At 39.4% G+C, this 60,948-nt stretch overlaps 2 protein-coding genes and 1 non-coding gene across 4 annotated transcripts; 1 reads left to right on the forward strand and 2 right to left on the reverse strand.

The window, feature by feature from the left end:
• Positions 1 to 11,455: 11,455 nt before the first annotated feature.
• LOC137711772 (small nucleolar RNA R71) lies at positions 11,456 to 11,566 on the reverse strand. The gene has a single exon (XR_011065119.1). It is a non-coding gene; the product is annotated as a small nucleolar RNA R71 (small nucleolar RNA).
• A 27,720-nt stretch (positions 11,567 to 39,286) lies between these two features.
• On the reverse strand, positions 39,287 to 42,605 carry LOC137711006 (uncharacterized protein At1g76660). The gene is made up of 3 exons (XM_068450194.1): positions 42,113 to 42,605; positions 40,306 to 41,479; positions 39,287 to 39,713 (listed from the first exon to the last, which is right to left on the reverse strand). Exons 1-3 carry the CDS (start codon positions 42,149 to 42,151, stop codon positions 39,499 to 39,501), a joined length of 1,428 nt encoding a protein of 475 aa, XP_068306295.1. The 5' UTR covers positions 42,152 to 42,605; the 3' UTR covers positions 39,287 to 39,498.
• Positions 42,606 to 46,433: 3,828 nt separating this feature from the next.
• LOC137711378 (probable cellulose synthase A catalytic subunit 5 [UDP-forming]) lies at positions 46,434 to 60,577 on the forward strand. 2 transcript variants are annotated; one of them, XM_068450611.1, is made up of 14 exons: positions 46,434 to 46,544; positions 46,783 to 46,969; positions 47,107 to 47,345; positions 47,456 to 47,567; positions 47,701 to 47,869; positions 48,054 to 48,320; positions 48,413 to 48,758; positions 48,842 to 48,979; positions 49,067 to 49,192; positions 49,357 to 49,569; positions 49,667 to 49,958; positions 59,251 to 59,447; positions 59,535 to 59,885; positions 59,993 to 60,577. In XM_068450611.1, the coding sequence occupies exons 1-14, from the start codon at positions 46,434 to 46,436 to the stop codon at positions 60,575 to 60,577; spliced, it is 3,333 nt and encodes a 1,110-aa protein (XP_068306712.1). The 2 variants fall into 2 exon arrangements, with proteins under 2 accessions (XP_068306712.1, XP_068306713.1); XM_068450612.1 differs by having other exon boundaries at positions 47,107 to 47,303.
• The last annotated feature ends 371 nt before the right edge of the window (positions 60,578 to 60,948 follow it).

Raw genomic sequence — 60,948 nt, forward strand, 5'->3', positions numbered from 1 at the left:
ATAACTCAGCCTATGTTTGTCTCCACATGCTTCAATGTATCATTTTCACTTGCCTTACTCGCTCCCCTTTGCAGAAGTGGTCCCTTCTCCGGAAGTGTATCAACCGTTGAAGATGACTACTCGAGAGCAACGCTAGGTAAGCAATCAGGAATAGATTCCAGGCAGTTGGCTCCAGATCGGAAGATTGACTCCAAGTGCCGGCTGATTGCTTCTTTTACTTTGCCATGCGAGTAAGAACAAGGACAAAGAAAAAGACAGGGAAAGAGCATGATATGAGATACTTTTTCTTTTGACCTTTATGATATGAGATACCTTTGCTTTTGAAGAAGCGGTGAATGAATCAGCACATGTATTTGTTGTGCTATTTCCTCCTGGGTCATATGTACTCCAGGCATCTGGTATCATCTTTGGGGAAGAAGAAAGAATTGAGTCTTTCGAAAGGCTTTGCTGGGAGTGCGCCCTCAGAGGTGAGGGAGAGTTGGGCATTTTTCTTCAGGTTTGCCTTGCCATAAAAGACGAAGGTCGACATATATAGAGATAATATCAAGTGGTGGTATTGTTCTTTTACCCTTGTCGACAAACGTTTTGATCCCGCAAATCCGGCTTTTTGAAATAGTGGCGCCTCTTCGATTTCTGAATGACGCCTCTTCGATTTCTGAGCAGGCGCCCCTTTGCTTTCTGAACGACACGTAGTAGTGCGAATGCGGCTCCTTTTGACAAAGCTGCACGTGTTTTCTGAAAAGCAGCGAAAGTGTCGCCGAACTTTGCGCTTGTCGGCTAAAGATGTGTAGTTGCGGTGATGGCCTCCACGTGTTGTCTGAAAAGAAGAAATTTTTTGACAAAGTTGAACGCGTCTTCTGAAAAGCCGAGAAAGCGTTGCCTAAATTACGCCGGAAATTCCGGCTTTTTGAATCGGTGGACGCGTCACTTTGGCTTTTTTATTGAGCTATCGATCACCACAACAAACACACTCTGAAGATTTCCCATTCTTGAAAATCGACTCCGGCCCTTTGAAATTTAACTCCATCCCTTCTCTTTGAACACTTTTGAAAAATGGCAAACTCATCGAACCTTAGCTTGGAATTGAGCCTTAGCAGTGATACGGGCGCGCCGCGTCAAGGTAACGTATGGCGCCCTTCTTTTTTATCTTCTAACGGTCTTCTTACAGGTGAAGACTCTGTGATGCAGGACGCCACAACAGCTACAATAGTAGCTAAGAACCTCCTCACTCCAAAAGATAGTAGGCTGCTGTCAGGACGGTCCGATAAGTTGGCCGTTCAAGAGTCCCTCGCACTTAGTGTTCAGTGTGCGAGTTCTGTGTCCAACATGGGCCAACGCCTGCTTGCTCGGTCCCGTCAGGTGGAATCATTGATGGCAAAGGTGGAAAGACTTAAGCAAGAGATCCAGCAGCTTAAGTACGAGAATAGAAGTTTGCATGTGCTTGCAAATAACTATTCGTCGGGGATGAAGAGGAAGCTTGATGAGCTGCACGAATCTGAGGGTCGAATCCAAAGTGACCGTCAAAGGCTTGCGGCTTATCTCCAGAGGCACCTTTTTCCTGGGTCATCCAGCGCTTGGCCAAGTATTGAGGCCTGGAATGCTCTAGCTCCGATGCCTCCCGCTCCGATGGCTTCCGCTCCGATGGCTTCCGCTCCGATGCCTCCCGCTTCTATGCCTTCTGCTTCTATGCCTTCCGCTTCTGCGCCTCGTAGTGGGGCTTCACGTAAACAACCTTTGTGAAGCTCCACCTTTCTCCATGTTTAGTATCTTTTTTTTTTATTTTTTTATTTTTTTTATTTTTTTTATTTTTATGAACATGCTTTGTTTTATTCAGTGCATTGGGTTGCCTCCCAAGTAGCGCTGTCTTTTACGTCTTGCAGCCGGACGAAGAACCCAATCACTCCAGGATATGTTCACGAATCGGATGAGAACTCCGAGTCATAAACAAGTACCTAAAACAAGAAACAAAACAAGATTAAGAATCTGGAATAAAATAAAAACAAACGAAAATAAAACAATCCAAGGGATTAGCAAATTTTCTAATCCCCGGCAACGGCGCCAAAATTTGATGCGAAAATAGTTAAGCACACAAATTAAACCCTCTTTTTGTCAATTGTAGTGAAGTATGTAAGTAGGGATCGTTCTGGACCGGGGATTAGGAGGGATTGTTAATCTCTTGGAAACTGACTCAAAAACGTAAAAACAATATAAAACACTAAACTAGACTCAAAGAATGTGAAACTAAACGTTAAAACACTAAGACAAACCAAAAGACTCAAAACAACACAAACATACTCAAATCTGCCTAAAAACCACTTTCTGGGCAGATTTGAGCAAAACCACAAATTTGGACGAAATTAAGTAATAACTTGACTCAAGAACGTAAAAACACAATATAAAACACTAAACTAACTCAAAGAATGTAAAACTAAACACTTAAAACATTAAAACAAACCAAAAGACTCAAACATCACCCAAAACACTCAAAACTGCCTTAAAATCACTTTCTGGGCAGTTTTGAGCACTTTGGTGAATTTAGACGAAATTATGTAACAAAATGAATCAAAACACTTATAAACATAAACTAAAACACTTTCTACTAAATTGGACAATAAAGTAAAGGGGGATTGAGTTTTATACGAAATTAAATAAAATGTACAGATTCGAATTAAGACAGATAGTATATATGAATGTGATGAAATGGAATGAATGGATGGATGCTAGCCAAGGGGTTCATCTCCATACATGTTATACTTGCATAATAAATGATTTCCAATTGCATTTCAATAAACCATGAATTCTCAACACCCCAAGTTAACCGTGATGCACTAATTAACCTTCAAATCTTCCTAACGTTATTGAATTGGATGATGCATGCGACAATTCAAAACATTCCCCACAAGTCCTCAACATGAATGCATAGAAGAGGTACAAGCAAGAATCATTACGCTCTATGAAAATTATAAGTGTTGACGAGGCATTCGTTACTATGAATGCATGAAACTCTTGCCAAGAATTCGTTTAACGCGATTGTTTATAAGCAACCTCCACTACTTATGAATATAAGTTCGTAACTATTAGGTGAAACTCACTTATATTCTAGCGTCATATTCATGCATGAAAATTAAGCGTGCACTCTCAATAAACATACATAAATAAGTTATCAATAAAACGGTTAAACAAATTGAATCACAACTTATGAAACGCAATTAGAAGTAATCAAATCAAAATGCAAGCATAAACATATATTCGAATCACCCCCCAACCAAGGGGGAGTTTAGTTCCTTATGATACAAAACAAAGAGAATCAAAGAAACACCTAAACATTCCAACAACTCAAACTTGAATTGTATGAACGTTTAGGCACTCTTCTCTTCCATGCCTCATTCGTACAAAACAAAGAGTATTGAAATTAAACATAGAAATCAAAGAAACACCTAAACATTCCAACAACTCAAACTTGAATTGTATGAACGTTTAGGCACTCTTATCTTCCTCTTCGTTGTAGCACAAGGTCTAAGGATAGTTTGATGGTGTGAATGGTTTGGGTAGTGGTGGAGGAATGGAAGGATGGTGTTTGGATTTGTAGGGGAAACTCACGGCACAAAGGGGGTGGTTTGATGGTCTACATTTCTGCAATGGATGAGTTTATGGAAGAGTGTTTGGAATGGGTGAATTTCTGGCACAAAGGCCTTATTTCTGTGGTGAATGGATTGTGAATGAATGAGAATGAATGAATGAGTATTTATAGGTGAAATGGGGGGAACATGACAGCTAGGTTGCATGTGCTAATGCTTGTGTGTGCATGTGAAATCTGCCAAGATGCATGTGAAAGTGTATGAAATGCAATCTGAAATGGGATAGCATGTGGGTGAATGTGTGGCTGCAATGATGAAGTGAATGCATGTGTTGAATGATTAAAGTGCATGTGCAATGTTTTAAAGGATGGAATGATGGAGGAACAAGTGCATGTGAATGCATGGTGATAGCATGTGCACGGTTTTGGTTGGAATGATGGCAGATTGTGAAAACATGTGAATGCATGTGTTTGATGAATGATAAGTGGTGAATGATATGATAAGTGATAAGTGGTGAATGATAAGTGATGAATGATAAGTGGTGAATGATATGATAAGTGATGCGAGATTTATACGCACACAAACTAAACCCTCTTTTCGTCAAATTGTAGTATATTTATAAGTAGGGATCGTTCTAGACCGGGGATTAGGAGGGATTGTTAACCACTTGGATTTGACTCAAAAACGTAAAATAACAATATGAAACACTATACTAGACTCAAAGAATGCAAAACTAAACTTTAAAACACTAAAACAAACCAAAAAACTCAAAACAACACAAACACACTCAAATCTGCCTAAAAACCACTTTCTGGGCAGATTTGAGCACAAACACAAATTTGGACGAATTTGTGTAACAAAATGACTCAAAACTCTTATAAACACAAACTAAGACACTTTCTAACTAAATTAGACAATAAAGTAAAGGGGGATTTTAATTTGACGAATTTAAACTAAAAGAACAGATTGTAAGTAAAAGCAAAATGTAAATGTGAATGTGTGATAGAATTGAATGGAATGAAGGCTAGCTAAGGGGTTCATCTCCATACATGTTATACTTGCATAATAAAACGATTTCCAATTGCATTTCAATAAATCATTAATTCTCAACACTCCAAGTTAACCGTGATGCACTAATTAACCTTCAAATCTTCCTAACGTTATTGAATTGGATGATTGCATACGACAACCCAAAACATTCCCCACAAGTCCCCTACATGATTGCATAATAGAGATACAAGCAAGAATCATTACGCTCTATGAAAATTATAAGTGTTGACGGGGCATTCGTTACTATGATTGCATGAAACTTATGCCAAGAATTCGTTTAACGCGATTGTTTATAAGCAACCTCCACTACTTGTGAATATAAGTTCATAACGATTAGGTGAAACTCACTTATATTCTAGCGTCATATTCATGCATGAAAATTAAGCGCGCATTCTCAATAAACATAGATAAATAAGTTATCAATCAAACGGTTAAACAAATTGAATCCACAACTTATGAAACGCAATTAGAAGTAATCAAATCAAAATGCAAGTATAAACATATATTTCGAATCACCCCCTAGCTAAGGGGGGTTTAGTTCTTCATAACATTCAAATCAAAGAAACACCTAAACATTCCAACAACTCAAACTTGAATTGTATGAACGTTTAGGCACTCTTCTCTTCCATTCCTCATACGTACAAAACAAAGAGTATTGAAATCAACATTGAAATCAAAGAAACACCTAAACATTCCAACAACTCAAACTTGAATTGTATGAACGTTTAGGCACTCTTCTCTTCCTCTTCGTTGTAGCACAAGGTCTAAGGATAGTTTGATGATGTGAATGGTTTGGGGAGTGATGGAAATGGAAGAGGAGTGGTGTTTGGATTTGTAGGGAAACTCACGGCCAAGGGGATGTTTCTTGGTGTGAATGGATGATTTTCTGAAATGTGGAAGAATGAATGAGAATGGATGCTTATTTATAGGTGAAATGGGGGGAACATGACAGCTAGGAGGGAATGTGGCTGCATGTTTGAATGATTAAAGGATGCATGTGGGTTGGAATTGCATGTGCAATGAATATGTGGCTGCATGTGCAAAGGGGACAATCTGAAAATGCATGTGAAAGCATGTGTTGGCTGCAATGATGAAATGGATGGGAGTGCATATGGCTTAATTAATTAAAGGGAGTGCATGTGCAATGTTTTAAAGGATGAAATGCATGTGAATATGATGGAAATCTGATATGGTGATGGGAGATGCATGTGGCTGATTTATGCATGTGATTAAAGGGAGTGCATGTTTGAATGATTAAAGGGGGAAGTGCATGTGGGTTGGAAATATAAAAGGGGAATGCATGTGGCTGCAAGGTGTGGTGAATGATGATGAATGCATGTGGATTAAAGAGTGAATGGTGGCTGCAAAGTGAATGAATAATGAAATGGGAAAGCATGTGCAAGGTTTTGGTGTGAATGATTGAATGTGCATGTGGCTGCAATGGATTAGGAATCCTTCAATTTCGTCCATCCTCTTGGCTCCAAGCATATGATATCCATTCCAATCTCTAATTTGCTCCAAAATGCATCTTTTTGCTTCCTTAGCCATATGAACCTAAAAACACACGAAAATGGCTTAAACTACTAAAACAACTATGAATTAACAATATAAATGCACGAAAACAAGCTAAGTAAGTCGCCTAAATATGCTCCTATCAATAAGTGATAAGTGGTGAATGATAAGTGATGAATGATAAGTGGTGAATGATAAGTGATATGATATGTGATTATGATAAGTAATGGGAGCATGTGAGGGAATGAATAATGAATGCATGTGTATGGTTTTGGGAGAAAGGTGGAGATGCACGGCATAAGGGAATTGGAAAGGTTTAAATGTCCTAAAACTAAAGGGAACAAAGTTCCAACACTTTGGTCTTCAATTTCGTCCAACATTTTGGCGCCAAGCATAAGCTATCCATCCTTAGCCCAAAAGTGCTCCAAAATGCATCTTTTTGCTCCTTTAGCCCTTTGGACCTACAAACACACGAAAATAGCTTAAAGGACTAAAATAACTAAAGAAACATAACGTAAATGCACGAGAACAAGCCATTTAAGTTGCATGAATATGCTCCTATCACGTGACACCTCTAACATGCTCCCAATCATTATAAAGAAAGCACCAACGATTTTTCCAAGTGCAGTACGCCTTTTTCTTACCAAAGACAATACGCTCTCTCTCACTCCGACATGCACACTCGGCATACCCAAAGCATGCTTTCACCGGGCGCATCTTATAGTAGTAGCGCCACTGATGGAAGGAAGGCTCACCTAACCCACATTCCATCCAAATAATATAAAACCCGATCAAGGTATCCCAAAAACCAGGATTGAGTTGCCCAGGCTCATATCCAATGAAAGATAGCAACCATTGCAACCAAAGGTGCAAAGGTAACTTCACCCCTAAGGTCAATAATATTTGGGGTATAAAACATAGCATGACCCTTGGGCGGTTCAAAGGGAAATTCTTCATGATGTACCAAACGCATTCCTACACTGCGGGGGATACTACATGACTGCCTTAGGGTCTCAAGCTGCCTTTCGCTATCTAACAAGTTTTTCTCTAAAAGGTCGGTTGTGAACTCAGAGCGAAATATGGGTATGGCGTCAAAAACAACCCCCTCACCCACTGACATGAAGGAGGAAGAACCAATATTGGCTAAGGTTTGACAATTGGGAAAATCATGCAACATTTCTTTGGTACAAGACTCCAACAAAGACCCTGAAGACTCCAATATTGCAAGCTCAAACCTAGAGCTAGAGCTAGGGGAGCCATCATCACTAGGACTTCCAGACTCTGACATCTACAACAAACAGAAACAAACTCTATCACTACATGAAAGATCGAAACATAAGGAAGTTCCTAGGGCATGAAGAAAAGCTCAACCAATTCATCATGTTCTTAACCAAATACATGAACACTCAAACAATTCAACAAGAATGAAAGCATGCGATCTAGTGGAGAAGACTACCAACCTGAAGATGGTGCAAAGCAATGTTGGAATCCCTCTCAACTAGAGAACACTCTGTCTTCCTAAATTACTACAAAATGAGCAAATGAAGGCAAGGTAAAGAGTGGAGACTTATCCTTCTTATATAAGTTCAACATGACCAAAGAAATTCAAAATTCAAATTCAAACCATGAGAAAGCCCCACATGGGAAGTCTTCAAACTTCCACAAGCTAGGGAGTTTCAAACTTCAAATTTTCTGTTCCCCCCATTCCAAGAAAAAAAAAATCCAAAAAAAAAAAAAGGAGGGGGAACACAACAACTTCATCAATGGAAGACAACAACAATTCTCAAAAGCTTCACACACTCTTGATCAAGATAGTGTGAAGCAAAATCAATTTATGGTGCCAACAAAAGCTTCAACAAGTGAAGGGCAACAACAAATGTCAAAAGCCTCACACACTCTTGATCAAGATAGTGTGAAGCAAAACCAACTTATAGTGCCAACAAAAGCTTCAACAAATGAAAGGCAACAACAAAGGTCAAAAGCCTCGCACACTCTTGATCAAGATAGTGTGAAGCAAAACCAATTTATGGTGACTAACACAAAAGCTTCACCTACAAAGCTTCAACATCAAACAAAGCATCATCAATGGAGAGCAACTACAATTCTCAAAAGCTTCACACACTCTTGATCAAGATAGTGTGAAGTAAAATCAATTTATGGTGCCCAACAAAGCTTCAACACAAAACCTTCACCAACAAAGTTTCAACACAAGAGCTTCACCTACAAAGTTTCAACACAAGAGCTTCACCTACAAAGCTTCAATACAAAAGCTTCAACACCAAAGCTTCAATACAAAAGCTTCAACACAAAAGCTTCACCTACAAAGCTTCAACACAAAAACTTCACCTACAAAGCTTCAACATCAAAGCTTCACCCATTAAAAAAAAATATTTTTTTTTCGGAAAAAAAAAAAAAAAAAAAAAAAAAAAAACAAACAAACAAAGAAAGAAATGAGCCTAGGCCTCCCCTTCTTTGGGCCTAACAACTTTCATCCCAAATATATATGAAGGAGGAGTTTTGGGCAATCACTTAGAAAGGAAAATGGTGAAGTTTTGTTTGGAAAATTGCCTACTAGTGATAGGAGCATATTCATGCGACTTAAATGGCTTGTTATCGTACATTTACGTTATGTTTCTTTAGTTATTTTAGTTCTTTATGCTTCTTTTGTGTGTTTTCAGGTTCTAAGGGCTTAGGGAGCAAGAAAGTGCATTTTGAGGCTATTTGGAGCATTTTTGGGCATGGATTGGATAGTTTATCCATGGAGCCAAAAGGATGGACGAAATTGAAGGCCATTTATGCAATTTAGGACATACAACAAAGGGCCTAGCCCATTCTCTCTTATTCTCTCCCTTATAGCCATGCAAAGAACCATCCATTCCATCAAAAACAACCCTATTTTAAGCCCATTCTAAAACCTTGCCATGCATCACATGCATTCCCCTCATAACCTAGTTGTCATTCCACTTCATCAACACATGCATTCCTTTCATAAATCAGCCACATATTCACCCACATGCACTTTAGTCATTCAAACATGCACTCCCATTAATTAAACCATTCAAACCAACACAAAAACACCAACATTCCCTCTTTGCCGTGCAAACACATGCATTTCCCTTGCCATTTTCAGCCATCACACTTCATCATTACACCACCATTCATTCTTTAATCCACATCCATTCATCATCATTCACCCTAACTTCAATTCACATGCAAACTACACCCATTTCTGCACCAAAGAAGTCTATGCCGTGACCTTCCTAGCCATTTCCAGCTTTTCCCTTTACATTTCACATGCATTCCATACTTCTCCTAGCTGTTTTCCATCATTATTTCAGCCACCATTCACTCTTTAATCCACATGCATTCACACACACTTCACACAAACAACATTCACATGCAAACACAAGCTTTAACCAACAAACAAAACAGCCAACACATGCACCAAAACACCCATGCCGTGCACTTCACATTGAAATTCCAGCATCTTCACATGCAATTCCAGCTTTCATATGTTGTCCTAGCTGTTTTTCCATCATTCCTCCACACAAACACCTTAAACAAACAGCCATATACACCTCCACTCCTCCTATAAATACCCTTGCATTCCCATTACCTAAACACATCTCATTTTCATACACAAGATACCACAAACACATCCCCTTTGCCGCAAATCCCCTTCCATTTCTACACAATCTCTTCTCGGCTTCATTCCATTCCATACACTCTCCCATTCGCAGAAACCATTCAACCTTAGCCGCTCCACCTTCATTTACAACACACTTGGAGCACCAACACCGAAGGCAACTCTTAAGGGATTTCGACATCAGTTTTGCTTCAAGGGTTCTTTCTCCTTAATTCTATGTTCATTCATGTTGTATATTTTTATATCAAACATTCTGTAAACATGAAGTGTAACTAATCTCTTTCTAGGGATTCGATGTAGCCTTGCAAGATTGCCATGTAGTTATTTCAGAATGCTCAGTTGATCCATCTATTTCTTGTTTCATTCTCTGATTTAATTGTGACTTTGTGTGTTGATTTTAATGTTTGATCACCATTTGATTTAACCACAGGTTGTTTAGTCAAGAGTAAAGCACACATCATGCATACTCTTGGTGGATATGTGAATGAATGAAGGGAATGCTTTGCAAACAACCTGCCGAGTGTTTCCTTTGGTTTTATGAAAGTTTCTTGTGCGTATCATGTTCTTGATTAGGGACCAAAGTTGCACATCACACTTAGGTTCATGATTAGGAACATTTGATCAAATCCACACATCATATGGTTGATCATATCTAAGTGAAACAAACCCAAGAAATAGGTAGATGGATGAGTATAATCTGACTTAACAAGCATGGACTTGGCTTAGCAATGGTGAAACCGAATCCCTAGCTTCATCTCCATTTGTGCTATCTCATTTTATTAATTGTTGATTCATTTATTTGTGTCTACTTCATTTTCTTGTGCTTTCAAGTTACAACAACAAATCTGCCTAAGTTGATTAGTTTTATTTCTCTTATAGAGTTCTTGCAAAACAAGTAGTTGTATAGGTCCAATTAGTCCCTGTGGATTCGACACCCTTACTTGTGCCATTATACTAAACATATTCTAGCACGAAGAAGGAAAACATCAACCAAAATGGCGCCGTTGCCGGGGACTGATTCCAGTCCCTTATAATTGCTTCTTTTGATATTAACATTGTTCTTTTCATTTTAAGTAGATTTCTGATTTTTATTCAAACTTGTTTTATCTTGTTTCAGGTAGTATATGTCAAATAGACTTGCTGAATTTGGCCAAAGAATTGAACGGTTAAAGGGCAACACTTTGGAAAGCTTTGTGCCAAGAAGTTCCTCCATTGTCCGTGAAGAAGAGGAAGGGAAACCGTCTAGTCCAACAAGTGAAGGATCTGAGCACTTTAATTGGGAAAGAGAAGAAGAGATGGCGGGCAACCAAGATGATCTTCGAGCTTTGGAGGATTTTGCTCAACCAATCATACCAAATTCACCTTCATGCATCTTGCTGCCCACAGAAGCTAGAAACTATGATCTTAAATCTTCACATTTCCATATGTTTCCTTCTTTTTATGGCTTACCTAATGAAGATCCTTTAGCTCATATTAAAGAATTTTACAATGTTGTGAGTCGTTTACCTTTACGGGGAGTAAGTGAAGCAAATCTGGGGATGAGAGTGTTCCCTTACACCTTGAAAGATAGGGCCAAGGGTTGGTTGATGACTCTAGTACCTGGTTCACTTACCACATGGGATGACGTGGCTAAGAAGTTTTTGGAAAAGTTCTTTTCCACTCAAAAGACAGCCACATTAAGGGGACAAATCTTCAACTTCAAACAAGATGATGGAGAACCTTTCAATGAGTGTTGGGAGCGCTTTAAAGGCCTTTTGTTGCAATGTCCACACCATGGGTTACCTCTTCACTTACAAATGCAAATTTTCTATGATGGACTAACCCAAACATGTCAATCAACTGTTGATAATGCAGCAGGTGGAGCTTTGAAGAAAAAGAATGCTCAAGAGTCATATAACATTTATGAGATGTTGGGATCTAATGCTCAACACAAAGATGTAAGGGGTAAGAGAGTTGGAGTATATGAAACAAGCTCTAATCATGATCTTTCTTTGCAGGTAGCTAACCTAGAAAAGAAGCTTGAATCTGTGCTCAACATGGTGCCAAAAGCAAGTGAAGTGTGTGCCATTTGCAACATACCAAGCCACCTTACTCATCAATGTCCATCTAGGGAGGCTTACCCTGAGTATGTCCAAGAGCAAGTGAACCTCATGAATTCTTACAATCAAAGGCCAAGGAATGATGTGTATTCCAATACATATAACCCAAGTTGGAGAGATCATCCCAATCTTTCGTGGAAGAACAACAATCAATTCCAAAACTTCCAACCAAAACCTACTTTTGAGGATACGGTTAAATTGTTAGCCCAAAATACCTTGCAATTCCAACAAACCACCAATAGCACTCTCCAACAACATTCGGCGGCTCTAACCAAAATGGAGACACAATTGGGGCAGATTGCAGATGCCTTGAGCCAAAGAGAGGTTGGAAAGTTTCCAAGCCAACCCGTGATACTCCAAAGGAACCAAGAGCAAGCCAAAGCAATCACTACACTTAAAAGTGGTAAGGTTATCAATAATAGAGTTGGCAATGAAGTTACTAATGAATCTGATCATGTGAATGCAGGGGTTACTCAAGGAGAAAATAAGAAACCAAATGAGGAACCAAGCCATGCTACTCCCTCGTTTGAAGCACCAAATCTTCACAAGGCCGAGAAACCTTACACTCCACCAATACCATTCCCTGGAAGACTTGCCAAGAGCAAGCAGGATAAGTCATTTAAGGAGATTTTTGATATTCTAAGTAAGGTGAATGTTAACTTACCTTTGTTTGATGTCATTAGGAACATGCCAGCTTATGGGAAGTTCTTCAAAGAGTTAAACAACTACAAAAGGAAGTATGGACCACATGAGAAAGTAGTGGTGTCCGAGAATGTAAGTGCCGTGTTGCAAAGAAAACTTCCACCAAAGCTCAAGGATCCAGGAAGTTTTTCTATCAACATCACCATAGGGGACAAGAAGGTAGAGAAGGCGATGCTTGACTTAGGTGCTAGCATCAACTTAATGCCTTATTCCGTGTACCTTCAACTAGGTTTGGGGGAATTGAAAGCCACCACCATCTCATTACAACTTGCGGACAGATCCATGAAATATCCAAGAGGTATAGTAGAGGATATTCTAGTTCAAATTGATAAACTAATCTTGCCTGCGGATTTTGTAGTGTTGGACATGGAAGAAGCTCCTATACATGACCGAGAATTGCCTATTTTGCTTGGGAGACCGTTTATGGCCACGGCCAAGACCATCATTGATGTGCAAAATGGACTCCTCACTATGACAGTGCTAGGAGAGACCGTTCAATTCAAAGTGTTTGAGTCTCTTTCACATCCTTCTTCATCTCTTGATTGTTATGCCATTGATGTGCTTGATTCGCTTGTTTTCTCTAAGTTCTTGCAGGCACAATCTAATGAACCATTACAAACTGTTTTGAGTCAATCTCAAGATGAGTTTGATGAAGAAGATGCACTCATGGAAGAGGTAGCTGCCTTGGAAGCATTGGCACTGTATCCTTTGAATATTTTACCTCTTTTAGAGCCTTTAGAACCATCGAGGTCACATTTAACCCCTTCCACTGTTAAGGCACCAAAACTTGAACTTAAACCGCTTCCACCACATCTAAAGTATGCATATCTAGCTGAATTTGAAACTCTTCCAGTTATCATAACTTCTGACCTCACCCCAAATGAAGAAGATAAACTAATTAGGGTGTTAAAAGAGTTCAAATCAGTTATTGGTTGGTCTATTGCAGATATCAAGGGAATAAGCCCTACCATGTGCATGCATAGGATTCTTTTGGAAGAATGAACAAAGTCAACCCGTGAACCACAAAGGAGGCTCAATCCACACATGAAGGAAGTTGTGAGGAATGAAGTGTTGAAGTTATTAGATGTGGGGATCATATATCCCATTTCTGATAGCAAATGGGTGAGTGCTATTCAGGTGGTACCTAAGAAGGTGGGAATCACGGTGATGAAGAATGAAAACAAAGAGCGTGTGCCCACAAAGCCCACGGCTAGTTGGCGTGTTTGCACCGATTACAGGAAGTTGAATTCTAGCACTAGAAAAGATTACTTTCCTATGCCTTTCATAGATCAAATGCTTGAGAGATTGGCAGGTTACTCACACTATTGTTTTCTTGATGGTTACTCAGGTTACAATCAAATTGCAATTGCTCCGGAGGATCAAGAGAAAACTACCTTTACTTGCCCGTTTGGCACATTTGCATATAGGAGAATGCCTTTTGGACTTTGCAATGCTCCAGCAACATTCCAAAGATGCATGTTGGCAATCTTTTCTGACATGGTAGAAAGATTCATTGAGGTATTTATGGATGACTTTTCAGTGTTTGGTTCCTCTTTTGATGAATGTCTTAACCATCTCTCTTTAGTACTTCAAAGATGTCAGGAAACAAATTTGGTTCTCAATTGGGAAAAGTGCCAATTTATGGTGAAACAAGGAATTGTGTTGGGGCATGTAATCTCTAGCCAAGGAATGGAGGTGGACAAAGCCAAAATTGACATCATCACCAATATGGCAGCTCCCACAACCGTGAAGGGAGTAAGAAGTTTTTTGGGACATGCGGGTTTTTTTCGTCGTTTCATTAAGAACTTTTCAATGATCACTCGTCCATTATGCAATCTGTTAGCTAAAGATGTTGTATTTCATTTTGATAAAGCTTGTATGGATGCATTCAATACTTTGAAACATGAATTAACCTCGGCCCCTATTATTATGGCACCAGATTGGTCTTTACCTTTTGAATTAATGTGTGATGCCTCTGACTATGCTATTGGTGCAGTTTTAGGGCAAAGGGTGAACAAGCTCCCACACGTGATCTACTATGCAAGCCGGACTCTAAATGATGCTCAACTTAACTATTCCACAACTGAAAAGGAGTTGCTTGCTATTGTTTTTGCCTTAGAGAAGTTTCGGTCATATCTTGTTGGATCTAAAGTTATTGTGTTTTCTGATCATGCAGCCCTTAGGTACTTGATGACAAAAAAGGATGCTAAGCCACGCTTAATTAGATGGATACTCTTACTACAAGAGTTTGACTTGGAAATTCGAGTTAAGAAGGGAAGTGATAATGTTGTGGCTGACCATTTGTCACGGCTCAATGAAAACCATGGAGTTGGACAACCTTTGCCTCTAAATGAATCATTTCTAGATGAACAACTCCTTGTTATTCAAGAAAAAGAACCATGGTATGCTGATTTTGTTAATTATCTTGTTTGTGGTATAATTAGAAATGACCTTTCTTTTCAGGAAAGAAAGAAGTTCCTTGCCATGGTAAAGCACTACGTTTGGGACGAACCATATTTGTTTAAATATTGCCCTGACCAAATCATTAGGAGGTGTGTCCCAGAGAGTGAGCAACAAAGCATTCTAACATTCAGCCATACATTGGCATGTGGAGGACATTTTGGTGCCAAAAAGACATCTCTAAAGGTTTTACAATCTGGTTTCTTTTGGCCTACTTTATTCAAAGATGCTTTTGATTTTTGTTCTAAGTGTGATAGGTGCCAGAAAATGGGGAACATTAGCCGAAGAAATGAGATGCCATTGAACAACATTTTGGTGGTGGAGCTCTTTGATGTTTGGGGAATCGATTTCATGGGACCATTTCCATCCTCTTTTGGTTACTTATACATATTAGTGGCAGTAGATTATGTATCCAAATGGGTTGAAGCCATTGCTACAATAACTAATGATCATAAGGTTGTTTTGAATTTTCTTAAAGATGTGATTTTTTGTAGGTTTGGAACCCCAAGAGCTATTATTAGTGATGGTGGCAGCCATTTCTGCAACAAACCCTTTGAATCCTTGATGAAGAAGTACAACATCAACCACAAAGTGGCAACCCCGTACCATCCTCAAACCTCAGGACAAGTGGAGATTAGCAATAGGGAGATCAAGAACATTTTGATGAAGACCGTAAGCCCTACAAGGAAGGATTGGTCACTGAGGTTGAATGATGCACTATGGGCATATAGAACAGCATATCATACCCCCATTGGCATGAGTCCTTATCGCCTTGTGTTTGGGAAAGCTTGTCATTTGCCAATAGAGCTTGAACACCGTGCATATTGGGCCATCAAAAAGTTCAACTTTGATTACAAGGATGCTGGAATAGCAAGGAAGCTCCAACTTAATGAGTTGGAAGAACTTAGAAATGAAGCATGTGAGAATGCCAAAATCTACAAGGAACGGACTAAGCTCTATCATGACAAGGCCATCCTACAGAAGGAGTTTCACCAAGGTATGAAAGTACTGTTGTATGACTCACGTTTGAGACTTTTTCCAGGTAAATTGAAGTCTAGGTGGGTGGGACCATTTAAGGTGCTGCAAACATTTCCCCACGGAGCTGTGGAGATAGAGAACATGAAGAATGGCACCTCTTTTAAAGTCAATGGGCAGCGATTGAAACCATATTTGGAGAAAGTGGAGGAAGAGCAAGTTTATCAAGTTGTAGATTTTCTTGAGTTTACAACACCGTGAACAAGCTACCATGTCTTGCCTAGACATTAAATAAAGCGCTTACTAGGAGGCAACCTAGTGTGGTTTGTGTTCTTTCCTCATTTTGTGTTTATGTTGTCACCATTCCATATTCTTTGCCTACTTGCATTACATACAATTTTAAGCATCGAGGACAATGCGTTGGTTAGGTTTGGGTGTGGGATGGAAGGTTTGTGTTTTTTTTTTTGTGTTAATTTTGGTTTTAAGTGTGTTTTTGCTTACTAATACGAATGTATATGAGGGCTATGTTTGTAGACAAACTATTGGGTTGCTATGAAAAAGGGTTTTATGACACGGGACATGTCATAACTTTCGAAGGGGTGTTTATTTTTAAGTTCATGTCGGAGCACAAAGGTAAGCCGCCTCCCCGAATTTCAATTTTCTTTTATACTAATATGTTGTTAATGATTCAGGCATCCACTCTAGAATTTAAACCATTACCGGATCATTTCAAGTATCACCCTCCATTCAAAGATCAATTCCATGCCGTTTGATTTGAATAAAAAAAAAAAAAAATAAAATAAAAAAAAAAAAAAAAAATAAATAAACATGGCAGAAAGATGGAGCCTTCACAAAGGATGTTTACGTGAAGCCCCACTACTAGGCGTCGGAGCAGAAGGCGTCGGAGCGGAAGGCATCGAAGCAGGAGGCATCGAAGCGGGAGGCATCGGAGCTAGAGCATTCCAGGCCTCAATACTTGGCCAAACGCTGGATGACCCAGGAAAAAGGTGCCTCTGGAGATAAGCCGCAAGCCTTTGACGGTCACTGTGAATTCGACCCTCAGATTCTTGCAGCTCATCAAGCTTCCTCTTCATGCCCGACGAATAGTTATTTGCAAGCACATGCAAACTTCTATTCTTGTACTTAAGCTGCTGGATCTCTTGCTTAAGACTTTCCACCTCTGCCATCAATGATTCCACCTGACGGGAGCGGGCAAGCAGGCGTTGGCCCATGTTGGACACAGAACTCGCACACTGAACACTAAGTGCGAGGGACTCTTGAACGGCCAACTCATCGGACCGTCCTGACAGCAGCCTACTATCTTTTTGGAGTGAGGAGGTTCCTAGCTACTATTGTAGCTGTTGTGGCGTCCTGCATCACGAAGTCTTCACCTGTAAGAAGACCGTTAGAAGATAAGAAAGAAGGGCGCCATACGTTACCTTGACGCGGCGCGCCCGTATCACTGCTAAGGCTCAATTCCAAGCTAAGGTTCGATGGGTTTGCCATTTTTCAAAAGTGTTCAAAGAGAAGGGATGGAGTTAAATTCAAAGGGCCGGAGTCGATTTTCAAGAATGGGAAACCTTCAGAGTGTGTTTGTTGGCGGTGATCGATACCTTTATAAAAAGGCAAGGCAACGTGTCCACCGATTCAAAAAGCCGGAATTTCCGGCGTAATTTTGGCGACGCTTTCTCGGCTTTTCAGAAGACGTGTTCAACTATGTCAAAAGATTTCTTCTTTTCAGAAAACACGTGGAGGCCATCATCACAACTACACATCTTTAGCCGACAGGCGCAAAGTCCGGCGACGCTTTCTCTGCTCTTCAGAAAACGCGTGCAGCTTTGTCAAAAGGAGCCGCATCCGCACTACTACGTGTCGTTCAGAAAGCAAAGGGGCGCCTGCTCAGAAATCGAAGGGGCGTCGTTCAGAAATCGAAGAGGCGCCTGCTATTTCAAAAAGCCGGATTTGCGGGATCAAAACGTTTGTCGACAATGGTAAAAGAACAGTACCACCACTTGATATTATCTCTATATATGTCGACCTTCGTCTTTTATGGCAAGGAAAACCTGAAGAAAATGCCCAACTCTCCCTCACCTCTGAGGGCGCACTCCCAGCAAAGCCTTTCGAAATACTCAATTCTTTCTTCTTCCCCAAAGATGATACCAGATGCCTGGAGTACATATGACCCAGGAGGAAACGGCGGATTGAAGTGTGCTGATTCATTCACCGCTTCTTCAAAAGCAAAGGTATCTCATATCATCAAGGTCAAAAGCAAAAGTATCTCATATCATGCTCTTTCCCTGTCTTTTTCTTTGTCCTTGTTCTTACTCGCATGGCAAAGTGAAAGAAGCAATCAGCCGGCACTTGGAGTCAGTCTTCTGTTCTGGAGCCAACTGCCTGGAATCTATTCCTGATTGCTTACCTAGCGTTGCTCTCGAGTAGTCATCTTCAACGGTTGATACACTTCCAGAGAAGGGACCACTTCTGCGAAGATTGAACAAAGAAACAGATAAAAGGAGGAAGCTCAGACCTTCGGGGAAGACCAAAAGAATCCTGCTGCCCAGTTCAAGAGTAGCACAAAGGAAAATCAACGATGGGCGGAAACCAGTTCAAGAGTAAGCATGTGGAATCACCAAGATCAAAGCCTCAATGCAATCACCAAGGAGAAGAGGGAATTTACACTCCATAACCAGATTTGCGTCCCTAAACTCTTCTCTTTGTTAATTACATTTTGCCATGTTTAGTATGTTTAAGTGCTTTTTGTGTGTTTACTTATGTTTTGTGTGAATCTATGCTTAAAACATTGAGGACAATGTTTGATTTAAGTGTGGGGGGGTAACTAATGTTGTTAATGCAAATTCGTGGGATTTTATCACCCATAACTTCAAATGTTGCTCCTTGCTGTTTTAAGGTGTTTTTTAAATTGTTTTAGAGTGTTTTAGTGTGTTTTGTTTTATAACTCCGAAAATCACATAAAAATTTGAAAAAAATGTTTTGAAAAGCCTAAAAAGAGTGTTTTGAGTCGTTTTTGTGTGTTTGTGTCTTAGGGTACCTTCCAACACAATGATAAGGATTTGGTTTGTAATTGCATGACGGTTAAAAAGAGTTATAAACATGGATGAAAGTTTGATTTACTCTTGGTATATGCTTGGTTATGGTTATAATGTATGACTTCACATGCAATCATAAAAGAAAAATTCGTTTTTGTAACATGCTTGAAGGAAGGAACTCAAACAAACGCTACAACCTTGTGAGACTTGAGCCTAAACATTCTTTGGAGAGTTATTTTCTGTGATTCTTTGTTTTCTAAAGTTGTTGCATGATCTCATTATTCCTTGCTTGGTTGCTACTTAGAATGCAATTGTATCATGCTAGAACTAAATGCTAGAACTTATATCCATTTCATTCAAAGCATTGAATTGCATAACATATATCAAGATAAAGTTGTGTAGTTGCCACCATAGCCAAATAGCCTTACTTCCCATATTTCGTATTTGTTGTAAGTTTTAACCCCTTTGAGCCTTGTTTAGCCTATGTTCTTTGTTAACCCATGTTATCCTTACCTAGCCTAGAATAGGACCATCCATGCCTTTGTTCTTAAAGCATAGTAAGCATGACGGAAAATGAATTCCTTTTGATTAATATGTTGCAGAAAATAAGTGTGGGGGAAGGATTATTGATGAGAGTTGTTGTGCCATAGGCACGGCTAAAAAAAAAAAAAAAAAAAAAAATTTGAAAAATATGAAAAAGAAAAGAAAAATAAGAGTTGTTTGAATCTCCCCTATTAGTCTAAAAGTTGTTTTCCGCGCTCTAAGGGAATTCTAAGTGCCTAATTCAATACTTTGCTCACTATTGCTGTAAGAATGTTTGTTTATCCTTCACCTTTCATTGTTAGCCAATACCCTAGCCCGTTACACCCCTTTGACTTCTATCTTGATCGTTATGTGTTCAATAATGTGGAGTTTGGATTTGATATGAGCTTATGGAATCACTGGTTCTCATTCTAAGTAGTAGCATTCCATTCATGAGATCATATTTATGTCATTATCGTAAATCCAGAAAATGCTTTCTTTGTTATAACATATGTGAGATACTAGTCTTTCATGTTTACATCAATCTCTCACATATAACTAGTGTAGGGTGTGTAGTCAGAAAATCTGTGTGAAAATAGAGTGCATTCTAGTAAGGAATTGAGTAAATTCTCTAAAGCATGTTACTACATTCAAATCATGGTTTTAAATGCTTAATTGTGAACTAGTATGTGATGACTATGATTAAGAATGTACTTAAGTGTAAAGATGGCCAAAATCTGTGGGAATAATGATTTTTAACTTGTCATGTGCATTGGAAATCCGTGAGACGATTGTTGGAAGGTGTAGGTGGTGTTTTGTTCGTTTTGTCTAGTTTCGTGTTCTTTTGTTGTTTTGTTTTGTTTTTCTGTTTTGCTCGAGGACTAGCAAAAGCTAAGTGTGGGGTATTTGATAGGAGCATATTCATGCGACTTAAATGGCTTGTTCTCGTACATTTACGTTATGTTTCTTTAGTTATTTTAGTTCTTTATGCTTCTTTTGTGTGTTTTCAGGTTCTAAGGGCTTAGGGAGCAAGAAAGTGCATTTTGAGGCTATTTGGAGCATTTTTGGGCATGGATTGGATAGCTTATCCATGGAGCCAAAAGGATGGACGAAATTGAAGGCCATTTATGCAATTTAGGACATACAACAAAGGGCCTAGCCCATTCTCTCTTATTCTCTCCCTTATAGCCATGCAAAGAACCATCCATTCCATCAAAAACAACCCTATTTTAAGCCCATTCTAAAACCTTGCCATGCATCACATGCATTCCCCCATTCCAAGAAAAAAAAATCCAAAAAAAAAAAAAAAGGAGGGGGAACACAACAACTTCATCAATGGAAGACAACAACAATTCTCAAAAGCTTCACACACTCTTGATCAAGATAGTGTGAAGCAAAACCAACTTATAGTGCCAACAAAAGCTTCAACAAATGAAAGGCAACAACAAAGGTCAAAAGCCTCGCACACTCTTGATCAAGATAGTGTGAAGCAAAACCAATTTATGGTGACTAACACAAAAGCTTCACCTACAAAGCTTCAACATCAAACAAAGCATCATCAATGGAGAGCAACTACAATTCTCAAAAGCTTCACACACTCTTGATCAAGATAGTGTGAAGTAAAATCAATTTATGGTGCCCAACAAAGCTTCAACACAAAACCTTCACCAACAAAGTTTCAACACAAGAGCTTCACCTACAAAGTTTCAACACAAGAGCTTCACCTACAAAGCTTCAATACAAAAGCTTCAACACCAAAGCTTCAATACAAAAGCTTCAACACAAAAGCTTCACCTACAAAGCTTCAACACAAAAACTTCACCTACAAAGCTTCAACATCAAAGCTTCACCCATTAAAAAAAATATTTTTTTTTCGGAAAAAAAAAAAAAAAAAAAAAAAAAAAACAAACAAACAAAGAAATGAGCCTAGGCCTCCCCTTCTTTGGGCCTAACAACTTTCATACCAAATATATATGAAGGAGGAGTTTTGGGCAATCACTTAGAAAGGAAAATGGTGAAGTTTTGTTTGGAAAATTGCCTACTAGTGATAGGAGCATATTCATGCGACTTAAATGGCTTGTTCTCGTACATTTACGTTATGTTTCTTTAGTTATTTTAGTTCTTTATGCTTCTTTTGTGTGTTTTCAGGTTCTAAGGGCTTAGGGAGCAAGAAAGTGCATTTTGAGGCTATTTGGAGCATTTTTGGGCATGGATTGGATAGCTTATCCATGGAGCCAAAAGGATGGACGAAATTGAAGGCCATTTATGCAATTTAGGACATACAACAAAGGGCCTAGCCCATTCTCTCTTATTCTCTCCCTTATAGCCATGCAAAGAACCATCCATTCCATCAAAAACAACCCTATTTTAAGCCCATTCTAAAACCTTGCCATGCATCACATGCATTCCCCTCATAACCTAGTTGTCATTCCACTTCATCAACACATGCATTCCTTTCATAAATCAGCCACATATTCACCCACATGCACTTTAATCATTCAAACATGCACTCCCATTAATTAAACCATTCAAACCAACACAAAAACACCAACATTCCCTCTTTGCCGTGCAAACACATGCATTTCCCTTGCCATTTTCAGCCATCACACTTCATCATTACACCACCATTCATTCTTTAATCCACATCCATTCATCATCATTCACCCTAACTTCAATTCACATGCAAACTACACCCATTTCTGCACCAAAGAAGTCTATGCCGTGACCTTCCTAGCCATTTCCAGCTTTTCCCTTTACATTTCACATGCATTCCATACTTCTCCTAACTGTTTTCCATCATTATTTCAGCCACCATTCACTCTTTAATCCACATGCATTCACACACACTTCACACAAACAACATTCACATGCAAACACAAGCTTTAACCAACAAACAAAACAGCCAACACATGCACCAAAACACCCATGCCGTGCACTTCACATTGAAATTCCAGCATCTTCACATGCAATTCCAGCTTTCACATGTTGTCCTAGCTGTTTTTCCATCATTCCTCCACACAAACACCTTAAACAAACAGCCATATACACCTCCACTCCTCCTATAAATACCCTTGCATTCCCATTACCTAAACACATCTCATTTTCATACACAAGATACCATAAACACATCCCCTTTGCCGCAAATCCCCTTCCATTTCTACACAATCTCTTCTCGGCTTCATTCCATTCCATACACTCTCCCATTCGCAGAAACCATTCAACCTTAGCCGCTCCACCTTCATTTACAACACACTTGGAGCACCAACACCGAAGGCAACTCTTAAGGGATTTCGACATCAGTTTTGCTTCAAGGGTTCTTTCTCCTTAATTCTATGTTCATTCATGTTGTATATTTTTATATCAAACATTCTGTAAACATGAAGTGTAACTAATCTCTTTCTAGGGATTCGATGTAGCCTTGCAAGATTGCCATGTAGTTATTTCAGAATGCTCAGTTGATCCATCTATTTCTTGTTTCATTCTCTGATTTAATTGTGACTTTGTGTGTTGATTTTAATGTTTGATCACCATTTGATTTAACCACAGGTTGTTTAGTCAAGAGTAAAGCACACATCATGCATACTCTTGGTGGATATGTGAATGAATGAAGGGAATGCTTTGCAAACAACCTGCCGAGTGTTTCCTTTGGTTTTATGAAAGTTTCTTGTGCGTATCATGTTCTTGATTAGGGACCAAAGTTGCACATCACACTTAGGTTCATGATTAGGAACATTTGATCAAATCCACACATCATATGGTTGATCATATCTAAGTGAAACAAACCCAAGAAATAGGTAGATGGATGAGTATAATCTGACTTAACAAGCATGGACTTGGCTTAGCAATGGTGAAACCGAATCCCTAGCTTCATCTCCATTTGTGCTATCTCATTTTATTAATTGTTGATTCATTTATTTGTGTCTACTTCATTTTCTTGTGCTTTCAAGTTACAACAACAAATCTGCCTAAGTTGATTAGTTTTATTTCTCTTATAGAGTTCTTGCAAAACAAATAGTTGTATAGGTCCAATTAGTCCCTATGGATTCGACACCCTTACTTGTGCCATTATACTAAACATATTCTAGCACGAAGAAGGAAAACATCAACCAACTAGCAAGACACCTCCTTTGTCAACTCCCTCGACCGGAGACTTGGGAGACTCCTCCCATATACCACTACACCTTGGTACTCGGAAATTTCGCAACTACTCAGTGCCTTGGATTTTTCAAGTCCCCAACCAAGAAGTTTTCCTTACTCAGGAAATTAAGGGAGCACTACTTCAACCTACAGGGTCCACCCACGAAGTTTCAACATGCAAACTTCAACAAAATAAAAAATTCAAAGAACTTAGTGAAGGATACCTTAGTGTATTTAACACAACATGTTGAATGAAGTAAAGCTTATTTATTGATATCTTCGATAAATTACAAATACGTGCATATACATGAATCAAAACAAACAAACAGAAGGGCGCCTTCACAAACGTTTGCTCAGGAGAAGTCTCAACACTCTGCAAAGCCCCAGAAATAGGAGGCACCGGAGGGTGATTATTTGGAGCCTCAGTACTGGGCAGAACATCAGAAAGAGGAGGCACCAAAGGTTGATCATTTAGAGCTTCAGTATGTGGTACAGCCCCAGAGGACGAAGGCAGTAAATGCCTTTCGAACAAACTCACAAACCTCTGATGATCATTTAAAATTTGACCCTCGGATTCTTGTAACTAGTCAAGCTTTGTCTTCATGGTTGTAGCATAGCTATGTGTGAGCATGTGCAACTGTTTATTCTCATGCTTAAGCCCTCTGATCTCCTGTTTGGACTTATTACTTCAGCCGCCAACGATTCAACTTGGCGGGTTCGAGCCAATAGACGTTGGGCCATATTAGACACAAAACATGCACACTGAACACTGAAAGCCAGAGAATCCTTAACAGCCAACTCATCGGATCATTTGGTAAGTAGTCTGTTGTCTTTGGGAGTGAGAAGATTCTTGGCCACCACCGCAGCGGTCATATCATTCTTCATCACAAAGTCCCCAATAGTAAGGGGACCAATAGGAGATAAGAAGGATGGGCGCCATATGTTATCCTGAGGAGACATGGCTACGTCTTCTACAACATTCAAGTCCAAACGACGGTCGGACGGGCCAAACATTCTTAGAAGAGATGAAGAAAAAATGAGGTACAGTAAGTCTTAGAAGTATGAAAATAAGGGAAAAATTCCTACAAGCAATAACTTTCTAAACGTACTTCTTGAACTTAATTATTGCTCTTATAAAAGAAAGAGCCAGATCTTCAACAAGGCTGCTTGTTCAAAAATCGAAGAGGCACCACTCTCCGAATTTCGAGAAGCGGATTTCCTGAGTTAAAATTTATTAGCAATCTTCACATGCGACATCAATTGCTCGGATACCAAGGACAACTTTGCCAAAAGACTCTGACAAAGTTAAGATAGGTAAATGTTGAAGGCCCAGTTACCCTACTATTACCCACAAGGATAAAGGAACAGCACCACTGCTTGATTATTGGAAAATCCTTATGTGTGTCAACCTCTGTGCTCGGTGGCAAAGCAGACTTACAAAAATGCCCAACCTTTCTTCACATCTAAGAAAACACTCCTAACAAGATTGCTTGCCCAGAAATCGAAGAGGCACCGTTCTCCGAATCTCGAGAACCATATCCCCAACAAGATTGCCTGCTCAGAAATCGAAGAGGCACCACTCCCCAAACTTCGAGAGTCGAATTTCATTGGATAAAATTTTTCCACAATCCTCGCACGCAACATCAGCTTTCTGGATATCACATACCATTTTTTCAAAGTGCTCTGACAAAGTTAAAACACATCAACCTTGCAGCGGCCACTACATTGCTCTGACCGAGAAGGGTAAAGGAACAGCATTACTTCTCGCTGTTGGCGCAATTCCTATATATGTCGAACTCCATCCTCCACAGCCAAGCAGACCTGCCAAATAACAAAAATGCTCAACCCTTCCTCACATCTGAAATGGCACTCCCAATCTAGCCTCTCGAAATACTCCGTTTTCTTCTCCCTCGATAATACCCCTGCCAACCAGGCACATCAAAGCAAGAATATCTCATATCATCAGGATTGAAAGCAAGAGTATCCCATATCATGCTTTTTACCTGTCTTTTCCTTTGCCCTTGCCCTTACCTGCAGGGCAAGGAGAAAGAATGCAATCAGTCGGAACCTGAAATCAAACTTTCGATCTAGAACTGATTGCCCGAAACCTTTGCCTGGTTGCTTGCCTAGCATTGCTCTCGAGTACTCATCCTCAACTGTTGTCAAGGTCACGAATTCCTTCGGCAAATACCTCAGAACATTTGGTACGATATTGGCTCTTTGCACTGAAATTGCCAAGCATGGATGAGTTGTTGAAAAGTAGTGTTGTGAAGGACCATTTAAATGCAAAGATTGCGCACCATTTTTGCTATACAAAAGATTGAAGCAAAAGGTTCAACGATGAGCTAGAACAGAAGACTACAGCATGACGCCCTTCTTGTGGAACCGCACAATCCATACGGAGAAGTCTAAGTCAAATCCAAGCTCGGCATCATTGCTCTAATTGAAGAGATTGAGAAACCTCAACAGCCTTTTGCTAGCACCGTCGTCGAAGAACAAAGCCTCGCCATACCACATCCACTACTTTGTCAAACAGCAAAAATATCCCATATCATCAGGATCGAACATACTCCAGGTTTGATGGACTTGTTTTGACCCTCATATTCTGGAGTCTGCTCGCTCCTTTGGAGGAAACTAGAAAACCCTCCAGCCCAATTCAAGAATACACCTGTGGAAAGTCAAGTACAACAAAGCATGTGCCGATTCGTCCGTCTTCTCCAAAAACAAGAATATCTCATATCATCTCTCTTCCCTGTTTCTTCTCTTTATCCTTGTTGCTGAATAAGAGACAAGGAGAATGAGCACAATCAGCCAGAACCCAAGATCAACCTACCGATCTGAGACTGATTGCTTGGAACTCTGATTGCTTACCTTATCTGTCACCTCCTTCGGCAAATCTCCTCGCTTAGAGACTTGAATGACTCCTACTATATGGTTTGTATCGCATTTGACCAAAGCCGAAACTACAAGTAAGCTTCAAATGAAAATGATACATTACCTTGTGCGTCAACGCCAACTAAAGATACCACTCCTGGATGAAGGAAAAGTACTTCCAAGAGAAGATGCCACATCTACTTACTGGACAGAGAAGGCAAGTGAAGGCGACACCACACTTCGGTACTTGGAAGTTTCGTGATTACTCAATGGCTTGGATCTTGCAAGCCCCCAACCGAGGAGCTTCCCTCACTCGAGAACTTAGGGGAGCACTGTTTGTACCATACTTGACCAATCCCAAAACTACTGAGCACTGGTCAACAGTATACCATCAAGGACCCACAAGACGTTTTCTCTAACCAGGAGGCCAATCACAACGCGACACATGTCGGTATCATAGGCCAATTACAGCGTAACACGTATCGATATTAAAGGCCAATCACAATACGACACGTGTCAATGTCAGAACAAACCTAGAAACTATCTTCTATAAAAGGGGATCATTCTCCCACAATAATCCCTAATGTCATTTGTACTAAACTATTCACTACAACTCACTAAAAGAGAGCTTGAAGCTATGTATTTGTGTAAACCCTTCACAACTAATGAGAACTCCTCTACTCCGTGGACGTAGCCAATCTGGGTGAACCACGTACATCTTGTGTTGTTTGCTTCCCTGTCTCTATTCATTTACATACTTATCCACACTAATGACCAGAGCAATCTAGCGAAGGTCACAAACTTGACACTTTCTGTTGTACCAAAGTTCTCGCCGATTTTGTGCATCAACAGAGTTTATTGAGAGGTATTGGAAGTAGAAGACTACTTCTACTTTGTTCGTAAGGATCAATGGCTTCATCTTCATAACCATGTCTTCCGTATTATGCAAATAAGTTTAATATAATTAGTCGATCTCTATTTTATATTGATTTGATTTATTTGTGATCCTAATGTCTTCTTGTTGTGATTTCAGAATATGTCTTATAGTTCGAACTCATCTTTTGCGTCGTTGGCGAGTTTTGAGATCACTGCTAGGCATAGTAGACCGGCGTTGCTCGGTTCCTTTCTTCTTCTTAGAGTTTTGCCTCGGTGTATTTGGTGATCTCCGGAAGAGGTTGAGAAATTTGGAAAAGGGTTTGGGCTTTGCTTCTCTAGAGTTCCACCTCCATTTTTGCTTCGTGGAATGGGAGAGGATGAAGAAGCAAAGTGCTTCTTTTTCTACAAAGTAAAGAAATAACAACAAATACAAAGGAAAGATTAACCCAAAAAAAAGGGTTTATATCTTTTGAGTCCTTGCTTTTCCTTTTTGTCGTCCACCCCTCCTCTGTATTCTTCTATTCCTCTTCCTATTTGTTTTCTCAATGCCCTACAATTTCTCCACCGTTTCTGTATCTCTCCTTCGTTGTTATCTCTTTCTATCTCTCATTTTTTGTGTTGATTTCTATCTTCCCTTTTTTCTCGACAGAGATAAGTCTTTTATAGACTTTTTCTTGACAATTTGGATGAAGGAAAGTGGGTGTGGGTAGTGGAATTGGAACCACCTTCACTATCTGTTGCAGTTTTTAGAGATATGAAGAGAAAACTCCCCTTTTAGTTTTCTTTCCAACGTGTAGCAACTGCTCCCTGTTTTATCCACTTTTTTTTTTTTTATCAGAAAAGGGCTTTAATCCATATTTGGACTTTAGGCATGAATGGATTTTTTTTTGGAAGCCCAATTTAATTTTTCTAGTGGCATGTATGAAATTTTGTTGCATGCATGAGGCTTGATGACTTTCATGGTGAAAGTGTATTTAAGTTTGGCTATTTCCTAGCAAATGTAAAGAGTCTGTAAGTTGATTATTCCTAGTCTTAGGTTTTTTTTGTAACTTGCAAAGGTTGGAGTCTGCGTTAAATGAGGAGCCTGATTGACCAAGATTGCAAGGCAAAGTTTTTTTTCTGGTAAGAATCATTTGCATTCATTTAGGATTTGTTTTCCCTATTAAAGATTGATTAGGTGTGGGACTCTAGGGTTCTATTCAAATCAGAAAAGAGTCTTAAATAAGGAAGAGGTTTAAATAGGGCCAATCTATTTGTTTATTAGGGTTAATTGTAACCTAGTATATAAAGGGTTGCGCTGGTGGTTTAAAGGTAGACCTTTTGCACGCTAATCAAATTGGGAGATTGTTTTATAAGGTCAAGGGGGAGAAACTAAAGGTAGTTAGGTTCTTAGTTTTATCGAGGTGATAATCTGAGAGCATAACATATCATTCATTCATTCATCATGGAACATTGTGTAAGCTTCACTTGTGAGGAAGATCATCAACCTGCGTGAATCGGTGTTCATCCAAGAGAAGGTGAAGAGGACGTGTTCGACAAGACAAGAGTATTTGATCAAGCTTATGTTATGGTGTAAGAAAGTATCAATTGAGTCTTGTATAAGTCCTTGCGTTTTTCTTAGTGAAATTGGCTGTGTGCCTTGAGGTTTTTCTCTCCTGTGTGGAGGGTTTTTTCCTCGTGCGAGATTTCGTACAAATACTCTGTCTTTGTTTATTTTCTCATTTTGTTGTGATTTAATTTTTGGTGTGAAGAACCAGGATTGAATCATATTTCAATCCTGCATATTGCTGTTTAACATTGATCCATCCAGGTTTGCAATTTCAATTGGCACCAGGGCAGTTCTCTAAAATTATTTAGAGTGATCCTAGGGACTACTGTGATGGATCGAGCAGCTGGATCAATCTCACATCCACCATACTTTGATGGTGAGAACTATGGTGCTTGGAAAGCAAAGATGAAGGCGTTTCTTTGGTCACTAGATGTTTGTGTCTGGAACACGGTAGTTTTTGGTTACTCTCCTCCAACCAAAACTATAATACACAAATCAAAGAAAATCTCTGAAGAAGGTAAGGCAGATAGTGATGTTGTCGCTGAGGAAATTGTTCTTAAACCTCATGAAGAATGGACATTGGCTGATCAAACTCACTCCATGAATAATCAGAAGGGGTTAAATGCTCTATTTACTACCCTATCTCCTGATCAGTTTTCTAATATTTCAAATTGTGAGACCTCCAAAGAGGCTTGGGATATCTTGCAGGTCACATATGAAGGAACAAATGCTGTTAAAGAGTCAAAGCTTCAAAGGTATGTCACTCAATTTGAGATTATTAGAATGGAAGAAGATGAAACCTTTTTTGATTTCTATGCTAAGTTAAATAGTATTGTCAATGCCTGTGCTAATCTTGGGGATAAAATTCCTGAATCTAGAGTTGTCAAAAAGGTTCTTAGATCACTACCTTCTAGGTTTCAACCCAAGAAAACTGCAATTGAAGAAGTTAGAGACTTAAACACAATGAAAATTGCAGAATTAGTTGGGTCCTTGAAAACCTATGAAATGGAGCTACCCACTGTGAAAAGAAGTAAAAACGTTGCTCTAAAAGCTGTAAAAGAAGAATGGGAAGAAAGTGAGGAAATTGGTGATGAGGAATTTGCTCTAATCACTAGACAGTTTCAAAAATTTCTCAAGAGTAAAAGTTTTAAGGGAAAAGGAACAAGTTCAGGATCTAAACCCTTTAAGTCAAACCATTTTAATTCTGAAAAAGGTTCCAGACTTATTAAACAAACTGAGGGTCGAAAATGCTATGAATGTCAGGGTTTTGGACATGAGGTAAAAGAATGTGCTAACACCTTGAAGAAATTAAATTCTAAAAAAAACAAAGCCATGAAGAGTACTTGGAGTGACAGTGAATCTGATTCAGATTCGGAAAGTGAGATAGTTGCATTTGTGGGATTTGCAAATATCGATGATCTCGAGGAATCTGATAGCCAGGAACTTGATGCTGATGAAATACTTCAAAAATATAATGAACTTTATCATGTCTCTGTCAAAATTAGAAAGCATAGTTCTGATATGAAAGAAAAATTGAAAAATCTGGAAACTGAGAAAAATAGGATTGAAACTGTGCTTCAATCTCGGTTGGTTGAACTTGAGAAAGAAAACAAGTCATTGACTTCACAACTTGAGGCTTCTAAAGAAAAAATCGTAAGGTTAACCATTGGTGTGGAAAATATTGACAAAATGCTCAGTATTGGAAAATCCAGTGGAGATAAAACTGGGTTGGGTTTTGATGGTTCCATTGATAGTTCTTCGGGAACAAAATTTGTGAAAGCTTCAGGTACGTGTGCTACACCTAAGACTTGTGTTCTTACTTGTCATGCTTGCGGTGAGGTAGGTCATGTTCGACCTTTTTGTGACAAAAAATACTTGAATCATTCTGATAAGTTTTCTGTTGGTGCAGCACGTACTCATCTCTCAAATCTCTTGAGAGAAGTGAATAGGTTGTCTAAACTCGTTCATATTCCAAATTCATATTTGCCTAAGATGAAACTTGTGTGGAGAGAAAAGAAAAGGACTAAATCAGTGAATGAATCACAGTGCTGCTTACTGGCTCATTCTTCAATTGAGTCTAATAATTTCAAATGTTTTGTTGCCTTTACTGCCTTGTATTCTTTCAATTCTAACAAGTGGTACTTTGACAGTGGTTGTTCGAGGCATATGACAGGTGATAAACGTTGGTTTCAATCATTATCAGATAAAAAGGTAAGAGGCACGGTGACCTTTGGTGATGGTAAGAAAGCCAAGGTCTCAGGTGAAGGTACAGTTAAAGCTCCTAGTTTACCTGCTTTGCATAATGTTTTACTTGTTGAAAACCTTACTGCAAACCTTATGAGTATTAGTCAACTATGTGATGATTTTGGTAAGGTTATATTTGATGAAATTGAATGCATAGTGAGTACAAAAACTGGTGAAAAAGTCATTTGTGGACCAAGGTCTGATGATAATTGCTATTGTGCTATGGCTAATGGTTTGAATGTTTGCTACAGGGTTGAAAACAATATCACTAATCTATGGCATCGAAGATTAGGACACATGAATTTTAGAGATCTAATCAAAATTTCGAAGAAAGAATATGTAAGGGGGCTGCCCACATTAAGTGGAAAACAGGAAGGAGTCTGTGGTGATTGTCAAATAGGAAAGCAGACCAAAAGCTCACACAGTCCCACCAACTTCTCATCCACATCAAAACCATTGGAACTTATGCATATGGACTTGGTTGGTCCAATGCAAACTCTAAGTTTGGGAGGTAAAAAGTATATACTAGTTCTTGTGGATGATTTCACTCGCTTTACTTGGGTTGCTTTCTTGCATGATAAATGTGAAGCATTTAAATCTTTCTCTGTTTTGTGCATGAAAATTCAGAATGAAAAACATGATACCATCATTAGACTAAGGACGAATCATGGGACAGAATTTGAGAATCATTTCTTTTCTGAATTTTGTGATGAACATGGCATTACACATGAATTTTCTGCTCCTATCACACCTCACCAAAATGGGGTGGTTGAAAGGAAAAATAGAGTCTTGCTTGACATGAGTAGAGTGATGCTTAATTCTGCAAATTTGGCAAAACATTTTTGGGCTGAGGTAATATGTTCTGCTTGCTATACTGCTAACAGAGTGTATTTAAGACCAAAGTCAAAAGCAACTCCTTATGAACTTTGGAAAGGGAAAAAGCCTAATGTGAGTCATTTGAGAGTCTTTGGGAGTACATGTTACATATACAAAGATAGGGAACATCTAGCTAAATTTGACTCACGGAGTGACATTGGTATTTTTCTTGGTTACTCTCTAACTAGCAAGGCTTATAGGGTCTATAACACTCAAACTAAGGCTGTAATGGAGTCCATAAATGTTGTGATTAATGATTCTAATTTGGAGCAGGTCAGGCAGATAAAGGATGATGATGATCTTACTGAAATGCAAACAGAAAGTAGAAGTGATCAAGCTACTGCAGTGAATGATGCTTCAAGTATCCCAAACTCAGAAGACATTCATGACACATCATCTCAAACACTTAAAATTGGAGCTAAGCAAGTAAAAAGAGATCACAAGCCTGAAAACATCATTGGGAAGCTAAATGATAAAATGAGAACTCGAAGTCAAGATGTTGAAGAAATAAGCTACTTGTGTTATGTCTCTCAAATTGAGCCAAAAAATGTCAAAGAAGCCATAGTTAACAATGATTGGATCTTAGCCATTCAAGAAGAGTTAAACCAGTTCGAAAGGAATGATGTTTGGTACTTGGTTCCACGGCCCAAGGATGCAAATGTTATCGGTACCAAGTGGATTTTTAGAAACAAGACAGATGAGAAAGGGCATGTAATTCGCAATAAAGCTAGATTGGTTGCTCAAGGATACACTCAAGTGGAAGGTCTTGACTTTGACGAAACTTTTGCTCCCGTAGCAAGATTGGAATCAGTAAGAGTACTGCTAGCAATAGCATGCCATCTCAGGATCAAGTTGTACCAGATGGATGTCAAAAGTGCGTTTCTGAATGGGGTGTTGCAGGAAGAAGTTTATGTGGAACAGCCAGCTGGATTCAAAGATCATTTTCATCCTAATCATGTTTACCGACTGAAAAAAGCATTGTATGGTTTGAAACAGGCACCCCGGACTTGGTATGAGAGGTTGTCATCGTATCTGCTTCAAAATGGTTACACTAGAGGAGCAATTGACAAAACTATGTTTGTCAAGCGGGTTAAAAGTGATTTAGTTGTTGCTCAAGTTTATGTGGATGATATTGTGTTTGGTTCTACCTCCAATTTTCTAGTTTCTGAATTTACTAATATTATGAGTAATGAATTTGAAATGAGTATGTGTGGAGAGTTGAATTACTTTCTTGGTTTGCAGGTCCAACAACTTAAAGATGGCATGTTTCTCTCCCAAACAAAATATGCAAAGGATCTTGTCGCTAAGTTTGGTTTGGAAAGTGCCAAACCAGTAAGAAATCCTATGAGCACCACAGAGAAGCTTCACAAAGATCCTACTGGAGAACCAATTGATCAAACGTTGTATAGAAGCATGATAGGGAGTCTACTATACCTTACTGCTAGTCGTCCCGACATCTCCTTTAGTGTTGGTGTTTGTGCTCGATTTCAATCATGTCCTAAACAATCACATTTGACTGCTGTTAAAAGAATCATACGATATGTAAGTGGCACTTTAAGCTTTGGAATTCATTACTCATTTGCCTCAAATGTGGAAATTGTAGGATTTTCGGATGCAGATTGGGCTGGTAATATAGATGATAGAAAAAGCACTTCCGGCAGTTGTTTTTATCTTGGAAACAACTTAGTCGCGTGGCATAGTAAGAAACAAAATTGTGTCTCACTCTCCACCGCCGAGGCTGAATACATAGCTGTTGGCAGCTGCTGCACACAACTGTTATGGATGAAGCAGATGTTGTGTGACTATGGTATAGTGCAAGGTAAGTTGATAATTTTTTGCGATAACCAAAGTGCCATCAATATCTCAAAGAATCCTGTTGAGCACTCTCGCACAAAACACATTGATATAAGGCATCATTTTATTCGTGATCTTGTAGAAGATGATCTTCTTGCATTGGAATATATTCCCACTGATAAACAACTTGCTGATATCTTCACAAAACCACTGGATAATAATCGATATGAACATCTCAGACAATCCATTGGTGTGTGCGGCATTGCCTGACTGTGTAGTTTTCAAATTGCCAGTAATGCATGTCTTTCGTCTGCATATGTGTCTTTCTATATATACATATATATTTTTTTAATCCCTCTGTGCTGCTACGATTCTTTTGATCTCAGATTGGATTACTATTATGGTTTCACTGCTCCATTAGAAATAAGGTGGTATTTTGTCTATCGAGAACCTGACATTGCTCTTTCCTATTTTGTTTGTTTCAATTTCTCACTATCTCAAGTGTTTGTGGGGGTCCGAATTCATGTTCAATCATACCTTTCTGATTAGTGGGGCACTTACGCTAGTTTTTTTGTCCCCACTCTGGTTGACTATAAGCACTGAAAAAAAAAAAAAAAAAAAATGAAGTGAGTGCATGCAGTAGCAAGTTCAAAGTTGCCAGGCACACAACGAAGATATGTAAACGTCTCACCATTGTGACAACCGCTAGCAATAATGTGTCTCAAATAAATTATGCAAGGCACACAACGAAGATATGTAAATGTCTCACCGTTGTGACAACCGCTAGCAATAATGTGTCTCAAATAAATTATGCAAGGCACACAACGAAGATATGTAAACGTCTCACCGTTGTGACAACCGCTAGCAATAACGTGTCTCAAATAAACAATGCAACGCACACAACGAGGATATGCAAACGTCTAAACGTTGTGACAACTGATAGCATCTGTGTCAATTCTTAGTTTGGTACTCTCATTTCATTGCTTAAAGAGAAATTTACAATATGCTTAGAGTTTGGACAAAACAGTTGGTTTGTATGGGCTCTTTTGGTTTGTAAGGGGTGTTGACTATGGTTCCTTAATCCCACACTCTTGAGACACACTTACACTTCCTCACACAAGTTGTTTTAAATTCCCATACTCTGTCCTTGGTTTTCTAGTTCTTAAATTTCATCTTATCTCCTATGGTTTTAGTTAAACTAAATGGATTATCCTGTATGCTGTGCCTAAGAGGAACTAGTACTGCACTTTGGGATTGGCATTCTATTTTTTTATCTCATGCATATCTCTCTCTTTATCTACTTACTGGCAATTTGAACTATTATTTCTTGGCATGGCATACCTTCGCTATGTGATTTCTGATCCGCTGCATCCTAAACCCTAAACCTCAACCCTAAACCCTAAACCCTAAACCCTAAACCCTAAACCCTAAAACCCTAAAACCCTAAACCCTAAACCCTAAACCCCCTAAACCCTAAACCCTAAACCCTAAACCCTAAACCCTACACCCTAAACCCTAAACCCCTAAACCCCTAAACCCCTAAACCCCTAAACCCTAAACCCTAAACCCCCTAAACCCCCTAAACCCCCTAAACCCTAAACCCTAAACCCTAAACCCTAAACCCTAAACCCTAAACCCTAAACCCTAAACCCCTAAACCCCTAAACCCTTAAACCCTAAACCCTAAACCCTAAACCCTAAACCCTAAACCCTAAACCCTAAACCCCTAAACCCCTAAACCCCTAAACCCTAAACCCTAAACCCTAAACCCTCAACCCTAAACCCTAAACCCTAAACCCTCAACCCTCAACCCTCAACCCTAAACCCTCAACCCTAAACCCTAAACCCTAAACCCTCAACCCTCAACCCTCAACCCTCAACCCTAAACCCTAAACCCTCAACCCTAAACCCTAAACCCTAAACCCTCTAAACCCTAAACCCCCTAAACCCAAACCCTAAACCCCCTAAACCCAAAACCCTAAACCCTAAACCCTAAACCCTAAACCCTAAACCCTAAACCCCTAAACCCCTAAACCCTAAACCCCTAAACCCTAAACCCTAAACCCTAAACCCTAAACCCTACACCCTAAACCCTAAACCCTAAACCCCTAAACCCCTAAACCCTAAACCCTAAACCCTAAACCCTACACCCGAAACCCTAAACCCTAAAAGATGTCGAAGTCTTCGTCAGTGAGTGTGCTGTGTGTCAACAGAACAAATTCGAAACCATTTCATCACCAGGTCTTTTACAACCCTTACCAATTCCACAGCAAGTATGGCATGATGTGAGTATGGACTTTATAGTGGGACTGCCTAATTATCACGGAAAAACTGTTATTATGGTGGTTGTTGATAGATTAACCAAATATGCACACTTCATTGCACTCTCTCACCCTTACACTACTACTAGTGTTGCCCAAGTGTTCATTGACAATGTCTTAAAACTGCATGGGTTGCCTAGCTCTATTATGAGTGATAGAGATCTTATTTTTGTGAGTGCTTTTTGGAAGGAGCTCTTCAAATTGCAAGGGACAAAGCTATGCATGAGCCCTGGATATCATCCTCAGAGTGATGGCCAATCTGAGGTCATGAATAAATGTTTGGAGATTTACCTAAGATGCTTTGTGGGAAGGCAACCTTGAAAATGGGTTAAGTGGCTTCCCTGGGCTGAGTGGTGCTTTAACCCTCTTATCACACTTCAACCAAGACTTCCCCATTTGAACTGGTCTATGGATAGCCCCCCCCCCCCAACCACCACTTATGCAACCTTATGAAGTTGGCACTGCAAGGCTGGAATCAGTGGAGCAAAAACTCAGAGAAAGGGATAATGTTTTGTCTGTGCTCAAGAGTAATCTGGAAATGGCTCAAAATAGGAAGAAATTGCAGGCACATAAGAAGAGGACTGAGAGACACTTTGAGGTAGGAGATATGGTGTACTTAAGATCGGTACCTTACCAACTTCAGTCACTAGCTCCCCACAGTTACCATAAGTTACAACCTCGTTTCTTTGGGCCTTATAAGGTGCTGGAAAAAGTGGGAACCGTAGCCTACAAGCTCCAATTACCCCCAGAAACCAAGGTTCACTCAGTTTTCCATGTGAGTTGCCTTAAAAAGCAACTAGGGGACAATGTGATCCCAAGTCCCACACTACCAGTGAGCACTGAGGATGGTCTTCAATTGGTGGAACCTGTTGCAATTTTAAATCGCAGGATGTATAAGAAAGGGATGGTTGCTGGGGTACAACTCTTGGTGCAGTGGAAAGGACAAGATGATGTCGATGCTACTTGGGAGGATTATGAGGCATTTAAAGCTCGATTTCCAGAATTTGCAGTGTAATCTTGAGGACAAGATAAGTTTTGAAGGAGATAAGTTTTAAAGCTCTTTGATCTGACACTGACACCCACAAAACAAAACCCAAACACTGCCAAATGGCCCCAGATCTAACACTCTCCTCTCCTCTCCTCACTCCCCCATCCATCAAAGAGCAGCACCAGCGTCAAGACAGTGTCTATCTATTCTCTCTTAATCAAACAGAACATAGAGTCAGATCTGGGGTTTCATTGCAATTTGCATTTCCTTCTAGTTCTATTTTTAATAGTTGATTGTTATTGCCTACGTGGCTGCTCACATCAGTGTATCGGGCTATCATATAAAGCTCCACTTTCCATTCCAACGATATGAGGAATTAAAAATATACTTTTACAAAAACAAAATACTCGTCTTCTCCATTTCGCGATTCTCCATTGCTGCACCCTGCTTCTGTGGTTAAGGTTGAATAGGTTTCTGGAATTGGAACCTATCATTCATCTATATATGAGATCTACGAGGGACCAGAGGACAACTCACATTAGTAGCAACAAGGAAAGGATAGAGTGTATGGTCCTGACTCCCGAGTCCTCCATGTCCATATAGGAAATTTGGAATTCTTTAGCCCGAAATCTTAATACCCTCGACAACCAACGAGTCAGAGATACTAGATAAGGATTCCAAACGAAACTCTTTCTATTTCCTCCAACTATCGTTGACACCTGCAAGTGGACGTGGTGCAAGTGTCAACAAGATCGGGACAAGTGTCGATATGGCAGAGCTATTGCAGCCGTAGGCTCCTCTGAATAACTCCAAGACCACCCAACACCATTACCAGAAATCATAAGCTCCTTCAAAATTCAATTTCTGATTCAAACCCTTCAGAACACCAATCAGGAAGAACAAATTGGTTGAGATTGTTGTAATAGCCAAACAAAATAGTTATTAGTTACATAGGAAAATGATCGTAGGTCGAGCCAGACAAACAGTAGAAGCATGAGAATCAATATTGCATAATCAAGACACTTAAACAAAATATTGGAATCGTCTTTGATGCATAACCACACGGGAAACCCTATATAGCTGATAATCTTCCTAATCTGTATGCCGTTTGATTCGGCCCTCCCAGCTTACTTTAGCAAGTTTTCTCTGTTTTTGGACCTTGGGCAAGGGAAAAAAAAACACAGCACTCAAAGCGAAAAGACCTTATATCTCCCATTATCTGACCACGTACATCGAAATGGTTTAGGGTTTACAGCCAGAACAATAGCTAAATTGGCTTTAAGTTTTAACTACAAAATAAAGGATAAAATGAATAGTATTAGGATTGACTTTTTCGTGTAAAAATATGATTTTTTGTTAAAATAAACAGTACCGGAAGCTTTTCGTTAAAGTTTCCTATAATATAATTATATATATAGGAAGCCTTTAAGAAAAGAAAATGATCATCTCCGGATTCCTTCCACCAAATCAATCCAATCACCTAATCGGAGCCCTTGAAATTTGATCTAATGGTTAAAGTTATTATAACTTGTAAATGAATCCCCTATTTGTAACCGTTGAATCAAATTTCAAGAGTTCGAATTGATTGATTGAATAGATTTGGTGAAAGGGATATTTCCTTTAAGAAAAGGGATTTCCATTTTTTTTTAAATAGGGATTAATTATGAGGTTCACACCACATCAAACTTTAATGATCCGAACTGTGTATTTTTCAAGTTACATCTCATACATTATCCTTGCAAAATATTAGCTAAATCAGAAATATTTAAAACATCTAATTGGGTTCAAAAAAATTAACAAATACTTTGTTATATAAGAAACAATAAAATTTTATCTTGATAATTAAATAGCCAAATGGTTTCGGATTAAATTAAATTTTTGCAAGGATGATCTATGAATCAAAACTTACAAAATAGACGATTCGGATCGTTAAAGTTCAATGTGACGTGGGTCCCACACCTAATCCCCTTTTGTTTTTTTTTTAAATTGGGATCCCTTTGCATAAAGGGTTTGTGTGTGTGTGTGTGTCTAACCACATTTCACCAAACACATATACCATTTGTTTCATTCACATACAGCAACAGCATTCATCAATCACAGAGACCGGATTACACACCATTGAAATAACAGGTTACATAATCGGTTAGATCATTCCACCTATCACACAACACCAAACAGAAACGTAAGCAAAAACACAACATCAAATTAACACACGTGAAACAACTAATAATGCGCTTTATTGCTTACTCTTAGTCATTCCACGCAAATTCTCCTTTCCTCTCTCGTAAGCTTCTTCCCCTTCTATAATCAATTTCTGCATCTGAGCTAGATTGACCCATCTGATACTTTCTGCTCAATTTAGAAGACCCCATCTTTGAAAAAATGTCCTCTTCATTGGCCATGATGCGGATTCCAGGCGTACTTGATCGAGAGACATCACCAGACTGCCTCCATGATTTGTGATCTGAGTCATACAAGAAAGGAACATTACTATCTAAAATAAAAGAGGAACCAGAGGGGGAAGAGAGAGACTTCAAGTGAGATGAAACACTCATTCATCCCACAGAACTCTCGCCCTGATTACTTTTCTATGTCTGCCCTTGACTTTCTTCCATTTCAAAAGCACCCATGACAACAACAGGCGCTATTGGAAAAAAAAAAAAAAAAAAAAATATTGCAAAATGAATAGGGTAAATGCTAGTCCCCTCCAAAATCTCGATAAAGAAGCGTGAAAGGCACCAACAGCATAAATTCCAGTTCTTTTGGCGAAAATGAAATCAATCAATGAATAGGACTTATTTAGATGTACATGAATGAAGCTGAAAGAGATATACTAGAATCACACTTAAACGAGATTAATACTTCATCCGGTGCTTAGAAAACATGTATAGATTAGAGGCTTGTGATTAATTCAGGTTGAAAAAGCAGTACCAGCAGTCAAACAGTGACTTTTCTTAATTGAGAACTTTGTTTATTTAGTTGTTTACTTCATTACCTACTTGATTTTAAAACTAGAGAAAAATAGAGACATTTAAATAAAAGTTATAACAGTTCACCTTCGGATCCAGTACACGACATGAGCGAGTCACAACGTCCACCCTCATCAAGATCTGATTCAGATTTATGACTCTCCTGACTCTGCAAGTTTGTTTTTGTCTTATGTGCCTTTAGTCCTTCAATGACAGATGTCGGTTCCATACTTTCTTCTGTAGGTAATTTATGAGAGGGAAAAGGTGTCATGGTAAACGAGTCCTCCATCACATCAGAAATCTCCACATATTGTGTTGTAGTGATAATTTCATCAGCACTGAACCCAAAGGATGCTCTATACGCTTCTATTTCTTCCACATCTTGCTTGGGACTTCTATTGTGTCTGTTCTGACTTCCATTCCCACCAGTAGAGTAAACATCTGAATCCTTGGACACGCTTAACCTTCCAACAGTATGAGGTGGCGGATTATCCAGATAGAATTGTGCAAATGTAGCAGGACAAAAGAAATTTGAGTCTTGAGATGCCACAGAAGCTCCAGCTGTGTCATGCCCAAACATCCTGGCAGAACCACCCCTTGGATATGTACCATTTTGGGGAGAAGCTGACGGATCCCAATGTGGGGGGAAATCACGCTCAGGAAAAGATGATGATGAACAATCGTTTGATGCCCTTGAAATTGGTGATCTGAGACTACTAGCAGGACTTCCAGGATAGAGTGAATATGTTGAATGAAGATCATTTGCAGCAATGTAATTGGCCTTCTCAGCACTTTTAATGTCTGCAGAAGATGAGAGGAAACGAGCAAATGGCACATCTGGAGAAGATGGAGTAGTTAGGTGAGCCAACTCTGGTGGGGGAGTGAGAGGAGCAGTGGACGGCTCAGTTGTGAAGGTTGAGAAAACAGGAGGAGAGACAAGTTGTGTTTCGTTGGCATATGGCCCAGTGGCATACATGGTGGATGAAGGACCTCCAGGTGAGTTGGCAGACAAGAAACAACTAGGAGACTGCGCTGTTGAAGGAAGCGCCGAATTTGTAAATGATGCTGGAGAAGAAGGCGGAGCTAGAAGAGAAGGAGCCAGCGACGTTGTTTGGTTGGTCAGGCCAACTGTTTGAGGTCCATTTGGCTGATTTGCTGATGCATTGCCTTCAGGAATGCGAGTTGCAGGCACTATGCGCTTTCCTCCTTTCTGTGAGGCAAAGCAAGAAAATGCACCCCAACATCCTCCCCATCTCTTTCTCTGTAAAAATGCAAATGGGCATTATCAGTTAGATTTAAAATTGGTCTCAAATATAAAAAAACAAACTCAGAAACATTCTGGATGTTATGCATCCGTTCCATTTAACTACGCAAAGCAACCAACATCTAAATGCATAAGGAAAATCAAACTTTGTAAGGCCCTTTTTTGGGGATAATGCATCGGTATAGATTGTGATCCAAGCAACAAACTATGGGAGAAATTATTTCGAAATTGATGAATAACAACACTCAGTAATTGGAAGCACGCACTAGCATTATATGAGAGATAATGATAACCGCAGCTAGATAAAATTGGGTATGATGTTGTAACTGGAAAGTGATTGGCAAGCAAGAAACATGCACATCCTAACTTATATTTTACTAAAGCAGATCCGTCCACACAATGCAAATCAAGTCAAGTCATCCCCAGATCTGACACTGACACCCACAAAACAAAACCCAAACACTGCAAAATGGCCCCAGATCTAACACTCTCCTCTCCTCTCCTCACTCCCCCATCCATCAAAGAGCAGCACCAGCGTCAAGACAGTGTCTATCTATTCTCTCTTAATCAAACAGAACATAGAGTCTAGAGAGAGAAAGAGGTAATAGGGGAGAAAGAGAGAAGCATTACCAGCTCCTGCTGAGGGAATCTGTGCTGCTCGGACCCCATTAAAGCAGTGTGTGTTGTGCTTTTTCAACTACAAGCTCATTACTCTTGCGCGACTCCAGCACTCCTTGTGCCAGCTAATCAGGAGCAGCAGACGCCGCTGACTGCCACCAGGAACCACCGACCGCCCACCACCACCGCTTCTGTTTGTTTCACTCCCACTCTCACTCTCAAGTGACCAATATATTGTCTCTTTAAAATTGGATAAATATAAGGAAAAGATGAAGTCTCAAAGAAAAGGATGAAACAATCAATTAAGGATGCGATCCCGATGCCATTCCCATTCCCATTCGCATTCCCATTCCCAATTGTAAATGGAAAATGGGAAATGGAAGAAAAAGGGAGAATTGCAGTGCAGATCAAAGACAGGGAAAGACAAAAGCGAAAGGAAAGCAAAGATCCAAGTGAAGTGATAGGGAAATAGGGACGACTGAGACTGCCTGCGAGTCTTTTGACAATTCACACCTCTCATCTTCTGTTTTTCTCTTTTTTTTTTATATTTTATAATATGCTAACAAAATAAAAAGAAAAGAAAACCAAACGGTGCGTTCTAGTTTTTAGTTACGAGGGAAGAGGGATTAATAAGACAAGGAAGGAATTATACGACAAGAATGGCATGACGGAAAGAGAAAGACGCCACCAAAGTTAGACCTGCTGCTTAATATTATATGAACAGGATTGTGGGGATCCTAAGGATCCTCAAATTATATTTGTTTATCGTATATCGTGAAATTAAAAATTATTTTAAATATTTTAATTTAAAATTAAATATGAATAATACCTAACGAAAACTGATTGTACAATATACGATTTGAAGATCTCCGATATCCTCACAAAGAGTATCCGGAGAGGATTCTCGTTCTTTAGATAGGATTCCTAATTGATATTAATCCCATGTAATCTCGTGTAATCCCGTTAATCTCATGTAATTTCGTGTAATTAACATGTCTTCCTTTTTAAGTTAGGGTTGTAAACCTATAAATATTATGTTGTCTTGGGCCAATTTCAAAGATTTTTTATAATAAAAACGAATTACATACACCAACAATACAGCGAAATATGTCTTCACGACACTGCAATTTTTGCAATCGTCAATATATTTACATTAATTTGAACACACTTGTGACATCCCGTCCTGAAATTATTTAAAACGTACGTGTGAATTGTCAACTTTGCCCCTAGTTCGTTTCTTTGACATTATTGGTTGTTTTGTGTGTTGTGGCATGTGTTGGGCCACACACACACATGCACACTCACTGTCTCTCTCTGCCCTTTCTCTGTCTCTGTCTCTCATATCCCTCTCCCTTCCCGTTTACCTTAAACGTACGGACAAACACCAAACCCCTCAAACCTTAGCAGATCGAGGAAACTAAGGTCACTATCGAACTCGTGAGGTTGGGAGGAGCACGATTATACCATTTTCAGGTAAGAACTCTAACATTTTCACGTCGATTCGACAATGGCCGATTTGAGTACTGTTCATGCAAACCTTAATCTAGCATGTTTTTGGATTTTTGAAGCTCATAGGTGTCTTAGTGAGGTCCCAAGGAGCCTCGGAGTGCTTCGTTGGACGAATTTGGACGTCGGGATCGTCCTGTTCGAAGTTGGCCGGTTTTGGATAGTTTTCACAAGTAAGATCGCGTGAGTTTTAGCCCTTAAAACTTGTATGGATGTGTTCTACTAGTCCTAAGCTTTAATTTGGTGCAAGAAACGTGAAAAACGGTTGAGAAACGAACGAGAAAACACGGTTTACAGGTTTTCCAGTTTTCCGGCGCCGGCGACGGCACCGGAGATTGAACGGAGAAGGTGACGGAATATTCCGTCAAATTTGACGGAATATTCCGTCAAATTTGACGGAATATTCCTGACGCAGTTGACGGAATCCGTTAGAAATAACGGAATATTCCTCACGGCGCCAGTTGACGCCGTCCGTGTGCGCCGCACGTGCCTGCGCGTGGCCGGCGCGTGGGGGCGCGTGCGGCGGAGGAAAATTTTTCTAAAAAAATGGTTGTGATCCTGAGGTTGTGTAGAGCACGTTGGTATATTCATTTGTCCATTTTGAGCAATGTATGAGAAGCTTTACGAAAGTTAGGTTATGTGCTTTAAAGTTAACGTTTTTATAGTTATTTCGCATATAGGTGACACGTACCCCGAGGACGAGCATGCGCACTCGAGGCAGGGGGGCTACGACCCTTCCACTTATCAGTGAGTGGGCTTTTGTTTTCCGTATACACCTATATACAATTATTTTCCCAGAAATTGAGTAAAAAGGGGTTATTTGTCTTATGCCATGCATGTTATTATTATCGTTTATGCATAATTGCATGCATTAATAGTGGCATACATATACATATGCATATTGGGTGCTGTGGACGCACAGGTAAGTGCCAAGTAAGTGGTATTCATATTTACATTCAGCAGTAGTTTGAGATGCTTAGAGAGCTCATAACCTGCACCCCCCGTGTTAGTGCTCCCGCCCAGAGTAGGGCACAGTCCTTCACGTGATGTTCACCTCCCGCACCACACGCTCAGCTTGGATCCAAGTTAGGTGCACAGTCCTGTCGTACAGACCACTTTAGGTGGTTCCGACTCGTAGGTGACTCGCGATTATTCGCACAGCCTTCACGTGATCGTAGCACTAGAGCGTATATATATATTACACCCAGGCCTGTCGTACATACCACTTTAGGTGGTTCCGACTCGTGGGCAGGTTCAGTTATTGAGTTTGAGATTTGAGCTCTATACGCAGCCGTACAGGTCATGTTAGGTGACTCCGGCTGCCAGATTATATGTTATCGTCATGAGATATACCTGAGCACTTGCATTTCATTATGAGGTTTTGACATGGCATATCTTGAGCATGATTGGCATACCCTTGAGCATGTTTGGCATATCTATACATACGTATATATGTTATTTTTCTGGGAAGTATACAGGTTTTACGGCGAGGGGTTAGAAAGTATTTGACTAAATGGTTTTAGAAAAGATTTGTTTTTGCCCACTCACGCTTTTGTTTTGCGCCCCTCCAGGTTCTAGTTGCTTAGCGGTTTCGGTGGTTTCCCAGAGGGCTTTTCCGGCATTTCTGACAGATACTCACCAGCGTAGGGTCACCTTCGGGTGTACTTTTGTCGCAACCTTTCTTTTGGACTGCTGTAGTCTTGCTCTGAATTTGTACCTCACTTACGCTAGCACTTGTTTTAGTACTTTGTATGCTAGTTTTTAATTATTCGTACTTTTATATTACTATTTCTTTAGCTTCCACACGTGCACATGGTTACGTCACCTTCGTGTGACGGCCAGCACGCCCTGATCCCGGTCGGGGTGTGTCACACTCGTTGTAGTTTACTTGGGTGTGATTCCTATTGTCATTGGAATTTCTTCTATTTTTCATATTTCTTGTAATTGTTCTTTACTATTTTAATTTACGCTATTGACAAACGAAGAGTAAGAACTTGAAATACTGTGACATTAAAGAGAAAAACTCTAGTTTTACCAAAAAAAAAGAGAAAAACTCTAGCAATCAGAGCAAATATTTGTTATTTATTATTGTTCTTGACCTCTTGTTATACTTTTTTTTAATTTCTTTAATATCTGTAAAAATAAAATTAATAAAAAAAGACGAGAACGATGAAAGTGGTTGTTGAGTTGTGGCTGATTTCTTAAAGTCATGAAATAATAGGCCTTGGTTTAATCGGTGATTAGTCATCTGTCGTTGTTGATCCCGCCGTTGTCCGTTTTGTGTTTGGTTTATTAATGTTGCAGCTGATGCCGGGCGAATGCGATTATCAAGATTCACTCACGCTCACAGTTTCGTTTAGTTTTGAACAGGCAGACTCAGTTGTTAGTTGTTACCGTTAGGAATAGTACTACTGTAGTAGTATGAGTGTATGAGGCTCGCTATGGGCTGTGTGTGGCGGCTGAGATATTGATAAGACGATGAAGACAACTTATCCCACAACAATTAACATGATCCACCAAGACCATCCAAGGAGAAGAAGAGATTGAGTTCATGCCTTCATGGTTGCTAACTGGTTGAGTAACCATGTATAAGGATCTGAGGGAGGGAGATTTTGTTTGTTTATTTAATTTTTATATGATTTCTTTCTGATTAAGTCACTTCAAAAAGGATGAGCGGTTGATTATTACTGCATTTATAATTGAAATGCAGACATCAACTAAAGTAGCTATCTATAGTTAGCTACCATCGGCCTGATAGTATAGTACGTAATAGTGTAGCAGCAGAGCAGCAATATTTCAATTTTCAAATTCTGAATTTCGATCTGAAATGGAGGTAAGTGGTGGTTTAGTTGCGGGATCTCACAACCTGAATAAACTTGTGGTCATCTGCGGTGATCGTGATCGTGAACGTCATGATGGGGAATCATCTTCTCTAAATGTAAATAATGCTCTTTGCCCTCCCTCCCTCTTCCTACCTGCTACCTCCTACTTCACTTTCATATTTATACATGCATGTTTTCATTGCTAATTTATGACTTAATCATTTCTTTCGTTCACTGATGAACTATATTATTGTCAAATTAATATGACCTATAGATGAATGAACGAATGACTCGTTGTATTTGTACTCTTTGGTCGGCAATCAACCGGCATGTGTTGGTTCTGCTATTGTACAGGCCAAAGTGCTGAAGGGGCAGATTTGCCAGATTTGTGAAGACGATGTAGGCCTAACTGCAGACGGGGAGCTGTTTGTCGCCTGTAACGAGTGTGCCTTTCCCATATGCCCAACTTGCTATGAATACGAGCGCAGTGAGGGTACCCAACTCTGTCCTAAGTGCAAGACCCGCTTCAAAAGGCTTAAGGGTGGATACCTATTACCTAAACGCTAAACCAGTTCTATTACTACTTCTAGTACTATACCATTGCTGAATAATTAAATCATTTATACAACTTTATCAGTTTATTTAATTAGTCTCACCGATGTTCTTTTTGGCCGGCAGGGTGTGCCAGGGTCCAAGGTGATGAAGAAGAAGATGGCATCGATGACCTCGAGTACGAATTCAGTTTTGATGCAAGGAGCAGACAAGATATGCAACATGCGCTTTCTGCAGACGGCCACATGAGCTATGGTTGCACTTCTGACTCTGGTTTCTCTTATCCCATGTCCCAACTTCCACTCCTTACTAACAGTCAAATGGTACTCACAAATTCAATTGAATTCGCTCAATTGTGTAAAATTGCTTTCTTAATTCATTGATCCATACTTCACGGCTGTACCACTCTTTTTTCTTTCCTTGTTTCTTTAGTTGTTTGCTTTTTTCTTTTAATGGTTGTGAGTTTTTCACGCAGGCTGATGATGATATCCCTCTTGAACAACATGCTTTGATCCCTTCTTTCATGGGAACTGCTGCTGGAGGAAAAAGGAACCACCCCATTCTTTCCTCAGACCATGTCCTTCTAGGTAAACATCTTACTCCTCACGAAATTCACATGCCCCAAATTCAATCACCTTACTCTCACACTTACCCATCTTGGGTACTCATCCTCTATTTGTTAGCTTGAATGGGTTCACATCTACCTTTTTTGCAGTACAGCCATGGATCCTTCCAAAGACATGGCTGCTTATGGCTACGGTAGTGTTGCTTGGAAGGAGAGGATGGAGAGTTGGAAGCAAAAACAAGAGAAATTACAGATGATGAAACATGAAAATGGTGCCAAAGATTGGGACTATGACGGGAATGACAATGGCCCTGATCTACCACTGTAAGTGCTCCTATGCATGCAGCATTGCTCATGTCTTTTGAGGTTGTGACTTGCTGCATTTAAACATTTTAGTTACGGGATTTTCTCTACTATAAAGTTAGTTTTAATATTTCCAATACCGTAGTGTTTGAAATATCCAAGGATTGCTGATCAATGAAAATTCTTTGTGCCACTCATGGATCAGAATGGATGAGGCAAGACAGCCCTTGTCAAGAAAGTTGCCTATTCCATCGAGACAAATCAACCCTTATCGAATGATCATCATTATTCGACTTGTTGCTCTTGGATTCTTCTTTCATTATTGGGTCATGCATCCTGTAAATGATGCATATGCATTGTGGCTCATCTCAGTAATTTGTGAGATTTGGTTTGCTGTTTCATGGATTCTTGATCAGTTCCCAAAGTGGTTTCCCATTGATAGAGAAACTTATCTGGATAGATTATCCCTGAGGTAAGCCATTTGATTATCACATGTTAATGTAACTTTCCTTTTGGTCCGACTGTGAACGTTATCACAATTCATGCTAATTCTCCTTTTTCCAGGTATGAGAAGGAAGGCCAACCTTCACAACTTTGTCCAGTTGATATTTATGTCAGTACAGTTGATCCACTGAAGGAGCCTCCTTTGGTGACAGCAAACACTGTACTTTCTATTCTAGCAGTGGACTACCCTGTTGACAAGGTCTCATGTTATGTTTCGGATGATGGTGCATCTATGTTGACATTCGAGGCACTGTCAGAAACATCAGAATTTGCTAGGAAGTGGGTCCCTTTCTGCAAGAAGTTTAGCATAGAACCACGGGCACCTGAATGGTATTTTGCAGAAAAGATAGATTATCTAAAAGATAAGGTGCTTCCATCATTTGTGAAAGAACGAAGAGCAATGAAGGTAATGAGGGTTACTAACAGTGGATACTTCCTCATCACTCATTGCAGAGAACTTAGTATATGTTCTTGTCACTATCTTTGCAGAGAGAGTATGAAGAGTTCAAAGTTCGAATAAATGCATTGGTTGTTAAAGCTCAGAAGGTTCCAGAAGAAGGATGGACAATGCAGGATGGAACTCCATGGCCTGGAAATAATGTTCGTGATCATCCTGGGATGATTCAGGTATGTCACATGGGAATTTGATTTCTTTATTGTGCATGTAAAGTTGTAATGCACTTTGGCATATAACAGTTATATGCACCTTTTTAGGTTTTTCTTGGCCAAAGTGGAAGACATGAGACAGATAAGAAAGAATTACCACGCCTGGTATATGTTTCTAGAGAAAAAAGACATGGGTTTAATCACCACAAAAAGGCTGGAGCAATGAATGCTTTGGTAAGTAAATTGAAAGGGAGAAAGAGAGGCTTCTTGAGCTCCACATCGATAGCAGTTGATAGAACTATGTGCTCTCTCTCTCTCTCTCTCTCTCTCTCTCTCTCTCCCCCCTCCCCTTTTTACTCTGGAGTTTCATTTTCTTGTCATCTTGTATGTCAAAACAGGTAAGAGTCTCTGCTGTTCTAACAAATGCACCTTACTTGCTGAACTTGGATTGTGATCACTACATCAATAATAGTAAGGCTCTTAGAGAATCAATGTGTTTCATGATGGATATGTTGCTAGGAAAGAGAGTGTGCTATGTCCAGTTCCCACAAAGATTCGATGGTATTGATAGGCATGACAGATATGCCAACCGAAACACAGTGTTCTTTGATGTAAGTATTTGTAGACAGTGAGATTGCTTTGTTGCTTTTTCCATTCATTTTTCTTCTATTTCAAAGTTAACATCTAAGTCATCATCACCAATAACAGATTAACATGAAAGGTTTGGATGGGATCCAAGGGCCTATCTATGTTGGGACTGGATGTGTCTTCAGAAGGCAGGCTCTCTATGGTTATGATGCTCCAAAAACAAAAAAGCCACCAACTAGGACATGCAACTGCTTGACAAAATGGTGCTGTTGCGGAAACTGTTTTTCTGGAAAAAGGGAGCAGAAGGCCAATAAACCCAAGACTGAAAAGAAGAAGAGAAATTCCAGGAAGGAAGATACAATAGTTTTGATAAATGTCTCTGATCAGGAGGGTGTCGAAGAGAACAATAAACGTAATCCCTTGCCTTCCACAGTATGAGGGAAAATAAATAAGTTCTTTTTAATGGCATAGTTTATACTGTGGATGCGTACTGTGATAGGAGCATATTCATGCGACTTAAATGGCTTGTTCTCGTGCATATACGTTATGTTTCTTTAGTTATTTTAGTACTTTAAGCTATTTTCGTGTGTTTGTAGGTCCAAAGGGCTAAAGGAGCAAAAAGATGCATTTTGGAGACTTTTGGAGCACTTTTGGGCTAAGGACGGATAGCTTATGCTTGAAGCCAAAGTGTTGGACGAAATTGAAGACCTAATTGGAGCCAAAGTGTTGGAACCTTGTTCTCTTTAGTTTTAGGACATTTAAACCTTTCCTAATCCCAATCATGCCATGCATAACACACATCCATTCTAACACATTGTCATTGCACATGCATTTCCTTCATTAGTTAACCCACATGCACTTATCACTTATCATCACCACATATCATATCACTTAATCACTTATCACTTATCATCACCACTTAACCACTTATCATATCATAACCACATATCATATCACTTATCACTTATCACTTAACATATCATCCACCTACTTCACCTACAACATCCACCTACTTCACCTACAACATCCACCTACTTCACCTACAAATGACATAGCCATATGTTCCCTCCACTACTCCTATAAATACCCTTGCATTCATTCATTCATAAACATCTCATTTCATACACAACACACCACAAACACGTCCCTTTCTCTCTTAGCCGTGAGCTTCCCATCTCTCCCCTTATAATCCAAAAACCATTTTTCCATTCCCCTTCCACTTCTCCACCACTCCTTTTCCATTCCACACTTCCATCCCCCAAACCAATTATCCCTAGACCTTATGCTACAATAAAGAGGAAGAGAAGAGGGCCTAAACGTTCATACAATTCAAGTTTGAGTTGTTGGAATGTTTAGGCGTTTCTTTGATTTCAATGTTTAATTTCAATTCTCTTTGTTTTGTATGAGGAACTAAACCCCCCTTTAGCTAGGGGGGGATTCGAAATATATGTTTATGCTTGCATTTTGATTTGATTACTTCTAATTGCGTTTCATAAGTTGTGGATTCAATTTGTTTAACCATTTGATTGATAACTTATTTATGTATGTTTATTAAGAATGCGCGCTTAATTTTCATGCATGAATATGACGCTAGAATATAAGTGAGTTTCACCTAATCGTTATGAACTTATATTCACAAGTAGTGGAGGTTGCTTATAAACAATCGCGTTAAACGAATTCTTGGCATAAGTTTCATGCAATCATAGTAACGAATGCCTCGTCAACACTTATAGTTTTCATGATGCTTAATGATTCTTGCTTGTTTCTCTATTATGCAATTCATGTAGGGAACTTGTGAGGAATGCTTTGGGTTGTCGTATGCAATCATCCAATTCATTAACTTAAGGAAAACTTGACGGTTAATTTAAGCGGACCTAATTAACCCGGGGTGTTGAGAATTCATGGTTTATTGAAGTGCAATTGGAAATCATTTTATTATGCAAGTGTAACATGTATGGAGATGAACCCCTTAGCTAGCCATACCATCCATTCATTTCCGTCAATTTCATATTTACAATTTGTTTTCTTTACAATCTATCCATTTTAGTTTAAATTCGTCCAAAATCAATCCCCCCATATTTCGTTTAAGTCTTAGTCTTAATCTTTCTTATTTTTAGTTTTGAATTCTTCGAGTTTAGTATAGCATTTTAGTTTGTGTTTTTAAAGCATTTTGAGTTTTTGGTTTGTCTTAGTGTTTTAAACTTTATTTTACGTTTTTGAGTCAGTTTCCAAGAGATTTGCAATCCCTCCTAATCCCCGGTCCAGAACGATCCCTACTTATACTTATACTACAAATCGACAAAAAGAGGGTTTAATTTGTGTGCGTATAAATCTCGCATCAAATTTTGGCGCCGTTGCCGGGGATTAGAAAATTTGCTAATCCCTTGGATTGTTTGTTTCTGTATTGTCTTTTAGATTTAGTTTTTTTTTTATTTTTTTTATTTGTGTTTTGAACAAGATGGCACTTAATAATGCTTCTCTTTTGTCACAACTCATGGAAAGGTCCCAAATGCAAAGAGTTGATATATTTAATCTTCAATCAAGGAATAACGTGTTTTCCAATACTTACAATTCGGATTGGAGTGATCATTCAAACTCTATGTGGTGGGAACCTCAAAATGCTCAACAAGGAGGATATTGGCAGCCACCACAACCTCATATTCAATATGCCCAACCAAATTTAAGTTCGTCAATAAATTATAACCAAAAGCTTGATGAATTAATTTGTTTGGTGCAGGGCTTACAAAATCAAGACAATGAGGCTCAACAAGAAGGATATTGGCAGTCGTATGAGGAGTTCTATTCAACGCCTATGCAGCCACCACAACCTGCCCAAAGTAATGTAGGTAATTCAAATGATAATGATACGATTTTTCAATTACTTACTACTCTGGAAAAGCAAATTGGGCAGATAGCGGAGTTCGAAGGACAATTTTGCGACCAAGGCGAACTCCCTAGTTCAACCATTGCAAATCAGAAGGGAGAATTTGAAACTGCCAAGGAAATCATGTTGAGCAGTGACAAGGAGGTTGGAACGGACCCTCAACCATCAAAATCAAATCACAAGGAAGAGGAATACACCCAACCCACGGAAAGGGTGGAAACACCTTTACCGGAGGCTCCTATTGCTCCTATGCCATCTAATACAGGTATGGTTGTTCCAAATTTCATTATTTTTAACCCTATTCCTTGCAGATTCATGACTTCCAAGGAAGAAGAAGGTGAAAAAGACATCTTGGAAGCCCTTCCAAAGGTGACAAGTAGGGAATGTCATGAATCCATCAAAGAGGACGTTCTTGAAACCACAAAATCCAAAAAAGTTAAATTTGATGACATTGGACAAGTAATAACCATCACTTGCAATCTGGCCAAGTCCAATATCCCTGAAACTTTCAAAGGAGTGGCACCTACACTAGAATTCAAACCAATGCCGGTTCACTTCAAGTATCACCTTCCATTCAAGGACCAATTCCATGCCGTTTGATTTTATTTATGTTAATAAAAATAAAAAAAAAATAAAAATAAAAAAAATAAAAAAAAAAAAAAAAAGAGAAAAAGAAAAAAAGAAAGATACTAAACATGGAGAAAGGTGGAGCTTCACAAAGGTTGTTTGCGTGAAGTCCCACTACGAGGCGCAGAAGCGGAAGGCGCATAAGCGGGAGGCATAGAAGCGGGAGGCATAGAAGCGGGAGGCATCGAAGCGGAAGGCATCGGAGCGGGAGGCATCGGAGCTAGAGCATTCCAGGCCTCAATACTTGGCCAAGCGCTGGATGACCCAGGAAAAAGGTGCCTCTGGAGATAAGACGCAAGCCTTTGACGGTCACTGTGAATTCGACCCTCAGATTCTTGCAGCTCATCAAGCTTCCTCTTCATGCCCGCCGAATAGTTATTTGCAAGCACATGCAAACTTCTATTCTCGTACTTAAGCTGTTTGATTTCCTGCTTAAGACTTTCCACCTCTGCCATCAACGATTCCACTTGGCGGGACCGAGCAAGCAGGCGTAGGCCCATGTTGGACACAGAGCTCGCACACTGAACACTAAGTGCGAGGGACTCTTGAACGGCCAACTCATCGGACCGTCCTGACAGCAGCCTACTATCTTTTGGAGTGAGGAGGTTTTTAGCTACTATTGTAGCTGTTGTGGCGTCCTGCATCACAGAGTCTTCACCTGAAAGAGGACCGTTAGAAGATAAAAAAGAAGGGCGCCATACATTACCTTGACGGGGCGCAACCGGATCGCTGCTGAGACTCAAATCTAAGCTAAGGTTCGATGAGTTTGCCATTTTTTTCAAAAGTGTTCAAAGAGAAGGGGTGGATGGAGTTAAAAATTTCACAAAGGGCCGGAGTCGAGTTTCAGGAATGGGAAATCTTCAGAGTGTGTATGTTGGCGGTGATCGATAGCTCTATAAAATGCCAAGGCAACGCGTCCACCAATTCAAGAGCCGGATTTTCCGGCGTAAGTTAGGCGACGCTCCCTCGGCTTTTCAGAAAACGCGTTCAACTTTGTCAAAAGATTTCTGACAAAGCTGAAAACACGTGGAGGCCATCATCGCAACTACACGTCTTTAGCCGACAAGCGCAAAGTTCGGCGACGCTTTCTCTGCTTTTCAGAAAACGCGTGCAGCTTTGTCAAAAGGAGCCGCATCTGCACTACCACGTGTCGTTCAGAAAGAGAAGGGGCGTCGTTCAGAAATCGAAGGGGCGCCTGCTCAGAAATCGAAGAGGCGTATTCAAAGATCGAAGAGGCGCCACTATTTCAAAAAGCCGGAATTGCGGGATCAAAACGTTTGTCGACAAGGGTAAAAAGTACCACCACTTGATATTATCTCTATATATGTCGACCTTCGTCTTTTATGGCAGGGCAAACCATGAAGAAAATGCCCAACTCTCCCTCACCTCTGAGGGCGCACTCCCAGCAAAGCCTTTCAAAATACTCAATTCTTTCTTCTTCCCCAAAGATGATACCAGATGCCTGGAGTACATATGACCCAGGAGGAAACGGCGGATTGAAGCATGTGCTGATTCATTCACCGCTTCTTCAAAGCAAAGGTATCTCATATCATCAAGGTCAAAAGCAAAAGTATCTCATATCATGCTCTTTCCCTGTCTTTTTCTTTGTCCTTGTTCTTACTCGCATGGCAAAGTAAAAGAAGCAATCAGCCGGCACTTGGAGTCAATCTTCCGATCTGGAGCCAACTGCCTGGAATCTATTCCTGATTGCTTACCTAGCGTTGCTCTCGAGTAGTCATCTTCAACGGTTGATACACTTCCGGAGAAGGGACCACTTCTGCAAAGGAGAGCGAGTAAGGCAAGTGAAAATGATACATTGAAGCATGTGGAGACAAACATAGGCTGAGTTATCCTCCAACCCTTTTCAATACGAATTGGAAAGATTGAACAAAGAAACAGACCAAAAGGGTAAGCTCAGACCTTCGGGGGAGACCAAAAGAACCATCCTGCTGCCCAGTTCAAGAAGTAGCACAAAGGAAAATCAATGATGGGCGGAAACCAGTTCGAGAGTAAGCCTGTGGAATCATCAAGATCAAGCCTCAATGCAATCAACAAAGAGAAGAGGGAATTTACACTCCATAACCAGATTTGCGTCCCTAAACTCTTCTCTTTGTTAATTACATTCTGCCATGTTTAGTATGTTTAGTTGTTGTTTGTGTGTTTACTTATGTTTTGTGTGAATCTATGCTTAAAACATTGAGGACAATGTTTGATTTAAGTGTGGGGGGGTAACTAATGTTGTTAATGCAAATTCGTGGGATTTTATCACCCATAACTTCAAATGTTGTTCCTTGCTGTTTTAAGGTGTTTTTAAGTTGTTTTAGAGTGTTTTAGTATGTTTTGTTTTTATAACTCCGAAAAGCACATAAAAATTTGAAAAATTGTTTTGAAAAGCCTAAAAAGAGTGTTTTGAGTCGTTTTTGTGAGTTTGTGTCTTAGGGTACCTTCCAACACAATGATAAGGATTTGGTTTGTAATTGCATGACTGTTAAAAAGAGTTATAAACATAGAGAAAAGTTTGATTTACTCTTGGTTTATGCTTAGTTATGGTTATAATGTATGACTTCACATGCAATCATAAAAGAAAAATTCGTTTTTGTAACATGCTTGAAGGAAGGAACTCAAACAAACGCTACAACCCTGTGAGACTCGAGCCATTACCTTCTTTGGAGAGTTATTTTCTGTGATTCTTTGTTTTCTAAAGTTGTTGAATGATCTCATTATTCCTTGCTTGGTTGCTACTTAGAATGCAATTGTATCATGATAGAACTAAATGCTAGAACTTATATCCGTTTCATTCAAAGCATGATATTGAGTTGCATAACATATATCAAGATGAAGTTGTGTAGTTGCCACCATAGCCAAATAGCCTTACTTCCCATATTTCGTATATATTGTAAGTCTTAACACCGTTGAGCCTCGTTTAACCTATTTTCTTTGCTAACCATATCACCCCTTACCTAGCCTAGATTAGGACCATCCGTACCCTTGTTCTTAAAAGATAGTGAGCATGACTTAAATGAATTCCTTTTGAGTACATTTTGCAAGAAAATGAGTGTGGGGGAGTAAAAGTTTGTTCTTAAGTTTGTATGTTTTGAGAGTCAAAAGAAAAGAAAAAAAAAATTGTGAAAAACATATGAAAAAGAAAAACAGAAAAGAAGAGAAAAGAAAGAAAGAAAAAAAAAAAAAAAAAAAGAGCTTGTTCCCCCTTGTTGTTCAAAAGTTGAGTTTTCATTCAAAAGTGAATTCTACGTTAATTCAAATGTTTTGCTCGCTATTTCTTTAAGAACCTTTGTTTTCCATATATCTTCTTTGTTAGCCAAATACCTTTAGCCCCGTTACACCCCTTTGACTTCTATCTTGATCGTTATGTGTTCAATAATGTGGAGTTTGAAATTGATATGAGCTTATGGAATCACTGGTTCTCATTCTAAGTAGTAGCATTCCATTCATGAGATCATATTCATGTCATTATCGTAAATCCAGAAAATGCTTTCCTTGTTATAACATATGTGAGTGTTCGTCTACATGTTTACATCAATCTTCTCACATATAACTAGTGTAGGGTGTGTAGTCAGAAAATCTGTGTGAAAAACGAGTGCATATCTTGTAAGGATTTGAGCAATTTCTCTAAGGCATGTTACTACATTCGAAATGTGTTTTAAATGCTTAATTGTGAACTAGTATGTGGTGACTATGATTAAGAATGTACTTAAGTGTAATGATGGCAAAAATCTGTGGGAATGATGATTTTTAACTTGTCATGTGCTTTGGAAATCCCTAAGACGGTTGTTGGAAGGTTTAGGTTGTGTTTTACTTGTTTTGCTTCGTTTGGTTTTGTTTTGTTTTTCTTTCTGTTTTGCTCGAGGACTAGCAAAAGATAAGTGTGGGGGTATTTGATAGGAGCATATTCATGCGACTTAAATGGCTTGTTCTCGTGCATATACGTTATGTTTCTTTAGTTATTTTAGTACTTTAAGCTATTTTCGTGTGTTTGTAGGTCCAAAGGGCTAAAGGAGCAAAAAGATGCATTTTGGAGACTTTTGGAGCACTTTTGGGCTAAGGACGGATAGCTTATGCTTGAAGCCAAAGTGTTGGACGAAATTGAAGACCTAATTGGAGCCAAAGTGTTGGAACCTTGTTCTCTTTAGTTTTAGGACATTTAAACCTTTCCTAATCCCAATCATGCCATGCATAACACACATCCATTCTAACACATTGTCATTGCACATGCATTTCCTTCATTAGTTAACCCACATGCACTTATCACTTATCATCACCACATATCATATCACTTAATCACTTATCACTTATCATCACCACTTAACCACTTATCATATCATAACCACATATCATATCACTTATCACTTATCACTTAACATATCATCCACCTACTTCACCTACAACATCCACCTACTTCACCTACAACATCCACCTACTTCACCTACAAATGACATAGCCATATGTTCCCTCCACTACTCCTATAAATACCCTTGCATTCATTCATTCATAAACATCTCATTTCATACACAACACACCACAAACACGTCCCTTTCTCTCTTAGCCGTGAGCTTCCCATCTCTCCCCTTATAATCCAAAAACCATTTTTCCATTCCCCTTCCACTTCTCCACCACTCCTTTTCCATTCCACACTTCCATCCCCCAAACCAATTATCCCTAGACCTTATGCTACAATAAAGAGGAAGAGAAGAGGGCCTAAACGTTCATACAATTCAAGTTTGAGTTGTTGGAATGTTTAGGCGTTTCTTTGATTTCAATGTTTAATTTCAATTCTCTTTGTTTTGTATGAGGAACTAAACCCCCCTTTAGCTAGGGGGGGATTCGAAATATATGTTTATGCTTGCATTTTGATTTGATTACTTCTAATTGCGTTTCATAAGTTGTGGATTCAATTTGTTTAACCATTTGATTGATAACTTATTTATGTATGTTTATTAAGAATGCGCGCTTAATTTTCATGCATGAATATGACGCTAGAATATAAGTGAGTTTCACCTAATCGTTATGAACTTATATTCACAAGTAGTGGAGGTTGCTTATAAACAATCGCGTTAAACGAATTCTTGGCATAAGTTTCATGCAATCATAGTAACGAATGCCTCGTCAACACTTATAGTTTTCATGATGCTTAATGATTCTTGCTTGTTTCTCTATTATGCAATTCATGTAGGGAACTTGTGAGGAATGCTTTGGGTTGTCGTATGCAATCATCCAATTCATTAACTTAAGGAAAACTTGACGGTTAATTTAAGCGGACCTAATTAACCCGGGGTGTTGAGAATTCATGGTTTATTGAAGTGCAATTGGAAATCATTTTATTATGCAAGTGTAACATGTATGGAGATGAACCCCTTAGCTAGCCATACCATCCATTCATTTCCGTCAATTTCATATTTACAATTTGTTTTCTTTACAATCTATCCATTTTAGTTTAAATTCGTCCAAAATCAATCCCCCCATATTTCGTTTAAGTCTTAGTCTTAATCTTTCTTATTTTTAGTTTTGAATTCTTCGAGTTTAGTATAGCATTTTAGTTTGTGTTTTTAAAGCATTTTGAGTTTTTGGTTTGTCTTAGTGTTTTAAACTTTATTTTACGTTTTTGAGTCAGTTTCCAAGAGATTTGCAATCCCTCCTAATCCCCGGTCCAGAACGATCCCTACTTATACTTATACTACAAATCGACAAAAAGAGGGTTTAATTTGTGTGCGTATAAATCTCGCATCATACTGCACTAGATTCCTTTGTGAAAATATCTCACCATTGCAAAAGCATAGATTTTTAACTCTGTTTTCAATTGGTTACTTACAATCTGCACTTTTCACCAAGCTTCCAATCCGTCTTTGGTATTTACTTGTCTGTTTTTATACTTCAGGATTATGAAATGCAATGTGTGTACATCCAGCATGTGCAAATGCAAAGGACAAACTTCAGTACTGCTCACTTAGGAAAATGTGTGTGAAAATCTACTTTATAAGTCATGATTGATTTGTATTCTTTAAACTAGGGAAGGTTTGATATTATCTTTTCTGCCAGCGTTGTTGGCAGATGCACACTTGCTACCTTTGTGGAGATAGGTTCTTTATTATGTATTATGGATATAGATAAACCTAAGTTTTCCTTGTTTCCCACCAATCTCGGTTTTCCTTTTGACTTGAGAACATCTTATCTTCAGGTGTTGAAGTTGAAAACTTGACTCTAATGTCTGATGATGAGCTGGAAAAGAAATTTGGGCAGTCTCCGGTGTTTGTTGCATCCACCTTGCTGGAGGATGGTGGGACTCTGAAAAGCACTAGGCCAGCATCTCTGCTTAAAGAAGCCATCCATGTAATTAGTTGTGGCTATGAAGATAAAACAGAATGGGGAAAGGAGGTAAGATGGTGATCCAATTCATGAGTTGATTAACCGTATAACTTTTTTTTTCTCTTTGCTTGCTCAATACGCTTCCTCCCAATCCAGGTCGGCTGGATATACGGTTCAGTTACAGAGGATATCCTGATAGGCTTTAAAATGCATTGTCACGGTTGGAGATCGATATACTGTATCCCTGCAAGGCCGGCATTTAAGGGATCAGCCCCCATTAATCTTTCCGATCGTTTGCACCAAGTCCTTCAGTGGGCCCTTGGATCAATTGAAATATTCTTGAGCAGGCATTGCCCTCTCTGGTATGGGTATGGACGGGGTCTGAAGTGGTTGGAGCGTCTGTCTTACATAAACGCTACTGTGTACCCATGGACATCAATTCCACTTCTTGCTTATTGCACTCTACCTGCTGTATGTCTGCTAACAGGAAAGTTCATCACTCCAGAGGTATAAACATACAGTTTGATGGATCAAACCGACCTCATCTACTTGTTGGCTTGCCTGCCTAGGCGATGATATATGCATCTAATGTTGATTTTTTTACTTGTGTGCAGCTGAACAATATGGCTAGCTTGTGGTTTCTGTCTCTTTTCATCTGCATTTTTACAACGAGCGTATTGGAAATGAGATGGAGTGGAGTTGGCATCGACGAATGGTGGAGAAATGAGCAGTTTTGGGTGATTGGTGGGGTGTCGGCGCATTTGTTTGCCGTGTTTCAAGGGATTCTAAAGGTGCTAGCCGGCGTTGATACAAACTTTACGGTGACATCAAAAGCTGGGGACGACGCGGATTTCTCAGAGCTGTATGCATTTAAGCGGACCACATTGCTCATCCCACCAACGACGTTGCTTATTATAAACTTGATCGGAGTAGTTGCCGGAGTGTCGAATGCAATAAATAACGGTTATGAGTCATGGGGGCCACTGTTAGGTAAGCTCTTGTTTGCGTTCTGGGTGATCATTCACCTCTATCCTTTCCTCAAGGGTCTGCTTGGTAGGCAGAACAGGACTCCTACAATCATTATAGTGTGGTCAATAATGCTGGCTTCCATCTTTTCGCTTTTATGGGTTCGGGTTGATCCGTTCTTGGCCAAGTCAGATGACCCAACCCTGGAGGAATGCGGATTAGACTGCAATTAACAGCACACACCCAGGTCCCAGTCCAATCCAATCCAATCCTTGTGTACCGGCCAAGTCCACAGTGACTATTTTTTTGGTAAATTGATGATGAACCATACAAATTATAAATGGATGAAACACACCTCGTTTGTGTATTATTGTTCTCGTTTGTAACTGCGAAAACCATTTTTGTGGAATGGTACGATGGGTTTCACCTTTTTGCCCTTCTCATTTGATATCTAGGATTTAATTGAATTGGATAACTAATTAGAGTTAATGAAATAATGAATGAAAAAAATGAGTATCAATCTGCATATTTTATTTAAATTTGAGGCGATAGATTAGTCATGAAGAAAACACATTCTTCCCAAACTTGTATATAACTTGTCATC

This window comes from Pyrus communis, chromosome 12 (assembly GCF_963583255.1).
Source record: "Pyrus communis chromosome 12, drPyrComm1.1, whole genome shotgun sequence".
NCBI lineage: Eukaryota > Viridiplantae > Streptophyta > Magnoliopsida > Rosales > Rosaceae > Pyrus > Pyrus communis.

Bases quoted from the DNA above. Each gene is read 5' to 3' on its own strand.
- LOC137711006 (XM_068450194.1), bottom strand. From the start codon at position 42,151: ATGGGGTCCGAGCAGCACAGATTCCCTCAGCAGGAGCTG. The intron at 41,480-42,112 runs GTAATGCTTCTC...GCATTTTTACAG, and splicing joins GATTCCCTCAGCAGGAGCTG to AGAAAGAGATGGGGAGGATG. The intron at 39,714-40,305 runs GTGAACTGTTAT...TGTATGACTCAG, and splicing joins GTCGTGTACTGGATCCGAAG to ATCACAAATCATGGAGGCAG.
- LOC137711378 (XM_068450611.1), top strand. From the start codon at position 46,434: ATGGAGGTAAGTGGTGGTTTAGTTGCGGGATCTCACAACCTGAATAAA. The intron at 49,959-59,250 runs GTAATCCCTTGC...TCTTATCTTCAG, and splicing joins TGTCGAAGAGAACAATAAAC to GTGTTGAAGTTGAAAACTTG. The intron at 59,448-59,534 runs GTAAGATGGTGA...CTCCCAATCCAG, and splicing joins AAACAGAATGGGGAAAGGAG to GTCGGCTGGATATACGGTTC.